This window comes from Achroia grisella, unplaced genomic scaffold (assembly GCF_030625045.1).
Source record: "Achroia grisella isolate CSIRO2021 unplaced genomic scaffold, CSIRO_AGI_Agris_v1 utg770, whole genome shotgun sequence".
Taxonomy (NCBI): Eukaryota; Metazoa; Arthropoda; class Insecta; order Lepidoptera; family Pyralidae; genus Achroia; species Achroia grisella.
In genome coordinates, this window is record NW_026713016.1 from 3,271,683 (window position 1) to 3,340,797 (window position 69,115).

Consider the following 69,115-nt stretch of genomic DNA (forward strand, 5'->3'; position numbering starts at 1 on the left):
ATTATAATTATTTTATATACTTTACCACTCCATAATTTCTCAAACACTGATTCTGTGGTTCACTGAAAGACTGGATGTTTTCCAGCCATAAGAGATAATTCAATTCTTAAAATCGCTGTCTCTCTCCATTAGTAGATAGCATAGTTATTAATATAGGATAACAAATAGACAAACATGCAATGTATTGCGCAACTAGGCGCGTTGTTAAGAAGCCTAAAAGTAATAATAATAAAAAATAACATCAACTTAAGTAATATGTTACCTACATTGAAACATAGCAACAATATGTAATGTTAACATTCTCGAATTCAGAATATTTTCAACATCTCCAACTATTTAAGTATCCTATTTTTGCAGCATACTTACAAGATCTAGTTTAAACGTTATTTCCAAGTTGTAGAGCTTAAAGTTTGAACTTTACCACGTCTACAGCTTAGAGCCCGAGTTGTAAGTTATTTACTTCGTCACTGAAATACTTTAAACAACTTAATACCGAGCGTCTACTTTGTAAAGGAAACTGAACTATTTGAAAATTCGTTTATTTATCTTCACTAAATAGTGCACATGTTTATAGTTAAATATGTACATATGTACATTAATATACAGGAATAATATAAAGAGGATAGATTTGTTTTTTATATTTTTGTAATGATAATCTATATGTTAGGTATGCTAGATATTTAAGACTCATAATTTAAGTATTGACATTGTAGTAAACATAAAATGAAATAAACGTAAAGAATAAAAATTTATAAAATAACTTATTCAGTAATAATAAGGATGTACATTATCTTATTTAGTGCACAAAATACATGTAATTTATTTCTTAGATATTATTCTTCCTTAATTTCTTAATTATTATGAATTTATTAAATACAAATACAATCGTTGATATATAGAGTTTTGTGTAATTTAGTCTAACAATATCGTTCTCAATTTTCGGGTAATAAATATCAAATTAATTAAATAGAGCGTATTGAAATGGAAAGTTTTATGATTCAGAGAAATGTGTTATTAGGTAATATTTACATTTAGTGAGTACTTATCTGATAATTTAGTGGAATACTTTAAGATTCGGGAAAATATTTTGTTAATATTTCCCTTTAGTTATATTTGTATAATATTTAATTTTTTAGAAACTTAGTTTGTTTACCTTTTTTGTAAATTCTATTGGATCGGTGTACCTACATGTGCAAATGGTGTTCCGTAGAAAAATGATTTTGTGTTTGAGATTGACTTATTATATATATATCAAAATATAATCACTTTGAAGACTGGCAAAGTCAAGTTATTTAGCATTCCAGTTAGTATGGTATAAAAATGGGTTATTACTTATCTAAATGTAGTAGTAAGTAGTGAAAGGAAGCCTATTTACTGAACAATAATTAGGCTTTAATGTATTATGTCCGTTATGTATGTTAGTCTATAAGGTATTTATAACTTTATAAGGATAGATTAAGGCTTCCTATGGATCGGATACGCGCGCGTGTCCCTGATGTTTCAGGCCCTCAAAGGCTACGGTACCGTTTACCATTAGACGGGCCGTATGCTTGTCTACCATTAGTAACCAGAAATAAATATAAATATATTAAAAATAATTGCATATATATGCAATTTAATTTTGTGATGGTTTATCGCTACAATGTATATTAAAAGATTTGATCATGCTTCTAATTACCCCATATAATATAATAGTTGTGATGATATTTTTTTATTATATCAAAGTAATTGGATTATAAAGTTAAAAATTTTCCTAAGGGAAATTACATGAATTTTGAATTCGGCAGTTTTATATAACTAAAAGGGATTCTATTAACGGAATAAGCTCCGGTCGAGTGAGAGAAAGGGCCCAACAAAGAACCTGATATTATATTAATGAGATAAAAAGGTATGCGGCAGACACACTCGGTATATTTATAGCTTAGGATTTGCTTTTAAAATCGGTTTGAATAACTGATATTTAATTTAATGCGAGTGTTTTGTTTAGTAGATCGATAATTACATATATGTAATTATAAATACGTTTTATAAAACGTAGTTATAGTATATAACAATAGGATTAGAGAATGTTGTGTTGTGTTCACATATATGAATTACGCCCAAGAGATCGCTAGTTGAAATTAGATCGACATAAAAAAACATTGTATGTGTATCTGTGTATAAAAGAAACACCGATATCAAACCAAAAACTAGTCCTAGAGACCGGAGTAACCAATTGAATGCGCACTCCGTGTAGTAAAATGTATTTACGTAAGATTCCGAGTTTGTTCAATATTAATAAAAACTTTTACTTATATTACTGATACTTATTCAAGTACCAAAAAAAACTTAGATTTATATTGTACCATAATACCGAAATTAGCTATATCTACCTTCAGCCAGATAATGCCTGAGGCGACAAAACAATGAAGCAATGAAAATACCAGTATAGCTTCACATTTGATCATGTCAAAATTAAAAATCTTCACTTACTTGTATTTTATTAAAGGAGGACTTATTTAAGTTATTTTATTACACAATTTATCTTACTTACATACAGTCTATTTGTACAATATATTTGCTATATTGTTCAATTAAACTATCGCCCATGGATGTAAAAATTATACCGTTATTTTGATATGTTAATTATAGATTTGACAGCCTCGGCAGCCTAGCGGTTTGGTGTACCTCTTTGTATCAGACGATCGCGGATGCGATTCCTTGCACGGTATAAACATTTATATTCATGAGTATAATTGTTTGTATCGGTCTGTGTATTTTCTATGTTATTATGTATCTATTTATAAAAAAAGATATCTAAGTGTCTATATTAGTTATTTAATAACCATAACACAAATTATACTTAGCTTGGGACTAGACTGGACTGTGTGAATTGTTCAGGTTTATTCTTATTAGATTAATAATTACATTAGATTTTTTTATTATGTGATCGGAATGGCATACTGGTCAGTTGCCTTTTTGGTATGTGGTAACGTTCACTCATACACATGATCAGTATCACGCTATCATCAGAATGTGACCCCCATAGTACTTCTTAGGTTGAGATTCCGGAGAACTGAGTTATCACACCTCCGTACTCTGTAATGTCAATTTCAAGGTGTAAGTGATTTAAAAACTACGCAGACAATTTTCGATAAACAATAATTCGGTAAAAATAGAACATCCAAATAGAAAAATACGGCTTAGAATATCGTGATACGTATATACTAAGCCGAATAATATAAACCACAATAAATTAAATTACAGACTCGTGAGTCCAACTCAGTGGTCGGGACAAATAAAACTACGTCCGCACTTACCCTTAACTTGACGTTACGATGTCCGCCACTGTCTCTAATGGAAAGAGACGGTAAGCAACTGCATATTGTCCACTTTTTCAGCAAAATCATCGTTTGTGATCATCAGGATTTGACTAAGATGAAGTCCATTTTAACTATTGTATTTTTAACGGAGCTGACGTTTAAGAACTTTGTCCGCTCGCGGATTATTGTTTCAGATAATCCATCTAAATCTATGTGCCTTTGTCCGTGGATTTAGGATATAAGATGGCACATAGATTTAAGTTATAAGGTTAGTTCAGCTGGATTGTCGTGAAAATATAACAAACAGACAGACTGTCACATGATATGATTATTGGTTGATTGGTTTTACGCGTGAAAAATCTATAAAAGAAAATAAAAAATCTCCTGTTTGATAATTCTTTTAACTCATTGAATTAACATTCAATAAATTAAAAGAGTTAATTAATTGATTATTATTGATATCTGACTAAAAACTGATCACGTATTATTATGAAAAGGCGTAATTTCTATTTTGTAAATTCGCGAGTAAAACTATTCAATACAATGGTTGGAACAGCTATTTTTTCGTCAGTGTGAATGAACTTAGTGTTCATCTCAAACTCTCGTAGTGTTGTATTCGTAGTTCAAACAAATGATATAATTTATTATGAATTGTATGCCTTTCTTGTTTACGCTAAGTTCATTTGATATGTCTAAATCATCGTTGTTAATAGTTACTTCTTCCACACAGTCCCACCTCAATTAATATTATATTAGTGTACCCTTGTAGTAAAAATATCAATTATTTTTTAATATTGTACTTTATTACATAGTACCTAATTGGACTCAAAACAATGACATTGTGTACTCTAACTAAGAGTGGAACGAAGGAGTAGGCATATATCACGTCCAATTAGCAAAGCGCATTACCTACCTAAATACACGAGTGACTATGTTATATACAAAAATTGTCATATTACAATGTGTCAAAGAAACAAAATCTATATTACATATCCGTTTATTTGGAAATAAAGGCCTAAAATTAAATTTAAGGTACATGGTGACAACATTATTATTAAAGAAAATTGCACGCACTTGTCTATATAAATTACTAAAATTAATTAAATAATACCCGATACATTTTATAGATGTTTAGTATAGATCATTACCAAAGTTAAGTAATTTCAAAACTATCAATTTCAGAAATTCTGTTGTCTTACATTAGCTTTGAATTGATAATCAATACGACACACGTTATCGAATACCCACTGAATAGTTTATGGGAACTTACCTCAGACTCAAGTAATTGGAAAAGTTATGGTCGTAAATGTCCATCAAACTGGTTACAATGTAAAGACACATTTAAAATTTAGATAGAAATATGCTATGTTACCTTAACAGTGGTCTTAAATTTTCATTCCCAATCGAGATGACATTTTTCCAATTATGAATAATAGAGGATAACGTTTAGGATGTAGGCATTGTTAGAAATCTGTTTTGTTGCCATGTTTCCTTACGACAACCTTTTATTTTTCCCCAGAGATATACGCTAAACACGTTTCATGTTGAGTTCGCTATGAATCTCATTTATCTGCAGACGACCTTTAGCGAAAAGAATTACTTTGAGAAAAATCACCTTCAGAATGCCTGCCTTCACCTGCCTTCACCTGCATGAATCTACTTTTAGTATAGAATACTGGCATGTATGTACGAAAACACTAATGTAGGTATACTAAACAACTACAGAATTTAGCTATATATATGCAGTTTTATGATAACCAACTGTACTTTAGCTTTGTGCCAAGGAAGCACCACAGGAACAAAATAAACAGTAACGCAATGAAAATACCACATAACATCGATAAAAATTTTATTGGATAAAAGACGACTAGTAGTCGCCTTTTTCTATTAAGCGTACGTTTCTCCCAACGTCTTCTCCATAATTTTCTGCTATATGATAAAGTTTTAATTGTTTTAATGGTAACACTGGATTACAAGACACAGATTGTCGAACGAGACGGGGCAGGGTCAGGCGCGCGGTGGGAGATTGCACTCGGCGTGGAAAGCGCGCGCCTCTTGATCACAAATATAATTCTCTATCTAACAATAATTTAATATTTTGATTCGCTAATATCAAAAAATTTACAATGAAAATAGAATTTACTCTAAAAATAATTTTACGCGAAGCACGCGTCGGTCGTGAGTCGACTCAGGACGACCGGCGCAGGCGCGTAGTCTATCACATTGAAAGATTCATAAAGTATTGGTACGTAACACGATCGTACCTACTTCTCACTCGTTCTTTAAGAAACGAGCCTGTATTTGACAACTATAGGTAATTAATAATTTACAAGAGTTTTAAACGCTGTAATTGCGTCTACACGAAAAGGTCTTTTAATGATGAGCAAAGAGTCGCATCGCAACCCTCCGCCGGTTCCTCCTCCTCGGGCCTGTTTGTATACCAGCGCTCTCCATCAGAACGTCCCGCAGTACGGCTTGTCCCTGGAATGTCTCGAGGTTTCGTTCGAACCTCGCCAATCTCCTTTACAGTAGTTATACCTGAAGAAGAGGAGCCGGGATCGCCAGCCACGGCACCGCTCTTTCTAAGAAACACTTCTATTGCACTTCCGAGTGCACTGGCATCCACAACCGACCCTGATGGTTTATCCCAAACTACGGCAGCGACATCGCCTTGTTTCGAATCAGGAGCAAAGGTGACTTTTCCTTTTTTTGCCTCGCTTTCCTTCTTTTTAGTAGCTAATGTTTGGTGTCGTCTAGTGAACCATGTGGTACCAGAATCTGTGGGGTTATCTCGGAGAGTGGAGGCGTCGAAACTGACAGAGCGCATATCAGCTAGGCGTCTGGTGCGTTCAGGTTTGCCGCAGCGATCTATTTCTGTGGCAGACGACGTGAGAGCGTTGAGCATGAGATGGAGATCTGTGTCTGTGCATACGACGCCAGCACCAGAGCGCGGTGGAATGGGCGGTGCTGGAGGCATCTCAGACGCGCGGCGACGTGCGGGTATCGGCGGCAGAGGTGAACCCACGAAGTCAGAATGTCTACGGCCACGGTTTGTGTATCTTACGGAGCCGCTGATGGGCGATCGCTCGTCAAGAGGTTGTACTTCGCACACACGCTCGTTAGATGTATTCCATAAACGCATACGCACTTTGCGAGCTTGAACAATATCATCCATAATATCAAGCTGCAGATTATGAGTACTGCCAAGTGTATCAGTGGCCGGTGGACCTGTGATAAAGATATATTGAAAGACTACCATGGAAGTATAGATATTCAACCCAATAATGATGTTTTATTTAATACACACATATGTTTAATATATCTTAATGCTGTGTCAAAAACAGCCAAATGTACATCGTTAGCTTGTAAATGAATTGATAATGAAAAAGGAAAGCCCGAGTCTATTCCAATATTTCAAATTGCGGTGAGCGTTGATTAATTTTAATTAAAATCAGAGAAGAGCTGTTATTCGTTATTTCTGCATTATAACCTATTATTTTCAATTAAATTTGTAAGAGTAGAATTTCATATTAGCGAGTTATATAAGTAGGTACAATATGATAATGGCATGTCTGTTTAACGTTTTAATGGATAGTTTGTTTAATTTTAATAATTCTTTTCTTCGCTTTCAAACAATACAAAATAATCCATTTTATTTAAATTTACCCAATACAATAATATAATAAATGGCAAAAATTTTTAAATGTTATTATTTAAATTAATTAATTATATATAGTAGTAAAAAGATCATATCAGAATCAAAATCTATAATATAACTTACATTTTTTGGAGCCAGAGTCTCTACGGCGAGATAAAGCCGGAAATGCAGCTATAGACTCACGGCGACCCCGTCCAAACAAAGCTTGGGGCACTCGCGATATTGTTACTACGGAATGTCTGAGGGCAAGCGAAAACATTAGTAAAATATTATTTACACTTTATTTATGTACAATTCACATATTCTCAATTTTTCATTTTACCTTCGGCCGCCTGGTTGTGGCGTGACTTGGCTTAGAGTAGCCAGAAACGCGGCTTCACGTGCTTCCCTGGCAGCGCTTTCACCCCGCTCAGACAGCCTCCGGACCTGGTAGGTAATCGGAAAATTAAAAGTTTGAACATGTCATACGTTATCCTTCTAAAGATATTAACAAATGTCAATAAATGAAAATTGACAATATTCTAAATCCATTTATAATAGGTATAAAATAAATACCTCAGGATAATACCTATACAAGTAAAACTTGTGCAAAGACAATAATAGATAACTAACAAAAATACTTAAACACAATTCTTACTTCAAGTTTTAACTATTTAAACACTATTATTTCAAGTTCTAAATAAATTAAATTACATTTATAGTTTATTTTCAACTGGATAATAAGCAAGTATTTTAAACAATTATGGTTAGTTTTTTTAAGAAATAGCGATGTAGAAAATAAGCAAAAATCTTCTTAAAATCATCTCAATTGATAATCCACTATAATATTAATTAGTTTTTTTATATGTAATAATAATTTAGAAATTGTATATTTGTTTGTATGAAATATATATATATTATATATAAAATTAAAATACGCCCCTTATACATTAAATATTATTTCTTATGTATTTAAGAAGGGTGTTATTTTTTTATACCTGGCTAGCTGTAGGTCCGGTGGTGCACGATGGGGTTGGCAGTGAGTGCTTGCGTGTATCACGCCATGGGGACAGATGATAAGGGTCCGGAGGTGACTCCTGATCGACGGAGAGGCCGCGAGCTGGTGCATACGAGCGGGGAGAGGACTCTGCGTCCTCCGAGCCACTTTCTTCCACCACGATCAGCGGCTCGCCGCCCCCGACCATTGCCATCGACCCGCGCCGCATCATTGCTATCAACATTCAACATCAATTTTACTAAGTCAAGTGAAACTACTATGTTATTAACATATTTTTATACTTTTTATAGTTAATTTTAATAAGGTGTGTAAAAAGACATAGACATAGTAGTTTTTATAATAGTAATTAATTTAATTAGTTTTTATAATAGTAATTAATTTAATATAATTAGAGCTAATATATTAATAACATGCGGTTTGTAATATATCAGTTAATGTACACTACATAGTTGTAGTATATTAACAAACAACACATTATTACAGTAATAAACGAACTCAATCTTTAGGATAAAGCTCATCACACTGTATTGTGTATTGTATGACTAGAAGGCATAATATAATCTTATATACAATATGGACAATAGTATTCCACGAGGGCTAACAATATCAAATGAGAATATTTTCTTGTTTCGTACTTTTTAGGGAGTGATTTTCCAGTAGTTGGGTTTTATTCTTTGAGGTATAGATAAATGTATAAGGAATATATTTTGTGGTCATTATTTTATAATGATGAGAAAATAAAAAAGAAATCGTAAAATTTATTATTTCAGCATTTCGTCTGTAAAAGAACAGAAAACTTGAATCTTTTTGTATATCTGTATGGTCGACTGTTTATAGTATATAGTTATTATCTTGTGTAATTTTATGAACACGAGAACATATGCAGAAAATGTATATTTTCCCTGCGAATAAACAACACCAATTAGGCTATAATTAGCACGGAATCAAGACGAGAGCAAACTGATGAAGTTATTGAGTAATATACACAGGAATATTTTTGTATACAGGTGCGTAATGCCATGTGTTGAATATTTCAACATTAATTAGCTGGCTAGTTTCTTACTCATTTCATGGAAAAAATACAGTAAGGTCAGAGAAGATAAGAATTGAAAACATTTTCAGTAATTATATAAAACTAAACTAAAATGATAACATTAGTTTGAACGTCAAAATAATAAATGCACTTTATATTTTATTAAATTGGCAGAAGGAATGAGACTAATTATATAATTACCTTCTTTATTCTTGCAGAAAACAATGTTAATTATAAGGACACATAAAATAGAATATATTATTATTTTAAGGAACACATATTTATTTTCAACTTTATTCTAATAATGAGTTGCTCGCTCAGTTTCTCACAAATAATGTTTAATTCAAGGTTGCGTCGGCTCAATATCAATTGATTAAAGATCTAGATAAAATCTAAGAACTTTCAGTATTGCTATATACGTTCACTTAACAAATAAAATCCTTATTTATCTACTTTTAAACAATCCAGGATTGATAGCATTAAATGTACTTAATGGAAGTTAGTAAGCGGGAGTATTTAAATTTAAACCGTTTACGAAAGTCCGAATCAGCCCCTTAATTTGTCTTTACTTATTAACCGTCAACGTTTATTAATTTGTAATCACTTTTATTAAGTTGGAGAAATTGGAAGTAAATAATTTAATTTCTATTTATCTTTTTGGGAAAATTTATCGCGCTTTGTACAATTCCATTTGTATTTAACTTAAAAATTATTTGGTGTACAATGGATAGTCTTTTTATGATGCAAATGGCAGAGTAATTGTAATAATATCGGTACCGTTTATGTTTTCAACAATTAAGCGTAATATTTATATTAAAAAATCTTTTTTTTTATAATTCATAAATAACTAACAGAAAAGGTTCAGAATTGGCAAAGATACTGTAACATATAATGAGTTAGATTTAAGAACTTTTTTGTTTTTCAGTTAATCGAAGTGAAATATTTAACCGAGTCATAATTAAACGATTTTGCTTATCTTAAGTTTTTAGATAAAAAACAAATGGTTTAACAATGAAAATGTATGATAATGTAAATACGTATTACTGTAGCTGTTCATTAACGTGCTATATGCCTGATCATAAAATTAAAGGTAAGGTGAGTGTGTATACTACAGAGTACTTTTTGTTAACAAAAATCGTAAAATTTGCAACAAAATGGAGAGAAAGCCTAATTTAGTGAAAGGTAAACAATTATAAATATTCCATGAAATAAATTTAATTATTATTCCGTTTTTATATTATTTATATATATATATATATACTGAGGGAATGAATAATTAAAATTTTTAATGCATTCATTTCAGTATATGTGAATTTCTATATATTTGATAATTTAATTTAAGGCATTTGGGAATTCGTTTCTTTACCTTTAGAATTTATAGAATTTATTTAGAACAGAATTTATAAAATCGTTTTGATTTGATATAGTACATATGTATGTAATACTATCTTATCTGTGATGGTATCTCTATGTAATACTGTAAGTATTTTCCTTTTCTAAACAAAAGCAGATCACTTCATCACATGAAAAGGTTAAAGCTTAAGAAATATATCAGAAATAACATATTAATATTAACATTAGAAGTAAAATACAAGAAAGTTAAAGTTAATTTTAACAAAATAAAAATAAAACCTCATTTTGTTTATACAAACTTACTAAAACGAATCGGTAAACAGTTAAGAAATTCAATTTTAACACGAAAATAACATTAAAAAACTGGGAGAGACTAAAGTAAGTTTCTACAAAACATCAAAAGGTTAAAGATGTTTCTATATCATCTGATATTTAGAAAACAAAGTACATACAATCTACGTTGTTAAAATTTTTCTTGTTTATTTGTTGGAATGTTATGTGTGTACCCAATTGTGTCCTGTGCAAATATATTGTCAATCAGTGTATCCTTATTCTGGGTTGTTTGACGGGCATTGTCAAGAAAGATTAACGCCCTGTTTAAACAGGTCTCTTTTAACACTTGAAATGTGTATTTGTGTTACCCTTAACAATTTTATTGACTATAATAAAGTACTATTTTATGAATTTATTTTGAATTTGGGTAAAAAATAAATTTAAAATAAGTAAAAATTTACGTTATTGTGAAAATAAAGTAGGACATAGATATGCGTAGATCTGAATGCAGTGCGTAATTGTTACCACACCATAGTTCTCCTTTATTGTACGATGAATATGGTTGCAAGTATGATGCGATATGTGTATATTGTTATTTTTTATTCGTAACATGAAAGGATTTATATATCAATTTATCTCGTATTGAGTCTTTAAAATTAGATTTATATCATATTTAGTGGCATATTTTCTAGTAATATTTTTATATTCGATCTAATTAAATTGGTTTTAATTAGTTTGAAATGTTGCGTATCTATTCTTTTACCTTCTTTATAAAAATATAAAATTTACTTGATGGCCTCGGTAGTAGTTTCTATTCAAATAATTGTATTTTCTATTTGCGCTGGATGTTTTTTATTTAACGTGTTTTAGTTCTTATTTTTCCGAGTTGGTAGTAGTTTCTATTCAAATAATTGTATTTTCAATGTGTTTTGTTTGTTTTGAATTTGAATTATTTGCACCGGTCTGGATGTTTTTTATGTGTACCTACTTACATTTTGTTGAAAAAATTTGAAGTATTTTTCAGAATATAACTTTGGCAAGGTATAATTTTTTTTAGAGCACATCAATTAATATTATCCTGGAGTATTCCTGGAGATAAGTAATGCGTCCGCTAAATACACAATGAAGTATATATATGAATTAGTCCGCTAGGTACCTATATCACTATCACCTTATTGTAATAGATATTATTTTTCGTATAAGATATATGTAAACAACGCATTGAAAATATGAAATAAAATATTTCAGAATCATTTACATAAAATTGTAATAACTATTTTTGTCCACCTCTTAAATCCTATTTATTGTCGAGATTGTAATGAAAAAGTAATTGTACCTATTTTCTTTTTTAATAATGAGTGCAAAGTAACTTAGAGGAAGAACTAAATAGGATGATACATTTGGGTGTAAATAGGATGATACACAAAAATATTATTTTGCGTGGTTTAGAAAAATTACCCATTTAAGAAAAGTAGCTTTTCTGAATTTCTCGGTTTTTGAAAATTTTCCAGAAATATTTCACGCGAAAATAAAACAATTACTTGAAGGCTTAGAGGGGGTAGATTCATTTATTGACGATATAATTTTTAGGGTTCGTTGTTTAGCAGGGCTCGCAAAATTAAACAAAAATGACAAAAACCCTTTAAATGAGGACTGTTGTTCATATGTTTCTCATAAAGCGGAATATATCAGAAACTTTAATGTATGCTTCTATAATAGTGATAATAGCGAAATTATAAATGACTGCTATCTCATTTAATTTCTAAGATAATACCTGTTTTAACAGTAAAATAAGGAAGCTCTATTGTTTAATGGAGTTTAATTAATCTAGTGTTTTCAACGGTTAATTTCTATACACAGAATAGGAAAAAACCAAAAACATTCAAATATTCCATGAACTTGAATTAAATAAATCTTATAGTAACAACATAATACTGTACTAATTACATAGAAGGGCAATTCAAATAATACGGAACGGTGTAGTCGCTGTTATTGCTCGTTTACACATAACTCAAATAACTTAAACTTAATTTAGCTAACTTCTGTAATTTGTACTGAACCCTCGAATCTCCGAGGCTTCCGTGCAAGTTACATAAAATAAATAGAAATAATAATTTTATAATTTATGTTTAAGTCTCCATATTACTGATGGCAGAATGTGTTTGTATGTTATGATTTAGTTATTGTGTTTATTTTTATTTTAATTACTAATGTTAACATAAATAGTATGTAGTAATTGATTGTTAATAACTACTAACTAAATGAATAAATTCATTTTATTATTAGTATTGTAATTCATAGTTTGTATTATATACTTTAGTAATAGTATAGTTGAATAAGATTATTAATTCAAGTTAGTTATTTCTATTTTTATAAGATTGAACGGTACTTAGATATGTTCTAATTATAATATTTATAATTTATGTGTTATGTTTTAAGATTATCACAGAGAAACTATTAAATATGCAGCCAGAAAATAAACTGTGCCTACAAGGTTTCATTTACCTTTTGGTATAGGTATAAACGTCTAAAGATTGTAAGAAATATGGCAGAGAAGTGCGCACAATGGTAAATAATAAAGTAGGAAAAAATGAATAATACTTTTAATTTTTCCTTCCAGTAAAATGGAGAATGAAAAATGGATAGAATGATAGACATTAGCCAGGAAATGAGAAAAGTTGTACAGCGAGTAAAACTGGTGTAAAATATGCTAGATGTCTCTCCATTCTGATTTAATATCTTCGTCCTTATAAAAAAACGTTATTCAGAAATTAATCGGCTGACTTGCTATCTAGTACCTAATTGAAATGAAAATATAAAAGAAAGATGACGTTTAGTATGTCACAATTTAATATTGGAATATTTTACTCTCACAAACATTTATTTACATTCTTATAATGATGATTTCTATCTAAATAGTGAACTTAGATACGAGAATGTTATGAGTAGTTTAATTACGGAAGACAATATTGCCATGTTAGCAAAGAAATATAAACTGACAACCATCGCTTATATGATAATAGACGTTGAAGTACATTCTACATTTAGATGAACCGCTCATGCGCTCTATTCTCGGAGCCAATGTGTTAGGTTGTTGAGGTTATTATGCATATATATCTTGTATTTTTACAGAAATACTTGTAGGTATCACTTCATCCTTACAATTCAGAACTCAGCTAAAGGTATAACTGTGTGTGAATGAATGAATAAAAAAGTTATAAGTATATTTAAGTAACTTTTGTTTTTATAACTATCTGACCCGCGCGACTTCGTCACATGACACTCATCATTATATATCGCTTAATTTACATAATTATTTTTAAATTATAGCCTATGTGTTCTTCTGATGTATAAGCTAAGCTATGATACTGTAAATTCTCATCGAAATCCGTTCAGTAGTGTTTGCGTGAAAGAGTAACAAACATCCATCCATAGTCACAAACTGTCGCATTTATAACATACTAATATTATAAATGCGCAAGTTTGTGATAGAAAGATAGAATAAGCAAAGGAATAGGATAATCATGACCGTGTTAAATAAGGTCTACTGATCAGAGATATGTTATTGGCTATCCGAGTTCTCAGTCGTTCTCACATCAACAGGTCTGGGTGGGCCAAGGCTGCCTTGGCACTGACCTGGTTCTGTGACCTCGAATTCACCCCGCACACGGCCCGGGATCTGCGATGCAGCGCAGGAAATCACTACCTGCATGCAACTAGGCGACACATTTGATAGATTTCATAATAGATATACAAAACGATATTTCCACGAATTTAAAACAATTTTACATGTATATACTAAAATAGTGAATATTTTTTTTTGGAAATTAACATAAATTGTTACTTATTATTTCAGTATTTGTACTCTTATTAATTGATGAAATACGTAGTATATACAAAACTATATTATTAAACATATTTTATTACATTTTGTATACTACAAAATTTTACATTTAAATACAGCAAATAGGTTTGATAATATTTTTTAAATAGGCATTGACAATTTATAATTTAAATAAATAGACATGCAAAATCATTGTAATTTTTTTTTTAAATTATTTTTCGAATTTTATTATAAAGAACCTAGTTTACATAGTGAGATATTTGTTTTTATTATGATACACATACGAGATATTAATGATCAGTGTCTGTTGTGAACAATGATAATGGCAGTTTAGACGGTGTTAAAAAAAATAGTTATTTGAACAGTAAAAGGGTTATGTTTCCTTCAAAACTATTTTATATTCAGACAAATGGCCCCTAATGGACATTACCACAGAAACGTCGATTTTCACTTTATTGTACAAACAAGTAACACCTTCTCAATTATGTATGTGGCCAATCGATAATTGATGCATGATAATGATAGCTACTACTTGGTAAACCGGTTAATTATATATTATTATACTGACTTGTATGCGTTTGAACATATTTTATGACAGTATATTCTTGTTAAGGGTATTGTACAATGTACATATATAATATATTGTAAAATAGTTATTTATTATTACGTATGAACTGGACAAAAATTATGTAACAGCCAGCCTTTGTGTAGATAACAAATACATTTTAGTTAGTTGAATTTGAGATGAAAATTGCTGGTAATGCTACAATATATCGATTTTACACTATCCAATATTGATACGAGTATTGATTTGGAATGATATCGTACATAGCTAGTGATGGCTAAAATTATATACAAAGGAGGAATAATACTTCCCTGACTGAAAAATCATCCAAGGGTTCATCCATTTTCCATAAACAAGCACATTTAGTGTGAAGTTGAAATTCTTAGAAACGGTCTGCGTGACGAGACGATTATGTAGCATGTGCTTAATCGTGGATAAAGCTACAATAATGGATTCACCCTGCCTATTCATTAACGGGCCTCGTGAAATTATTGATAGATAAAAATAATTATGAATGGCATTGTGTCTGTCATAATTCTTAAAGTAGATATAATCTTCAATTCTTCAAAACAATTTTTGACAGTGGTTACAATTAATGGTTCACAAAATAGATTTTAAAATCAATAGACATGTAATTTAATCTAATTTGTATTTTTATTGTTGTTAGATGTGTCCGAAAATTCATAAATTGTAACTGAGTTACCCTCACAAATATATATGGGTGGAATTTGAAACAGTGTTTTGAAAGTTCCATGCAAACCTCGAGGTCAGGTGATTGATTAAGTACGAAAGTTTCAAAAATATATTTTTATGTATTTGAATCCATGTTCATTGTGACAAGTTATTCAGTTTTACGAATATTACTGCTAATTTTCAAGTAATTTCACGTAGGAGGTTCTCTATTTCTGAGAAATTATTCGACATGATATGAGTATGTGCTTATTTTTTAACATAGCACCATTCACACTCAAGTATACCAAGTTTGGCAAACTTAAAATATATAGCCTCGAACGAAGAGAAAAAATCTCGAATTTCGGCTCTACCTCGTATATTATTTATTTTGATAGTTGGCATACTTGCTCCTACACCTTGGAATCTTAATTAGTTGTTGTTTTTGAAGAAGTTTACTCTTACTCATAAGGTTAAGCCTAATTTACATGAAACTAGCGGCATGAAAATGGTTTCACTTCACATACACAGTATAGACAAATTATTTTGTTAATATTTTAAGTATGTTACTTTGAATTATTTAATCTCTTGGTAAACACAAATAAGATATGAAAAATGTTTAAACGGCTGTACAATAAACATAGTTCAACAAGTTTTTAGATTTACAATAACCAAGTTACTTAATATATTACTAAATCTTTATCGAATAATTATCATAAATAATTTTAAATTAAATGTCATTAATATTTTTTTTATTATTCGACTAATTTTAAATAAACAGTAACATTTAATTATAGTTATTAGCATTTAATTTTATTCTAAGATCCAACTCCGTTTTTCTTCTTTGTTTCTACGACATAAAAATATCTGCCTCATCATTATTAACAAAATTTTCTTGTTATTTTAATACGCCACAAGGCTAGTAGCTAATTAATACTCCTGAAATATTACACAACTTCCAAGTATGAAGCTGAAATATTGATTTTTGAAAAGGAACTCTTCATTACATAGTATAAAACAAAATCGCTGTCGCTGTCTGTCCGTCCCTATGTGTGGTTAAATCTTTAAAACTACGCAACAGATTTTGAATCGTTTTTTTAATACATCAAGTGATTCAGGAGGAAGGTTTATATGAAGCCGGGGTGAGTAGCTAGTAGAGAATAAATCCAAGACCAATTCTTTTCCCGGATCGAGCGGTTCATATTTGGTAGGTACGTAATATTGGATCCCTTCATCCGTTATGTTATGGGTTATGAAACTGCGATGGAATAGGGGTTTTTCTTTTGTTATAGAACTTTACCCAATAAAATTGGGAATAAGCCCTATTGTCAAATTATGTCTTTGTATCTAAATGCATTAAGTAGTTCACATGACTGTTTACTTATATAAGCACTTGACTTACATATATGTACAACTAAGAACCTAAAATTAAAAACCTTAAAAATATAATATAATGACTAAAATATATTGTTAAAAGGGGTCCCTTTAGGCAACGTTCCGAAGATACCGGCAGCGTTCCCTCTTGGAATAGCTAGACTAATTCTTTGTCCAAGGTAGCTGCCAGCTATTCGGTCTTCTGTGATGTCGACTAACTTTGTCGTTATTTCTTTGAAAAGTCTAATAGCGCTAGGACCCCACGGACCAAGGGTCTCGACACCGAATGGGACAAAATCATATTCGGAGCCTAGACCCCTGTATTTACATGTTTTGGCTTTTTCAGCCGAAGCGGCTGATATATGTACATATATAGACATATTTGATAAAATATCTATTTTATGTAATTTTAGCCTACATATATAGGGATTATTATTTGGTTTCGAACTCATACGTATACATATTATATTTAATGCAGCCATGATTAATATAAATAATTTTGCCAAATTATATTTTAATGAAGGTTGTTATTATGTTGTTATTATTTATTGATGGTCATATTTGTTTTAACAGAGTTTCACTTACGACAATAATTGATGGTGATATATCGCCCTTATTGTAAGGAATCTCATGCTCTCTCTTTTTTATATAGTTATTATATAAAGAGAGTAAATTTTGCAAATTTTGTTATGAATAAAGGAAATGTCGGAAATTTTCTCAAATATTGCAATAGGTCGAGATTTTTTTTTTCTATTTGTAAGGTACATTGTATCACATGATATAGGCTATATATTATGTCAATATGTACGAAATGTACCAACTTATATGTATCCAGGCGTACTCGGGGCGGGACATAAGTTACCTCAAATTTATAATATAACCAAAATTTATCAATACTATGTACTATCTTATCTGTGGTAATACATAAATTTTAACTATTACATCATCTTTATTTATAATTATTATTATCTACTTGAATGTAAATAAAAAATAATGAGCGGAGACCATACTTTAGTACATAGAAGCTTTAGTGTAAAAAGCCTTTGAGCTGGATTAAACGTAAAATTAATAATGGGATTGTTCAGAATCCTAACAATGAATGTTTCAAAAGAACAATTGTATAAATTAAAGATACGAACAGAAATTAGACAAATAAAGGCAATAAAAAGCTACGGCGCTAGAGAAAAAGGCGCCGTGTAATAATGAGAAGAGGGATGGTGGCCGACGTTAAATATCACTTTGTGAAGTGAGGGTGGCACGGGGCGTGAAACGCCATCCCACCTCCAGTTGTCTTGAATAACGCCACTGAATATGTCACCCGAACGGTCATGCATCGCCACGGTAACTTTTTTCGTGACTATAATTTAATGAAAGGATAATGTTATTTATTTATTTCGAACCGCGAGTTTGTGTGCATTTCTTTTATATAAAAGATACTCTTTGTCTGTATTCTATGTTAATGTCACAGATTAAGATTCGTTCAGTTATTTCGCCGTTAAATAATAAAAAACAGTAGGAAAAAAAAATTACATTTGTAATGTTACTATTTTATTATTTACTAATTTTATTTGTCTATTTTGGTATTGATACATATAAAGCTTATGTACTTAATTATTTTATAACTATTTATTTTTATTTGTTTAAGCACGGTATTAACTTGACCTGAATATTGTAATTGATAGTGGCCTTCAATATGTTAGTTACTATCATTCCTTATTTTAAGTAATTGAAAGGTTCCTGATTTATTTTAAGAAGTAAAGAAAATATTTTTCTAAATCGTTCTTATAGACATATCAAATACCTATGAGATAATGAATTAGTTTTAAATAAAATATATATAAACATTTTCATTCATTCATTCATTTAGTTTTAAGTTATAAATATTTTTTTAGTTTCAATTTAATTAAAAGCAGGAAATAAAAAATATTATAAAGAATTCCTTAATTGTTCATTTAGTGAAATTTAATCGTCATTGATTATTGTACTTGTCAGTATTTATTACCTATTGTGTAGAATTCAACTATAATTATACAATTATTACAGCAGCTATTTTAGTCATTGGACTTTTAAATCATGCTACTTGTTTCTTCAGCGGGTTTGCAGTATTAGATTTGTGTTTATGGCCAGTAATACTTAAAAACAATGTCTATTAGATACTGAAATATTTTGATATATGTACGTAATCGTCGTAGAGATATTTGGGGGATGCCTTTGTTCAGCAGTGGACATCTTCCGGGCTGAGATGATGAAGTACGTAATTATAGGATATATAAAATAATATAAATATAAAAAGAGAAAACCATAAAATTCTTAATATTCTATTCAAATGCAAATATTTTTAATAAAAACTTCAGGTTTTTATTTGTTAACTATTGGAAATGGAAAATATATTTTTTTACATGTTAAATGGAATACTAATTAATAAGAACGAAAGTTTTATATTCTTATTTTGCAAATACGTATATTTAAAAAAAAAAAAAAATATTTTATTATCTAGAAACATTAAAGTAAATGAAATAAGTTGGTAGAGATCAATATGTGTTTCATTAGATAAAATTATGTCACAGTAAATTGTTATTATAGAATATTTACTACCATTCCATCAATTTTCGTTTAGATTAACATAAATATATACGTATATAATGAAGTTGATTGACATAAAGTTAAGGCACTTACGAAATAAGACTGTGGGAGGATCCATTGGGTATGACACGTTTACGGCGAGGGTAAAAAGCATTTCAAGTGTAAGTCGCTTGTTTTATGAGTTCAAAGCTCTATATTGCGATAAAGAATTCGGTGGTGGGTGCTATCTCCACCCATGTCTCTAAACGCACCACATCAATTTATATTAAAAAAAATCTAGAGACTAATACCTCTTTTTTTCATTTAAATATATCCAGGTTTACAAATAAATCTATTTATAATGCCGCATGGTGTTAAGTCCGCTATATGTATTTTGAAATTATATCCATTAAAGTTATTTAAAATAAATAAAATGAAATAATTAATATATTCTTATTATAAATGATCGGGTGATAGTATAATAAACAATAAATGTTAATTATAACTAAATGTTGACACGCAAAGAACTTTTAAACGCGATATGTATTTAAATTTCTATCTATTGTTAAAGGTTTGTATTTTACCTATTATAACATATAATTTTAATATATATCTATTGTTAAGGCTATCTCATATTACAAATTTAAAAATATCACTGATGATATCAAAGAAGCGACAATGAAAATCTCATTATATAATAAACTTTATAAATGTATATTTTTTTATACTACTGACATTTAATGTTGACACGTCATTTATAGAATAGGCTATAGGTTTACTGTCAGGATTCTCTCAATATCAAGTAATGATAACGCTGTTATTTAATGATAATTTTATGAAAATAGATAGGTATTTTTAATCAACTGATATGTTAATATCATAATCCATTTATTTTTTGACCTACTAGCTGAGGGGGGGTCTTATCTAACATTCTTCTTTCGAATGTTCGCAAATATCAGAAGCAAGGGCAAATAGAAATCTATCATCTATTTAATTTGTTTATATGTAATATTATAGAAGTGTTTTATATATACGATTTAACAAAATTGTAATATAAAACTGATTAAACAGTATTCGAGTTTTTGAGTGAGTCCGTTACATTATATTATTATGGCCTTATTTTTATTCATATTATATATATATATATATATATATATATATATATTGATTTACAGTATATAAATAAAAAAAATAAGACCATAATAATATAATGTACTATATATATATATAGAATATTTAAGTACTTCTTACAAATGTACGAATGGTAAATTATCTGCTTATTGTGGAACTTAATGGATTATTTAAATTTAATATTACGTATGTAAAAGCGGGGAAGGGTGGGAAGGCCTCCAGTAAGGTGGACTGACGATCTGGCAAGAGCGCTGGAAGACGATGGATACGCAGCGCAGGAACTATCTTCGTGGAGATCTTTGGGGGTAGCCCATGTCTAGCAGTGGACGTCTTCTGGGCTGCGATGATGATGTAAAAAAACCAACAGTCTCTATCAAGATAGAATACCAATAGGATCGTGACTTAATTAAAAATATATATTCTAAATTATACAAAATAGTTCATTATTTTGTATATACATAGATAGTATTATGGGAAGACACTAACATATATATAGGAACCCTAAGCGGGCCACTTCAGTGTTGGCATTGCGTCGCTATACGGTTTTGCTTGAGTGGATGTGAAAGCATCCGCGTCCGGAACCCAGTATTCCATTAGTTCCATTTATTCAGGGCTGGCGATTGTGGCACGTGACAATAATATAAAAAAAGTCACGTATGATCTCTGACAATTTGTCACGGAATATGACTGCGAGGATATTTATTTGATAATAGCGGTAAGCTCGACTTCATCTGCACAACATTTTATCCCCTATTTCACAATTCCAGATTATTTTTCGAGACAAAGGATAGCCTACGAGTATGTCCATGTTCGTAATTCATATAAAATTTCATTAAGTTCCGTTTAGTCGTAGTCGTGAAAAGGTAACAAACTGACTGACAGATACTCTTTTGTTTTTAGAATATAATAATAGACTAGAAGGCGAGGGCCTTCGCTCGCATAGCTCGTAAGTATATAAAAATATTCACAAGAAATATTTTTTCCATTCCATGAAATTTTATCTTTCTTCGGCCTATATGTAGACCACTATTTAACTACATACTTTATAAATTTAATATTGAATCAGTATAGTAATGAAAAAGGTTCATATTACATAACATGCAACCAGAATACACTACTGTCATCCCTAATTTCGATTCATCTTGTTCTGCGCACACAGCAATTTACTGCATTTCATAATAATATTATATTTCTAATTATTATGTATTAGCTTAGTAATATCTAAATAATTAGTGTAGTAATTTTGTATAACTATTGGAGAATCTCCAATCGCGATGAAAACAATATTTTAACATGTTTCGTTTTTGTTCTTTATATTAACAAATGCAACGTGATCGTAGCGAAGACCCATCTACCCAGTTTCGCTTTAATTAATTCAATCAAATAAACGATTTATCTATCTATCATCATTTAAATCATCGGAGAGTCAGTCAGGAATATAAATTGACATAATCGTACTCACGTATGAGGTTTATAAGTAATCTGGGTACTATCGGAAATGGCTAAATCGAGTTGGGTGTGTATTTTGAATCAATTCTAATTGGTTTACAAACAAAAAAATTTCGACCTGAACTAGTTAAATTACTATTAGATTAGTATATGTTTAATATTAACTTAAAAGACAATATATATACTTACATTATTTGCTGTACTTACGAGTATATCTACAATATTTACTATGTACGAAACCACAGAGACCCCACGACAGTGGATTGTGGAATCTCACAGTAATTGAGAATTTCCTCTCTCACATGGTGACACATATGCTCCTGAATTTCACGTGTAATTTACTAAAGATGAGGCAGGATTTATCTGTTCACATACTCCAGTCGCGAGGAGTGAAGGCACGAGTAAAATTGTAATGTACCTATTTACTTGTTAAAGAAAATGTAAGAAATTACTCTGTTAAAGTATCTTTCTTCCAATTTTCACGTGTGCTACAATTACAATAAAAATTAATCAAGTGTGAATCGAGGTAGGCTTGAACAATTACTTCTGCGTGGAAGCGTTGTAAACTGTATTTCGGTCATAGAGTGGTAATGATACACGACAGTCTTCTGGAATGACACATTATGAGAGTTATTAAAACTTAATCATAATTCTATTCATGTAAATATGTGACTGTTACCATTGACTAATCAGGCGGGCCGTCAATGTGTTGCCATTCCGGTTACTTAAAAAAATGTCGAAAGATAACGGTCAGGTAGAGTTTCAACATTGGTACAATCAGTAAAATTAAATCGGCAGTCTGACTATGATAAATCAGCCTATATTTCGCTACACACTAGGCGATCTAGGAAGCGTTCCAGGGAACTCTCCACCAGTTTCAATATTGGATATATTAGTAGTATGTAGGCTGTTTAAGTCAATGAAATTCAAATCATCTCATATATTATTTACCTACTCCCAACTACCCCGTAATATCTCAGCACAGTTATTAAAGCTGAGGATTCATAATAAGTTTCTGCTGTACAAAAGCAAACTTCCAGTCGCTCTTAAAATTTAATACTTCACGCATCTGAAGCTCGGCTATTCATATTTCCAATAACACACGAGTACGAGGAAAATGCTGGTTTGAAACACATTAATGCCTGTTCCCGGAGAGACTTGGCTTCGCAAATATTGAGAAATTGAGATGTTATAGAACTTGTTGCTAGTTCCGATATAATACCAAATATGAAACAGCAACAAATGTAACACAATTACTGTATGCTTAAAGAAGAATTTATTCTTTAAAATAACATTGATAAATAATGTATGTACTATGTAGTGCACATTTACATTTGCATACAATTATACAAATATACTCAAAAAGATTTTTTAACCCAGATCTGTCACCAAATCACACATTGAAAATTGTAAACTATTTTTTATTTCACTTAAAATGTTTGCTGGTAGCATAAAATACTATTGTCGTAGGTGAAAAGTTGTAAAAAATATCTATTCTTATAATAAATATTGTGGTATGAGAAAATAAAAAAAATAGTAGTGTCTCTTTGTAATGTCAAATTGACAGCTTTGCACTAAATCCATATGAAAGTATATTTGGTGCTGAAATAAAAAAATATATAGCGTCTGTGTGTTCTAATCTCTAAATTGGATGGACCGAATTTGATGGAACTTTCAGTCGCAGATAGCTAAAGTTATAAGAAGTAACTTAGGCTACTGTTACTTTATATATTTTATTTATTTTAATTCCACGGGAAGCAGCTAGTTACAGTAGTTAGTGTATTTTTTATGAAACAAAGCTCTTTTATATAATCATACCCACCTAGGTACGATTATATAAAATGTCTCTACATAGTTCCAAAAAATGTAAAAGTCGTAATTTAATATAAAAAAATCTTTGAATCAGCAATAACGATTAAACAAAAGAGTGCGTGTGTCAAATATGTACATGGTAGTGTGTGTACTGCTTTTTTTATTGTATTTAATGTATTTTTGTTGCATAAAATATATAAACTATAAGTGTGCAATATTTTATACACGTCGTGTGAAATTTCGAGAAAAGGGCTTTCGTGGGGTTTGGTACAATGTTTTTGCTGTTGATAACAATATTTAAAGTAGGTAACATGCTACATTCATTGATGATTGAATATGTACCTTCTAATAGTGCGACATTAGTTATTACTTAAGTTAAGTATCCCACTGGTGAGCAAAATTCTAAATATTCACATCATGTAACTCACGTCACATTTCGTAAGCGCCCAAATCGTTAAGACAGCGTCACCATGGTCTCCTGGTCGTTGTAATAAAAAACAAAAATAAAAAGTTATTCCAATATCATTATACTCTAATTTGACGTACAACGTAGCTCGGCAAAGGAAATAAAATATGAATTCAGGCCGATATTAGCTACATTGTTTATTGCCCTTTTTATATAACTTACCATAATAAATGGCAGACGTACGTCTAATAAGACGTAAACATTTTATTCTGATTGTATTTTCTGATTTTATATCGTCAGGTATAAAGTTAATAGGCAAGTGTCTATTTGAAGTGTGAATAAAAATCTTTATTATTTATCTATATTGGTTTTCTTCTGTATCTTATTTCTTTTTAATGTCTTCAATGTTTGTGTTTCCGTTATTTTAGATTATCAACAAACTCGGATTAATAAATAATACCATAGCAACAGATCAGACTGCAGCAAGTTAACCTTGATATTGGCAATCATCGAAACTCTGATGAAACCATAGATAATGTAAAGAAATATATCGATTCAATTTATATAATAATATTATTAATATTTCTTGTCAGTTCTTCTCATCTCGAAATCATTCCGAACTGATAGTAGATTTGACATATCATAAGAGTCTGTAATAGAATGATGAACATGAATAAACCTACATGAATAAAGATATTTTGAATTTGAATTTGAATTTAGGATAGCAAAAAAAAAAGTAGTAGATAGCAAATTACTTTATTTTTAAAATAAATGTATAATTTACAAATATGTATATATTTGTATATATGATACAATAATTTACAGTAACGATAATTATTTCAATTCAATTTATATTATATAATTTATTTATGGAATACTGTCAAACATTAAATTTTGTACGGATCGAGTAAATGGAAAACAAAGGAGCTCTGAATTTAACATTTCGTAGAACAATTTTCGTCGAAAGCAAATTAGCATAGCTATTCTTTGTATTCTTTATTAAATATATTTATTAGCATCTAAGTGTCAGTCGGATATTAAAAACGTAAAAATGATACAATAATCAACTTATACTTATTATATAAAGCAGAATTCATCCAAAATGACGTTCGACGACTCAAGTTTGGTTAAATATATCCCTATTCAATAAATCGATTTGAAATAAGTGGGACGTTGGAATGCTCTAATCTATATTTAAAAGTAGATATTATAAATATGTTATATGTATGCTTAAATGCCAAACGATTTAAATGCACTTTTTGCGAAATTCCAAGTCGATTATTTAGAGTTGTGGAAATGACGCATTATGATTCGAAGTTCTATAATACGTGACAGTTACGGTAACGATGATAAAATGAATCGTAATATTCTCTGTAAAGGGTTTATTATGAGTCAATTTGTGTCTATTGATTTGAGGTAGATTCTGCTGTTATCAGATTTATCAACAACCGCGAAAGCTTAAAATTGTTTATCGGTACGAAATTTAAATATTATTCTGGGTCGATAAATTATATTTACACCTACATTATTTTTTTATGTATTTTATACAGAAATATAATGTGAATTTACTAGGGATAAACATTATTTTTAATTTATCGTTTCATGTGGGCATAATTTTGTTAAATATTTACATGTGGCTGTTTACTTGTGCATACAGCGAGAGCACATTATGCAATGCGTTTTAAAACGTTTGTTAATATCGAATTTTAAGTTTAGTAGTTTTAATTTTTAAATAAAAGGAAGGATTTATTAGAAAATTGAATCAAGAGCTCTATTTCCTTATTGTAAATTATAGAATGTAGCGATAACTAATCAATTAATTTATTGAATAAACTTCTGATTTTATGCCATATTCTCTGTATCTTTGGAAGTAATTTAATTAATAGCCGTTTCAAATACCCCACAATAGATTCCGTTCACACGAAAATTGCGTATTTAGCAGACCCTACAAGATATCTATACGAAATAGCCGCAAAATATACAACAAAAATATAAAATTCAAATTAGTTCGTAAATATTATTCTCAGCAACAAAAATAAACCTCAATTAATTTCAAAATTCGTCCGTTCGTTTCATCTTTTTCTATACAAATCGATTTTCTATATTCTCGTTAACGAATATTCTACAGATATCACTGATTTTGTTTAATTAAAACTTGTAAATTAATTTTTCACGCCGGTGACTTTGTATTCTCTAAGCAATTTGCACTTAAGACGGCGCATTCAGTAGAAAATATAGCAATTACTGCTGACAATATATTTTTTAACTTAAACAATAGAGTTAATGTAATGGCAAGGACATGACAAAGTAAGAGTAGCAACAATAACATTTATGTAATTATTGTATTCAGTATTTATTTTTCTAGTAGAAGAAGAAACATATATGTGTACAGAGTAATTATTAATTATTATAATGGACTGGCAATATAAAACTGAAAATATAAAATTCGGTAGTAAAATTACAGGATATGTAGGCATTACGTCTGTCATTTATATATTATTTTAGTGGTAAGACATAGGTTTTATCACTAGCGTCAAATTAAACGTTGTTTTGTATAAAGGCAATGGTCACCAGCTTTTTCCAGCAATTCGTCAACTTGTTTTACATTCCAATAACATAAACCTTTCCTGAGTGTAGGTCATAAAAATATTTTTTGTAAATTTCTAGTTTATATCTAGATATCAAACAATTCAATATACAATATTATTTACCTTGTTAGTTGGTATTGTCTCTTCAGAATTAGATTACCGATGCTCTAATTGCAATTGTACAATATTAAGCACAATGTGATTATGATTTGTGGTAATGTGTGCCCAACGCAGTTAACCATATATGATATCCACAAATTACAAGAAGATACAAATATAGAAACTTATATTTTACAGTCGATCTGTTTGCTTTGACGTTGAACGACGATTTCGCAATACCTTACCACCAATGTGACTCACCAACCATCAACATTCAATTTTTAAACTTAAAAAATTTTAAGTTACGTACTGATATGTAATGTATCTATAGTTTGATACTAGATATGAGAGCTATCAGAATCATAACACGACCGAAATCAAACCGAAGTAATGTGAAATTGTATTTTTCAATGTTGTTTATTCAATCCCATATGAAAAAAATAATCTATATTTATATAAAATGAAAGAGCAAATAGTATCGAGTAAGTTACATACCTATTTATTCAATGCAATTTCGATTTCCTTCCAGTTCAAAGGTGCAGTTCAATTTTCTAAATATTATTGTATATCATATATTTATATTGGATTTGTCAATTTTGATAAATCAGTTTCATCATTATTTATTATAATAAAATATTTGTGTATAAAATATCTATGTTCTTATATACGTATATATTTTTATAACTGTTTATGTTTACATATTTCAGTATTTATGTACATTATACACTGGATTATTTCTTTGCTGTTTTAGATTGTCTTGTAATTATTGTACCGAAACTATAAAAGCTTCTGATAGGTTTTGATAAATGAGAATCATAGATACTGATTTAAAATGTATATTAACTTATATAGTAAAATGAGTACGTGCGGCGCTGCTGGTGATCAAATGCGAACTGATTTTTGGTGAAATATGAAATGTAATATGAAATTATTGCCAGATATTGTACGATTATCATTATTAATTAGTAGTTTTTACCATTTTATTTCTTTTACACTAATTAGTACCTACTCCTTATAACCTATGCCACCGTTTCGGTTTGATTCGAATAGATCTGTACTGTATTTTCTGAGTTGATTTCTGAATAATATATATTTATAAATATAATCCATAATGATAGATAGATAGATTAAAGTTTTATTTGCGTTAAACGTGTAATAATATATTTATTTATAAATCTGTTATATTAATAAATATCAACAATGTCTAGCACCGTGTACTTAACCACAAGTGGCATTCAATATATCTGCGACAGATTTCATCACGTCTTAAATATCTGCTAAAAGCATATAAATCCTTAATCAAAATTTATCGCACTCGGTGCCGAGTATTGATTCGGCGAAATTATGGTAGGCGCTCAGAGAACCTAGATATGTGGTTAGTGATTCGATGTCTAAATATGTTTACGCTACACACGCACGAGAAAGAACGAGACAGCACTTCCGGCACTCATTGTGTATAATTCAAGGGGGCTGATTCTATCTTCCATCAGTGAAATATAAGGGTTACACACATCGAACTTGTGCTTATTTACATTTGGTTTCAAAAATAGGAGATACATAATTAGATTTTATTATTTATTATATTTTTGGATACAAGTCCGTTACAGTATAAATATCATGATGGTACACGTACTCATAAATGGTAACCATCATCTATTGCGATTAATAACGACTTATGTTTTATATTGTTGAAATCTATGTTTCAAAAATCAATGTTTTTTTGTGGAAATAAATATTATTATTATTATTATTATTGTTTCGTCGCTCCATTGCTTTTATTATGATATTAATAGATTTCATAAAATTCCAGCATGAAAGAAAAAATAAACTAATTCCATACTGCGAAAAAGGGGAATAAAAGATAATTGTGAATGGGTACTAAAATTATCAGATAATATTTACCAGTTACTGCTACCTACTTTGCCCAGAAAATAAGTATGGCTATTGAGAGAGAAAGCACTGGTAGTATATTGGGAACACACGTTCAATGTGACACATAATTTAATAATAATGATTATCCGTAATATTGACATTTTATTGTATAATACATTATCAAAATCATCAGACATTGTCCGATTTTTTCTACTTTACTTTAAATCTAAAATAAGAAGTTCTGTCTATATTTCTTGTTACGTTTGAACCGTCATCGCGGTTCGAACCCTTGTCAGGTCTGAAAACGGTTAAAATACGTACACTATTCCCTCGATTCAGCGATGTAAACAAAATTTTGTTATCTACTTGCATGTAAAGGTAATTTATGTGGTAATAGTTGTAACATAGCTAGCTTTGATCTAATTTCCCCATAAATTATACGGAATAAATCGGAACGCTCCATTTTTACGGGAGCATGTTTACAGATCAAATACTGCGTGTTTACCTAAGAAATGGTTACGATCAACAAACATGATTGATTAGAGCTTATGTGGCATCGACCTGACGGGTATCTGACGAAATCTTGAACCACTACTAACACTTTACAAGTTCACTTTACTGTGAATAATGAAGCATGCATATGGTTTTTTTAACTATTCTAATGTTGTAGCAGCTGGCATTTACAGATTCACCGAACGTTAGGGGGCGAGTGCAGATGACATTCCTAACCTGCAAAGGACTTTTGGAGGGCCTGAAGGCGAACTCCTGCTTGACGGATTTGAGTTTAGCTAGAGGGCACAGCTAGGGGTTCGAACGTCGGCTCAGGGCGTCGTAATTTTGATGTCTGTTTGAATTGGATGAGTGATTGCTCGGAAGGGCATTATTAAAATAAACATCCAATCTCTCCGACAATTGAATATATTATAGTTTAATATGTTTAATTTAAGTCTTTATCTTAACATATAACATAATAAAGTCATGCTAAATGCTCATGTCAAAGTCATGCTTAAAGCACTTTTAAAGTTTCATATAAAAATGGTTACAGGAAATACGATGAAATTTCATATATAAAACTTATAAATATTATACCAAAATATATAGGTATCCATAATCCACTCACACGTTGTTCTATAACGAATATTGAGTCAAATTTTACAAAAACAAAATCGTTATGCTAATAATAGTAAAACACAACTTTACTTGCGTTTTTAAAATAACTCTGCGTTTAAAGAAAACGAATAATACTATTACGTCAGACTACACTAACAGTAAAGAAATCAAAATAATCTGTACGCACGTAATTGTAAGAAACTGTAGTCTGTAAGTATATAAAATTGTTTATAATCTTGTTACATATGAAAGCAGCTTCTCATTTCGTCTGTATTATTTCTATCTGTTGTTTTATGAACGCTATATCGTACCTCCCTCATTAGCGATCTGGTTACAATAACATCTTTACATATAAAAAGTTAAACAATTTTGGATGAGTGTCATTAACATTAAAGTAAAGATCTTTATACAACAAGAACCTAAAAGTTAGTAATTTTTAGAAATAAATCATGGATGTAAAATGTTTTTGAGTGTCAAATTGATAGCTCACCTGATGAGAATATATATACATAAACTGCCTATATGCTTTATATAAATAATACTATAGACACTTTTCAAAGAGTATATTGTGTCCGCCCATGATAACTTTCTTATAGTATACCTATCGTTGTCTTTTGTGATCGAGATTGCAATAGCTTACGAGATCTTATTGGATATTAAAATGTACGTAGAAAATATAGGATGGTTATGAGAATTTATTGACATATAACACCTGCATATCGCATATTGCTTTTCTACTAATGCATTTACCCTTCAGACTATAAAATAAGGTATATTTGACACAACGATAAGATAACTATTTAGAAAAAGATAACGCCGTTAATGGCGCAAAACGACGTTCCACACCACACATTCAAATACATTTCGACGGTCTTGAGGGAATTAAAATCCTTTTAGAACTTTGATATTTGCCAAGTAATACCATTTTGTACTAAACTAAAAAAAGAATACATTTGTAATAAAACGTATAGACTTTATTTGAAGTACACAATTACAAACCTTTGGTGGGTGAGTTCGACAAGCACTTGAACATGAAATTATTACACATATTTTACAAAAATTCCGAGTATGTGTTGAATTTGTAATCTGTAGTTGTCATTATTATTAAATATTGAAAAACATAGACACTTTTTTTCTGCAATTCAAACAGTACTACTACAGTAAACTACTGCAGGCTAAAAACTGAAATTGTGGTTTCAGTCAGATTGTTTAATCCGCGCCAGCGGAGCTGTGAGCGTTGGCTGGCGTAATAAATTGAAAGCAAATATTTCTCTGAAACCTTTTATCTGTGATATCTAACAGACAGAATGTTATATGAATTTACATAACGAGACAGTGAATATATTTTCAAACTTTTATTTGCGTTATTCCTTATATTTTATTTAGTATACTTACATTCCTTAAGTACTGAGAGTGGTAACTAAATATTTAGAAAATTGCGTTAGCCAGAGATTTAGTCTACGTAGTATTTTCATAAATATTTTTCTGATTCGTACCCTTGCTAGAGTTAATCATCTTTTTTAGGCCTCCTTTACGATCGCGTGACAATTCAAAAAAATTACAATTGCACGAAGATTATCTTATACCTATGTATTAAGTAAAGTGTAAAGGACAAAGTTTATCCATTTTAAATACCAAAATCAATAAGAGCACTTATTTTCATATGAATTAATTCATACTGTTAATTACATATTAGTGCTATAACATTAACTACTATAAATATTTATAGTTCACTATTTTAGCTATAGCAACTATTATATGAATAATAAGTGCTGGTGCGGATGTTTCGTAACTATTTAAGAGAACTGTAACGTTTTATACAATACGGGACGGGTTGCTACGTCCCGGCTTCGCATGCATGCATTTCAAATCTTTGAATTTCTCGGCTTGTTCTGTACTGTATATAACACGTATATATTATACATACATGTAAACCTTTCCCTTGAAACACTTTATCTACTACTGTATTTAAAAGATATAAGCGTACAGGCAGCGTCGACTTTGTTTTATACTATTTAAATTAAAGATATAACAAAATAGCTCTGAGTTTTTCTCGACTTTGGCGAACTTACGTAATATATTTTTAAATTATGTTCTATATTCTGGTGTATAGGCGGATTTTAAATTGTACAGTTGTATAGTTTTATTAAAATCCGTTCAGTAGTTTTGTCAAAGAGCAATAACTACTGGTAAGTTAACATTTTGACTTCTTTTCAATGTTGGTGATTTTATTTAATTTTAAAATTTAGAGAGGAAATTTGTAACTTATTTTAAACTTAGGGTGTGTAATAAGACACAAAATTCTTCTACAAAGATTAAAAATATCATCGTATACCAGTCGAATATAGGTATAGTTTACTTTATTTGAATTATTGGTATTGGTACAGTGATAAAGTGATATTTACATGCTTTTCGATTGAACAGCAGTTTGTTTGATTACATATACACATACTGATATGTATCGATAAATAGTTTAATACTTCGTTATACATCATATTATTGACAATTTAAACCATTTTTAAAATCTGCCTTGTAATATATTATATTATATATTATCATATAACCTATGGATATGGCTGTAACGTTATATATATTATATGTTTAAATGTAGCTGTTGTTCTGTTCATCTGATTGATCTATACATTAATAACGCACAAACTCTTAACTGTTGGTTATCGGTGTAAGAATGTAGAATATACCAACACAATCGTGTTTTTTTAAGAAAATAAAAAATATATATAAAATTCCGAGGGGAACGACAAATAACTGAGGATAAGAATTTGAAGAAAAATGCTAGTATTGTCCGGATTTCGTGCAAATAGTAAATGTTATTTCACCCAGCAACAGATGAATAAGGTAATGTTTCTTAGATGTTGTTATTAGGTACAGTAATGAGAAATAAAAAATACAACCCAAAACATTTAAAATTAATATAGTTGTTGCTAAAACATAACTTTTAATGTTTTTTGAACCACTGTGGTCAAATATTACAAAATTATTCGGCATACGTCCAATTATTAACAATTAATATTTTAACAGTATTTCATTTTAGATTTTTTTTATTACTATTGTTTGTTTTATATTAAATGTAAAATGTAATATAACAGATGAGGCACATTGTTCATGGAACAAAAAGTATAATCCATCACATTTAAAATTAGTAGGTTCTGTTGTTGCTAAGTCACAGTTATGTACCTATATATAAATAAGTAAATATATCCATCAGTGGAAACTACGCTGTTCGTAATTTGTCTCCTAATAAAAGATAAAGTATTATTATAAAATGCTAAGGTCTATGTACATATATTGCAGATAATTAAAATATAATAATCATAATTTTAAATTTTAGTTAATTTCAACAGTATTCGGGACATAATATTGATATTAATTCTACAAAATTATTTTGACGGCGAGTTTTAAAGGAAAGTAGTAAATATATAATTACATACAGGCTACTAAATCGCACAGAAATTGAAATACACACCTGAATATTTTAAATTTGAAGAAAATAATCACCGACGTAGATCCTCTAAACAGTCTATATTTTAAGTAAGTTTCAGTCTTATCCTATTTCAGTCACCAAACAGTTTGCTTTATAAGCTGAGTTTCATTTAAAGGGATTGTGAAATTACAGGATATAAGTATAATATCTTAGTCTTCGAGAGTGGCAACTCATGAGTGGTATCACGCGACGCTAGGAGCATAGACAACGGCTACCACTTACTATCATGTGGGGGTGGTTAGCTAGTTTGCCGATCAAGTTAGATAAAAAATATAGATCGGGAATTACAGAACAAGTACATTGTTATTTGAATACAAAAATATACTTCTTTCTTAACATGTCTATTAGTATAAGAATTTGGAGATGAAAAGTGGTTAGGGACTAAAACATAAATAAAAACCATCAAGTAACAATTTCACATTAAAAATTTTGATAAAGAAAGTACATATAAACCAAAGTTATATCGTGGTCACAGTTGCTTTATTTATTTCTACCGCAAAGTAAGAATGCGTACATTTTTATGTTTTGGTGGAAAGGGTAAAAGCGAGTGCTCTGACACAAGATAAACAAAAAAAATGAGACAGATAGAACAGTCTGCTTTATTTTACCATTAAAATTTAATATTTATTGTAAGCATCCAACCATGGAAAATTGGTTATGAAATATATATTTTATTTTTATTACTCTGTTATTTTATATAACGATGTAGTTTTAATTAATATTTCAATTAATTTTATATTGTAGAGAATTAGTAATTTATTAAATAAAGAAGAATTTTAGTTGGTCTATTTCAATATTCATTTATTGCAAAGATTTTGTTTTGAACTAACACAGGCCCATTTTCTGAATTAGTACCATAACAATATACAATATTTATGACTATGTGAGTCACAATACAGTTTTATTTTGAACTAGCTGTGCCTGTGGTTTCACCCGCTTGTTTATATTATTATAGCCTATGTGTTATACTAATCTAGATGCTATGTTAGTGTAAAGTTTTATCAAAATCAGTTTCGTAGATTTTACGTGCAAGAGTAACAAACATCCATCAATCATCTATCCATCAATACTCACAAACTTTTATGTTTATAATATTAATAAGATGTAGTAAGTAACATTATACAAACTTTATCTGCGTGAAGAAGTAAATAAAAACACAGCCCACAATACAGTTTTATTTTGAATAGATAGAGCGTGTTTCGTCATTTCACTACGATTAGAAACTAGGTGTTCCAGTTGATAGTTTTCTATTATTATCTGTGATGGTAGGTACATGTTCTCAGCGTAAACAAATAAAGGAGAAGCAATCCTTTAAGAATCAAATTGTAACAGAAATAGCCAATGTTTATGACAGTAACGGTTTCGTATCTTCAAAAATAATCAAATCAAAATTATTCTCTTTTATGTAGGTCTTGTACAAATACTTATGATAAGTCATGTCTATATGATATGTCAGTATCGGGGTGTTTTGCGAGACAAAACGAACAACGAGAATAAGATCATTGTTAATTAAATTATAATGCTTTGGTGGTACTACTATGGTAGGGGTAACATTGTACTCAAATATATATACCTGTAGAGTATAAATTAAACTTGTCTTTTCAATATTATGTTTTTTTGGATTATCACTATGTCATTGTTGGTAGTAGTAAATAAAGAGCAAACTCATTTGTAGAGAATAACTAAAAAATTCTTTAACTTCATTTTTTCAAAATTAGGAACTTTATCTATGTATTATAAGGCTGTTCTAAAGAGATAGGGAATAAAAATCGCAAAGCTAAGAACTTCTGGACAAACCCGGGGACTACTAGTTGAACAATAAAAAATTACATATTGTTGCAGAACTTTTTGCTTTATAATTTGTCATTTAGTTGTTTATTGTAATATACGAACGAACCGGATATAATAGAACACCGAACACACATATCTTCATACTGAAAATTATGTTATTATAATTATTCGTATTTTTCATGAGTAAGAACGCTAACGGTTTAATAAAAATTAGTATACGTCATCTATAGACACATAAACTACAACGGACACAGGTCGTCATGTAACACTTATGGCTTATACACTTATCATGAGTAGCCATTCCTGATGTGTAACATGTCATTAGTCCATAATCCTGTAAACCACCAGCAAATTCATAGACAGCTTGCAAAGACAAATCACGGCGACAAAAAGAGGGACGCAGATGATTTTAAACGAACCACGACATTTGCTGTGACTTATAAACCAGCACAGACAATATAATACATATAAAGTAATTACATTATAATTTATCACAGCACAGCACCTACATTGGAAATTAATAATAATAATCCTATTAATTAAATTTCGTAATTGCATATTTGCAGTTCTGAAAATTGATATTTGCTGGAGTTCATTTGTGTAATATCGAAAATGGCGACATAATTAGTGTATGATGTAGATAATTACATTTCAATAACATTACTATGATTGTTTATAGATTAAATATACAAAATTTCAACAATTTCAATAATGTCATATTCTTTATTTCATTGTCATAAGACAGTTTTTCATGTGTATTTTCATAAAAAAGTATCGTTTGATGACTACATTATTATTTTATTATTGAAAAATAGCTTCTCAATTATTTTCAAGAGTTCGTCATGTTAATACGATATACTATATATAATTAGTCTATGTATAACTTTATACATTTGACTATTTCGGCAGTACAGAATATGAATTTTAAATTTAAATTATAAAATTTATATTTATTACCGATATATCAAAAACAGAATTAGCGATAGTTGTTTTTACTTTATACTCTCTACAATTGCTTGTCATCAACGTATCATTCAATGTGGTTTAAATTGGCTTTTAAGGGTTCACATAATTGTATTTTATACCCTAAAGGCTTAAATTGAATTTGATTAAATGAATCGAGCGTTTCATTAACAGAATTTGGAACCGAATTTCCAAGTTGGTTCGTCAAATGTGATTACTCTGTATATAATAGATATGTAATACTGTTTACTTCATTTTCAGTTATCATAAAATAATAATTAAGTTGTTTAATATTAACTTGTATTAATGTATGCGATTCTTAACGTTATTCAGCCTTTAATTTATTAAGTATTTTGAGAATAATCGATGAACACATGTTTAAATTATTATATATTCACTGGTTTATGTAGGTAAATTAATTGGTTCTTCAGAGATGTTTTTGATTAATTTGAATGAAGCTTAATATAAAGTATAATTAAATAATCAAACAGTAATTCATATTCTTTACGTTCCAGTAAATGGGAGTTAGAATATTTAATAAATGTTTTAATATTCAATTGAGTACGAAATGAAAACTTCAGCCAACCGCCGGCGGCTTCTTTGTCTAGGAATATAATTTAGACCTAAATATTCTATAATCATTGCGATGAGAATATTAGCTAGGTACTTGTAATAGGCAGCTGTTATTTTTATTATTTTTCATTACATGTAACAAAAAGGTGTAATTTATATAATAAATACAAATATAAAATAATTCTTTTAATTGTAGAGATCATTTATACAGATATATATACACTATTAATGTATATATGTAAAAAGAATTTAAAACTTATTATTTGATAGCATGTGAATTTTGTTTTTATGATTTATTAATTTAATTAATTTAATAACTTTGATGATATCATGTTTATTCACTATGTTAGGTAGAATTTGAATCTAAGTTTTTCACTATGCGATAAAAATGATAAATATGTTGTATGCGCAGACACAGACCTGTTGAATTATGATATACCTACATTGTATGTTACCTCACATGTATCTGCCGACCTATTTGTCTTCGTATATATTTTAATAATTAATAATATTGAAACAAGATATACAGTTTAAATAATGTTATAGATTATTCAAGTTGTTAATGTTTTTAATATAAGTTATGTTTTTGGTAAACTGTCCATTATGTTCTAACATTATCGAAATTATCCTCCAGGTTATAGACATATTTTAAAAATGTAAATAGAAATATTGAGAATTAAATGAAAGTATTTTCATTTAATTCTCAATATTTCTAGCCGATAAGTGAAACATTTACAACATATAGTGAAAAATTGAAAATGTAGAGTCTAATGAATAATAAATATTAGAATTCGGTTTCAAATTAATCAATTAAGTATAAACAAGTATAATTATTACATTTTATTAATTTATGTTATCTTATTATTATAAAGTATATATATTGATATATACTTTATATGTAAATTAATCAAGAATATCATTTATCACTATTGTATACAAGATAATTGAAATTATACAATACATATACATGCAATAGATAACAACAACATGTATACCTACAGTGAATACATATTGCGATAGACAATTTTTGAAGTACTCTTGTATATCATAATCTCTCAAAGTGGAATTAGACCGATAGAATAGCAGCACAGATTAGAGTTAGACCGAAATGAGAGCTAGGTAAGGATCGGAGATGAATTATATAGTGTTATAATATTCTGAATTGCAATAAAGTAAAAAAAAAAACAAATTTAAAACAAAAGAAGACAACTTTAAATAAAAAGAAACGGAAGAATAACACTACACAAAGAAAACGTTAAAGGAGTAAGGTATAGAATTATCGCTCAGTCTAAATCCACCGATAAATAAAACGTAATATTAATTTTTTTGAAGTTAACTCAATCGTTCGTAAGTGATAATAGATGACTGTGCAACGCGCAATAAGTATCCACCTGGAGGTTGTGGGGGTGGAGGAGGGGAGGGGGGGGGTCTGTGTGTGCGCGGTGTACGGGGTGCGGGTTGTGAGGTTGCATGCTTGTGTTAGTGAGCGTGTCGCGTACCGGCGGGTGCGTGGTGTGAGTGCGCGGCGCGGCGTGCGCTCAGCTCGGCGGTCGAACAGCCACTGGGCGGGTCGCGGCGCCGCAGCCTCCGATCTCTGGGCCGCCCGCCGCCCGCCCAATCTCGATCTGCACGGCTCAAACTTTCAAATGCATTTAATGCTTTCCCGAAGAAGCAACATGTGGCCGACATGATGTGAAAGGTCATGAAGACGTTCTCAATCGTCTTTATGACCTTTTATATCATGTAATTAATCGCTATTCATACTGATATTGTAAATTCGAAAGTGTATCCATATGTCTATTTGTAACCTTTTCTAATAAGCTATTTTTATATCTAAAAAGCACACGAAGTTAGTGATTGTATCGAAAATATCTTGTTTTATATATGTAATATTATAGTTACAGGACATGCTTAAATATTACTTATCATTGATAAGCTATGTTTGTATATGTCTGACTTTTTCATATAATAATTTTATGAAGCGTTATAAATATGAGGGTAATTTGTTACATACTGATAGGTTCTTATCATTAATAATAAAAATTGATCCTGTTGGATTATGTATGAATAACGTCGCATTAAGTATTCAATATATAATACCATTCGGATTATAACGCAATAGGTTCTATAGCGTCATAAGCTAAATTGTATTAGAGGTGGAAGATGATTGGCTCGGGAAATAGGGACTGTAAAACTTATACTCAATTAAACACTTCACGTATCAAATAGGTATTCAAATTTGAATTTAATTACATATTAAGACGTTTGATTTTTCTTCAATTCAATTCATCTGTTTTATAGAGTCTATGTTAAATGTACATTTTGAGCCTGTTGTTTTAAACTGCTACATGGATTGTACTGTATAATTAAAGAATAAAAAGGTATTTAAAATTTATAAAGCTTTTCACTGTGACGGTTGATCGTTAGGGTAAAATATAAATTGATTATTCTACAATTTGAAAATTTCGAAATAATACATAATATACACGGTGTTGATTAAAGTAATGCAATGAGGTAAAAAATGCGATTAATACACAAAAAGTATATCTACCTGGACATAATATCACATACACTAGCAACTACTACTAGTAGCTGGTAATTCTCATTGAAACAGATTATCATCCATATACAGTTATGCCAGTATGTATTAATTAATAATTGCAATTGTAAACTGTATAAATTATATATCATTTCACTGAAGTGTCAAAACTATCGATTTTATTCTACTATTATTACGTACAGTTAATACGCAGTTGCCAATGAAATGTTGAAGGTGCTGACTTAAATTTTTTTTGCAACTTATTCTAATTCTAACCGTAGGTGGCCTTTACAGTTTACTTATCGACAATAAGGAAGAATGCGAAGAGTACTCTAGATCTAAGCAAGTACTTATGGGATGGCTGAAGATCAACTTCCGCCTGATGAAGACTGAGGGTACCGCCTATATAGGGGTTTGAAACTCGGTTAAGGCCGTCATATTTTCGGGCACCGTTTGAATAGGACTGCGGTCGATTGAAGGGAGGGGGGTGGGGGTTTATGGCCTTACATTGTTGTGATCTCACCCATCTCAGAATGCAATCAAGTGTGCTTGGCAGAATTATGTGGTAGTTTCCTTGGTGAGGCGGTCCATATCGCCCAGTTTCAGAAGCGAGCGAAACGTGCATTGAAAAGTAAATATACTTAAAGGTTTCTGCCCACTACATCGTATATACTATGACTATGCTATGACCGTATCAGGTATGGAAAGCAACACCAGACGATCATTAAAATATATTATACTATAAATTATAAATTAATAGGAAAATAAGAGCGTTGTGCCCTTGTGGTTTATCATTCCGTAATTTTTTCTACTCCTACGAAAATCTTTTGACTTGATTTTCGTAGGCCATAATCTTGTATCGGAGTAGAGAAATTGTATCCGTAAATGTAGCATCCAAATTTCTTTTTAAACCATAATGGTTTTTAATAATGTGCAAGGTTAGAGAGAAAAATTCAGCTAATATACGACATATTTTGACCACCTTTTGTACGAATTAAAAAGTTTTAAGGTCAGATTGTACAACCTGTATTATGACACGTTGTAGTGGGCAGAAGCCTTAATAGAGCGAAGCCGTTATCCGCACCCGTTGCCTTTTGTTTCAGCTTATTAAGTATGTGATAAAACATACTTACAGCTATATTAAATCTAACTACAATTATTATGCTCTATAAAACGACACATGGGAATAATTACAAAACCTCTTTATGACATTTAGGTAATGAATGTGACTCTACATATATTGTATCATATAAAGTATTTGTCATTTTACAGTTTACTTATTTATACAACACTAGCTACCCACCCCGGCTTCGCACGGGTGTACATGTATTATACGTTTAAGCCTTCCTCTTGAAGCACTTCATCTACTGCTAAAGACTGCATTAAAACCCGTTGAGTAGTTTAAAAGATCTAAGCGAATAGACTTTATTTTAATTTGCGAAGATGTTATAATTCAAATATATAACCTAGATCTATAAAATATTAAAAAAAAACACCCTTTTATTTAGATTTTACTAACACATAAGTCTGAACTTATCTGTTAGTAAAATCTAAATAAAGTCTGAACTTTATATGATATTTTTGGCGATTATTCATGAATTCAGAGGAAACTGTTTCAGGGGTCATTACTTAGTTAGTTAATAGTTCTTTAGCTACATTTCATATTTGATCTATGATGAAATAAATATTATTGTATTAACGCTAAAAATAAGATAAATGTCATTGTGGGCAACCTTCAAACGCTTCAAAAATGCATTACAGCGATACCGGACCGGAACGACCTTTAAAAAATTTCAACACGAATATAGCTGAATTTCGTCGTAGCGTAAGCCCAGTGGTCGGCGTCCAGTGCAATAAAAATGAAATATATTTACTTTTGCCTTTACATGCACAAAAAAATGTGTTGTCATAAAGCTACGTCGTAGTTTGTAAATTGACTACTTTGCATAGAAATGGGAATAAGGGTTTGGATGGGATGCCTCATCCCATTCAAAAGAGTGTTAGTACTTAGTACATTGTACATTTATTCGGACAGTCAAGCTGCTCTATAGATGGATAGAAACTGTATCCTGCTACTAAATGAAGTAGGAAGCAGAAATAATATTAACTGAGAATAATAATAATCCAATGAGAATCGACCATCTGGCACAAAAACAGAACCCTTCTGTGGTGTGCCTCGTTGCCTAAAACTGGGACATCTCAAATTAATAACCAAACGAGAAGCACTGAATCACTGGCAAGAAACTAGATACATTCAAAAGACCTTATACTACAAATATCCAATAGATTACTGCAATTGTAAAAACAACATATGCATGATGACTAGGGCCCTCACAGGACACTGCAAATTGAACAAGCATATGGCTAAGCTAGGCCTATGCACGACATATATATTCTTTTGAAAGGAAACGCCGCTTCACATCCTATGTGGTTGTAATATATATACGAAAATATTTATATTGATAAAAACGAGTAAGAATATCCTTATTCTTGTCCCTGACTAGGTAGCGAATAAGGGCGAGCACAATAGATCTATGTAGGTCTGTTTGTACACATCTGACAATAGCCCAAACAACCCAATAAAAAAAAAAAAAAATAGTACATTTATTTAATTATCCATTTTGAGTTATAACAAATATATATGGTCAACTCTATACATATAAGTAAAATAGTGTCTGTTTGTAATATTGAAATAACATTTTTTATCATATGAATATATATGGTAGGTACATATACCAAAATAACATTTTTTATCATTTTTGTCTGTCTGTCTGTCGGTCTGTTTGTTCCGGCTAATCTCTGAAATGGCTGGACCGACGGGACTTTTTTTGGCAGGTAGCTGATGTAATAAAGAGTTTACTTTTATTTTAGAAAAAATAAAGTTAAATTCCAACCGGACGAAGTCGCGGGAACAGCTAGTTGTAAATAAAAATGTTAGTACCATACGTGAATTGAACCCATGACCGGACCGGTAGTGTGTTAAATTGCTTTGTTACCGAGGTCGTTGTGCGCACTGAGGCTTAATTTTACGATTGCTTCTGGCTGCTTTATTAAAGGATGATTGTAACAACTATCAGAAAATTTCTAGAGCTCGTAAATAATATTAAAAAAAGAAAAATTTGCATTATACCCCATGGAGTAGTTAGAGGTAATTGTCGATGTTGTAGTGAACACAATACTTAACATGTATACATTGACGTTTCAAAAATCAACATTAATTGGTTTTGATATCGGTGTTTCCTTCATACGAAATAATATGAACATATAAAATATCTCGTTTGCATAATCAGTACAATGAAGCACGTGTTTAAAGGCTGCATTACTGGAACTCAATCTGTTCTACGAAACAACCCTCTTGTTACATAAAAGGACCTCACGTAATAAGGTAGCAATATGTATTTATTATTATATAACCCGATTGTGTGGAGGTGACGGCAATTAATGGAAGCGTCGGACACGAATACGTTTGTGAAACAGAAGGGCTGTTTCACAGACGTATTCTGTAAAATGTTTTCTGTTGTTGATTAAATGAGTTTTGGTAGCATCAGAGACTATGTAGAATTTTCATTATAGTAGAAGTAACTTATTATTATTTAGCTGCGTTTATGTATTTATTAGTTACAGTCAATGAAAAACATATCTACTTACCTACATGTATATTAAAAAATATCAATTGTTATAAAAACGTTTTAACAATTCGGCGGAAGGTTATTTCGTCTAATATTTAGACAATAATTTATATTCTGTATTTTGCAAATAAGGTGAATGATGTGGGTCACGAGACCATGCCTGAAGTGCGCCAAGGACATGTTTTATGTACCACTGTAGTGTTAATTAAACATTCGTAACTCGTATACTCGTTATAACATATGTAGTCTGAGATATCCCTCTTCATTTGTAGCCACTAACATTCTTCGTGAATTGATAACCTATAATTTTATAAGCTAATAATGGTGCACGGAGTTTCAGCAGCAAGTTTTATTTTATATCATTTAGCCTATGTGTTACTCTGAGGTCTAAGCTAAATTACTGTAATTATAATCCGTTAAGTAGTTTTTGCGTGAAAGAATTACAAACATCCATCCATCCATATTCACAAACTTTTTTATAATATTAGCAAGATTTTTCCGTGTTTTTAACCTATATGGTTGGGCATTGGGCTCCCCAAATACCCGTGAACGGATGCCGACTGATGGAAGATCCTAATTGAAATCACGGTGAAGAGTAAGAGAGTTATAAAATAAAGTATATATAATATTCATATTTATACTTCATTTATATACTATACGTATAAAAGTATAATAAGCTTTATGTTCTCTTTCATGTAAAGCAGTTACATCGTAACCGAGCAACGTTACTCTTTGAGATCCGAACACCTTATTAGGTATTCTGTGGTTCTGAAAAGTTCACAGAAGCGAAACTTTGCTTTTAAATAAACGCCTATAAGATGAATTGCTTATTTTTAACCAACTTCAAAAAAGGAGAGGATTGTGTAATTCTTGTGTGTATATAATATGATATATTGATATACATTATCACCAATTTGATCTTCATTTTGATTTATTTTATCTAATTGATGTATTTAGTTGTTACTTAATATATATTTATATTGTATTTGTAAAATTTGGAAGAAAACTCGTAGTACCGGCTTCACACGGAATCATTAAAAATATTTTTGAAATTGTCGGCATATTCTATACTTATAAGTAAGCAGTAAGCCTTTCTCTTGAATGTTCACTCCATTTATAGTTTATTATCAAAAACTGAATTAAAATCCGTAGCATAATTTAAAATATATAAGCGAATAGATAGCAGCGGCTACCTCGTTTAATAGTACCTATGTCAAGATGATAGGATAAGACCGATTGCGCTAACGTTTTACGCTGGCGGAGTATATAATATTTTTATTTTGAAAAGTATATATTAGTGTTGGATTACGAATCCTTATAAAGTAATATATAAAATAGAGAGTGGACTGTATTTATTGAAAAGAAAATAATTAATGGAAAAGAAAGCACAAATACGATTTTACCTGGAAGACTTCCATACTCCGAACACCCTAAAGTAAGCAATGTAACACCAAACTTACTCATCTTTGCTCAGGTAACGTGTGCAAAGGTGAGTCGCACGCACGCACTTTAGAGTGTATATTTTCATAAAAACAATATATTATGTTAAATAAATCATTATATGTATATATTATTTTAAATTAGGCCGTATTGTTTTATACAGTTAAAAATACAGAGCGTCCTTTTTATACCAATTCTTATTTTCAATTGTTTCTTATTCTTTATTTGAATTTCAAGTAGCCACGTGTTTTTATTGGTGGCCTGTATTACCAAGCGCCCTTTGCTCTAGTAAGCAAGCCGGTGTTACAACCTGCTTCGACTAAGGAGGTTCGGAATATGGAACAATTAGAATATTGTATTTAAATCAAATCATACTATCGTCGGTGATCTAACACACCGTCTTAATTCCAATGGTAGGGGGTTTTACTCCTCACAAAATATTTGTATTCATGAATATGATTGTTTGTATCGATTTGCGTGTTTTTATGTATATACACTTAATATATAACTATATATAATATATACTGTACATATACTTACTACATACTATAAATGTATCGTATAACTGTTAGAAATATTATTCTATCTGTTGTCTTATACCTACATCACAAGCTTAGCTTAGCTTGGTACTTGATAATGCTGCATGAATTATCTTGAGACTAACTGTTAGTTTGTTGAAATATGTTAGCAAAATAATAATATAAACTGTGGGTTAAAACTTCAATATTGGAGTATTGGCGTTCCCTTGACCTGGTTGCTGCATGTCGTCAACGGCGCGCTCTCGCCAAGCGAAATGTCTATAAGTACCTAAGTCTGTTTTGTGTGACGACTTCACGTAGCAAGGCTCTAAGAGATTTGCAGCTTACTGGGGATGATTTAAAAATCTCGCAATAATAACATTGGGTTATAAGATACTCAGATATTCATTCTATAGAGCATTTGTTGTTGGCAACATGGCCAGTTGTGATATACAGTCAATTATAATTAATCTCCATGAATGTTTTTAAATAGAATTGTGTACCCGTATACGCTAACGGTTTATGCTGGCGGGGTATAAGTGGAACATGACAAGATGAATATGGGGTTGAGTTAGTTAACCCATCATGATTAATTTATTAGGAATTTGTCATGATAGCCTCCAGGGAGAACCGCGTGGAGGTCAACCTGACTATACATTGCTAGCAATGGAGATGTCACGATTGTTATCTCAAATAGACAGATAGTTTTTTTGTATTTCATATGAATGTAATGAAAAGATCGGATACAATTCATATGCATTGATTAAAATCCTCCTAATATTTTAAACGAGAAAGTATGTGTGTATGAATTTTTTTATTCTTTCACGAATGAAAATTATTATGTCGAATACAATTGAGTACACATATAGGTTATTATCAAACGAAGATTATCTTTTTATGTCAACGCATTTCAATACTGTATAATAAAATACATACGTATGTAAATACTGTAGGTAATATAACGTATACTGTAGTTACATAAAAAACATTAAAATTTCATTAAGTTAATGATATATTTCTTAATCTATATTAATATTAAATCCTTTCATTTATACTTCCTGAATACATTAATCTTGATGAATATTGCGTGCATAGATTTACTGTCAAAATTTTGGAGTTAGAATCCAATTTACAATGGAGTTTTCAGTTGAAGAGTGAATTGTCAGTATTATTCGGTACTTTCATTTGAATTTTAAATCACATCCTACAGTATGCAAAGATATTTAGGTTTGAATAGGTAATAAAACAACAATTTATATTATTTGCAATACTAACATACAGAGATTTATAAGCTATTTGTATTTGCTAATTACAGGGCAATAATTGCTTGTTTTGGGAGCTGTTTAGCATGAGTTAAATTATTTAACAAAAGAAACGTCTTTTGTTAAATTTCTTATTCGACTACTACTATATATAATGGAATGGAGATACTATTAATAATGGACACGTATAAAAAATATCAGTATAAAATCACAAAAGATGTTGTTTTATCCTCCTATCAGATTTGGCGGGACAGGAAGAGAAACACAAGCGGGAAAGGTGAGTGATGCCGTGTGTTGGTCAAGAGACCCTTAAACTTACCACCAGGTCACAAGCTCGGAGATTCCCTCTCAGACACACGAGGGTTCCCACACGGTAAACAGTCATGTATTGATAAGAAGTTTGTCAGTCTGTAATTATGTAGAGAGAGATATTAGAGATAAAAACATATGAAGCAAAAAATAATCAAATTAGAGTTTACAAAATTATTTTAATGTATTATATTTGAATAATCCAGTGACATTAAAGGTTGTGAACAATAATAGAGAGATAAAATAAACTTATTTGATAATTCGACTGATTTGTTAGCGAATCCTAAAGTCGGACCAGGGCGCCAGGCACCCTCGTCTCACCGACAAACATCGCACCTGTTGCGCCCAGAGTCGAGACAGGTCGAAACGTAAACGACGTGATATCACGTTTCACGTCGTGTCCCGGTACTTTCCCGCCGACATGACATGTCGCTAACGAGACTGATTGAAATACTGTTCTATGTGAGTATTATTGTGAGAACTAGTTTTTTTTTGTGTAATTGGAATAGCCAACAACGGCCCACACGGTGGTGAATGGTAAATGTCTGCTGAGTATATGAACAGCACTACGATATCTACTACGGTACTTTTCATGCGTTGCCATCCCAGAGCACTAGTATTCTGCATAGCGGCCATAATAGATGATACCTCAGTATCACCTCCTTCAGCTTTCTAGCGGCTTCCACAAGATATGTTTTGGTTGAAGGTAGGCACAAACTGGGCAGTGTTAGGATATGGATATATCTTTGTTCTGGCTATATAACATAAGGCTACGATCAATAGTAACAGAGCATCAATTAAAATTGACGGCAGACGAAGTTGCGCGGGTCAGCAAGTAGAGTATATGAAGGTCGCAATAGTTTCAATCTCACAAATACCAAAGACTATGGCTCCACTAAAAATAATGTCCGACTAACTTATCGATCATAGAAAATATCGTAATAATAAATTAATCTGGGACAGAACGGTCGGCTCGGCATTTACGACGTATTTTTTCCTTTTTATAAAAATATATCTTTGCCTATTGTTGCTGCGGCAACCTTTTGGCCGATTATATTTTTATGTCTATGTTATTTTTTCTTAGTTTTTTTTAGTAATAATTTGCGACGTTGGATTCAATTATGTTCGGCTAAATGGGGACACATCGGATGTTGTGTTCACTATATTGGCAAACGTTTGTTACTTGGGATTGTACATATTATTATCATTCATGGTTTTTTCAATTATATTAAATACTAACCATTACATTTTATTTAAAGTAAAAATGCTAAAAGTGTTTTGTATGCTTTACAATTACGTATTGCTCAGGTATATTTATGAATAACTAGGAACTTTATACTCGAGTTACTATTTTAGTCTAACTCCACATTAAACTAGATGCTAAATATCTAGAGTACGAATCGGCCAACTTCCAAGTTGGTTTTGGTTATTGTCTTTTCGCTTAGATGAAACCGGAGCACTTTGGATGAAATGTAATAACTGAACTTGTAAGATGCAAAGCGCATGTGTTTGGTGTTTCAAGCGTTTTTCGGCTAAGGTAGCCGTTTAGGACATCTGTTTATTTCCCGCCATCGTATTAAAAAAATAGAGCTCTTGGTCGTGACTTGCAGGTTTTAATGATAAATTTTAGATTAATTAAGTACGTTAATAAAGTAAAGCAATATATTGTTGAGTTTACAAAATGTTGTATACTATATTTAATAAACCTACGTATATTAATATATATTTCCGTATACCAATATGCAGGGTTGGTATGCCATCATTTAATTCATACATCTCTAATATGTCCACTGACCCCGTCACGTCTTATAACGTTGACGTTGAAAACGTGTACGTGAACCGTTTACTAAAAGGTTCTTCTGCAGTGATGCCAGATTGACCGTGTTTTCTCCAAGTTTTGGGTGATATTATCGTGATGTATGGAAATTTTGGAGAAAACAAAATTTGAGGGGGCAAAGTTTTGTGAGTTTTTGGCATCGATGTAGGCCCAATAAAACAAGAACTGAAGCTTTTTGGCTTAGAAATAAATAATGTGAAACAGGCAGAGGACAGGAAAAAAGGTTGTCACGTTCATAAATACATTCATGTATTAAAAAAAAAATGTTGGAGATTGGAGCGACCTAAAAAAAGTGCGAGCGACGAAAAGAATCAAGAAAAGAAATCAGAATATTTTTTTATCTTCAATTCAATTTTCGTGGGATTTTGAACAAAATTTAGGTGAATACTAGATAGTCATCTGGCAACACTGTTCTTCTCATATATTATGCCTTTTGAGATATATTAAGAAAACCTTAGATTCTGATCAACAAATAAATATATTTACCATGGTACGTTAATTTATGTATGTTATGTTTATGTTATGTTGTTTACTTTGGCAAAGGCATCGTCGTAGCTTAGTGATTTATCATCCCGTTTGTGGCCTCAGGCGGATTTCAATTTTGGGTATGTTAGTCGGCGTAGTAAATCACTAGAGCACGATTTTATTGTATTTCATGTCGAGTCGAAATTCCGGACGCCCATTCTCCTCCATGCTATCCCTTCCCTTACCCATCCTTTTTAAATTTTCGGTAACTCACCTGTAATTCTACTGGTGTTATGGGTGCTCAATCACTTCCATCAGGCGCCGCAAGCGCGCTTGACCGCTATAATGTAAGAGGTACTTTTTAATTGAAGAATTTTCAACACAAATTGTCAATTCTAAATGTATTTAACAAAAAGTTCATTAGATGGGGGAGTCTAAAGTCACAAGCATGCGACGAGTTATGAATGTGAACCAGGAATTGTGTGTAAGGGCCGGAGAAATGACTTTCGGTCTTTCTACAAACTAGCCTAAAATTACTTGCTAATTTACGTGTTGAATTTTCGTTCTCATTGCGTGCTACAATAAATAAAAAAGTGGTTACATATTTAGTTTATTTGAATAAAGATTATTGCTATTTCTGTCTAGCGTGTGAGGGATTTGCCGTGAAGAAAGATGATAGATTGGTAGATATCAATACTATAGAAAGTGTATGTAAGGATATTTCAGCAGTGAAATGGTGGACGGCTGACGTCTCAGCTTCTGAACGGCGATGTCCGATCGGTTGGCTGCTTTTCATCCTATTTTTAGATTGCCCATTACTCGCTTAGTCGATCTTCCTTAGCGAACGCCCTTGATATAAATAATAATAATTCTTATAGGTACTTACTATTCATGGTGTAATGCTCAGGGTATGCCGAAATTCAATAACGGTATTGATTAAACCTGTACATCTAATGGTTTTAATAGCAATAAATATATGCGCTGGTAGTGGTAGGAAAGTATATTTTTAATTATCTATAATTTTCTTATAAGCGTATTTCATTTGAATTTTTAATTAAGGCAGGTTTCAATATTAATTTAAATTATTTATTCTACTTGGTAAATTAAGTTTTTAAAATTGTACCTATTAGTGTATTATTAAAGTTTAAACTAATAGGTACAATTTTATACAATATGTAGTATTTTAAATCACTTATTAAAAGGAAAAAATGTTCTTCTAATATGTTAATAACATATTAGTAGTAATTTTTTTCCTGAAGTATATTTTGCAATGAAGACTGCGTGGGCACCTCACTTTTTGGGTGGTCTCACTTTTTTAAGCCGTCGTGACGCTAGTTTTCGTGAGCTGTGAGGTTATTGAGTAAAAACAATATATGCATCATAGGACATTGCAAGCATATTAAATAAATTTAGCGAATTTAGGTTCACCGTGTGTTTATTTAATATATATCTGTGTGTCAGTACTCAATAAAAATCTGCAGATTTTTCCAAGCTGAAGAAGAAGCGCTACTACACATGGGGTTGTAGTTTATTCATGCATAAACGAAATATCTCCTTTGGAAGGTATACACTTTATACCGAGGAGATAAAAACCATCGGTACTAAGAATATCCTTCAATTCTTGTCTAGCACAATGGATCGATGTAGGGGAAAGGGATTGTTAGTAATGTGGACTGTTGATGCCATTCCTAGCAATGTACCATGTTAGTTAGACCTCCTCCTCTTGAATTTGTCACGATATACCTACTATTCTCCACTAATGCACCGCCAGCGTACAACATTAGCACAGGCGGGTACACCATTCCATGTCACATATTAAAAAAATATCTATGTAGGTCACAGTCCTACTAAGGTCTAAAATAGCTCAAACCCTTCACAAGAAAAGCTGTAAGTGATAGATAAGGCAGTGAAATTACAGTATATCTTTGTCCTCCGGAATAAGAACGCATAAGTGGTGTCACATGATGACGTAATATCCATGGAGCTTTAAGGTGCATAAGCCACGTTTACCACTACCTTCAGGTAAGTCGTCAGATTCTTTGTTATTACTATTACTTAAAATCTAACTATTGCTCTCTGAGAAACCTGACACTGAGACTACGCAATATGATCTAAAAATAAATCTGTAATGTCTTGGTCACTAGATCAGGAACAATCCTATTTCGCCCTCTCTTTTGTCTCTTACTACTGCAACTCGATTATTGTACATACATGTTATGTTCCAATTTTTAATTTCTATTTATGTAATTGGAAATAACATTTTAGTCCTCTGGAATCAGGACTTAACCAACTCAAGAGTAGTACGACGGGTATGAATGATACTGTTCAGGTAAGCATTGATACCTCACGAGTTATATAAAATTAGCGCGGAACTTTTCTATGAACTTCTTCAGTTTTTGAAACACACGTACAAATTTTTTCGCCTCGGTGGTCTAGCGGTTTAACATACTGCCTTCCGGTTGCGGGTTTGATTCCTCGCACGATACAAAAATAATACTAACACAAGTTCTGTTTAGCTTGGTACTAGAGCGCGCTGTGTAAATGGTCCTGAGGTATTATATTAAATTAGATATTGCCTTTATAAATTGTGTTCGATTGGTGTTCAATCTGTTATAAATAATTATATACAATTATGTTACTGAATAATAGATATGACTGCCAAACGGGCGGTTTTGATATATTATTAACTTGATTTCATAGGTAAGTAACAATTAAAGAATTTATTCAAACCAATACAAAATATATCACTAACATGTTAAACGTAAAGAACTACAAAAAAAAAACTGTGTTGCAGTTATTTGCGCTCATCTCCAGAGCAATGTATACAATTTAGATAAAAACAAATGAATATTATCAAAAACACTATTTCGATAAAGACAGGCAATATGAAATTAAATTAAAAATAAATATAAAATAATAATGTATTCACGCATTTGTTATTTGGTTATGTGAACGTGTAGGTGTTACTCGATGACCCAATTTTGCTGTAATTCGAATAGTAATACTAGAGGGATTGTACACGGTGGCCACAAATCGATTCGGCTGGAATTACGAGCGAGTGAATTGGTTTTGCCGAGATCTCTCTTTTGTGTTCTAATATACACTATATTTCCTAATGTCAGCTGTTTCTTTACTTCTATAATATGAGAAATGGGATATATATGAAATTTTAGTGTCATATATATGCAATTTTTTTATATATATGAATATAAGAGTGGATACATTAAAAATCTACGTACAAATAATAGAGAACGTTTATCGTATGCGTAAATGCGAATAAAATATATCTAAATTAATTGGTACTATAGAATATTATAGTACGAGTATATGTACTAGAGATTAGGGAATAGACTTACTTCTTTTTAAAATACTTTTATTTATATCTTAAATTTCTTACAAATATTTGCAGGTTTAGAAGATGTCTATTTGAATAAGTCTTATGCATCAAATATAAATATCTTTAAATTTAGTATCCCTCTGATGTCCAAACAAGATACTCGTATTTAACCCTGTCAACAAATAGATAAGCGTATTTACTTCTCTTAATTGATGAATAAAGTGATAACTTATATTATAATGATTACAAAACTTATAAACATTATAAATTTCATTTTGTGTGTTCGTTATTGGCTCTATATTATATATATATAATATAGAGCCAAAAACGAACCATATATTACAAACGGACAGATAGACAAACTCAATTTTACACCTGTCTTTAACATGTACTGTATAGCTGTTGCCGGTTCATATCCGGCGCGAAGGACCACATAGTAAGTTGTGTGTAGACTGTACGATGAGAATGATATTTTCATATAACTATAATTAAAACACAGATCCTTGTTAATGCTGAATTCTTAATTGTATGAAACAGGAAAAGTTGTATGAAATTCCATGACCATGTGATAATATTTTAATTTGCTCTAACATTATATATTATCGTAAGCCCTGTTAATACCATCGTATTTTATCTAGTAAGTAGTATCTATATTACCACGTCATACCGAAATGCATAAATAAAATGTAAATTTGTATATTGCAAGCGTACTGGTAACATTACTACGGAATGGCGGTAGTTAACAGCTGTCGAACATGTTAAATTTACTGTTTCGTACCAGACGGTATATCGAAAATATCAGGTACATTTTATTTGTAAGATTTATTTTCAGGGAGCAAGTTTTGAAATGGTGCAGGAATTTATTTTATATTAAAAAAGAGTAATTTCTGAAAATAGACTCACAATTTTTCGAAGGTATGAACTTGAGACTATTGGACAGTCTGCATGGTTACCAACTATTTCATACAGTACATCCTATGTGTCCCTCATACAGTGCACCCTAACCCCTCAGGTATTGTAACGAATGAGAGGTACAACAGATATCATAAGTCAATTTTAGTGTGCGTGATCTCTATAATTATAGACTGTCATTTGCCAGACGTTATTTTTAATCAGATTATCAGGACCTATTTGACTTGCCAGTTACATATAAAAAAATAAGATACAATAGATTAAATTAAAAATAATAATCACTGTTTGTATATAAATATTTATAATTAATTATATTATATTGATATTTTACCATCAGCCCAAGAAGAACCTGTAAGAACACTTATTCCTTCTTAATTTATGAATGTACCTTTCAATAACAGTCACTTTTGGTCCGTCCGATGAAAGGAATTTACGTTTATGTCTATCAAACAATTTATTTTGTCATTGAACCCTTGTCAATTATGACGGAGAAGTCACGAGCACTAATCTATATTGTCTGTTCATTAAAATTGTTCCCTTGGTAGATATTCGTTACCCATTTAATATACTTATATAACCTTTTTAAAAAAAAAAATGATATGCATACAAATTACTTTCAACTCATCTATTGTAAAAATAATAATCAAATCTACCAGATCTAAACTTTGATACCAGCGGTTTTACCACTGTTTTACCAATTTCAATCGCTAAGCAGCAATTGTAAGATGTGCTTCGGTTGAAGAGTGAGATAAGACAGTGAAATCACATCTCTTATGGTGTTGGTATGTCACATGATGACGTGATATTTAAGTAGGCGTAGGACCATCAGATAGACTGACAGTATATTTTCACTACAAGTTACATAATTCAAAGAAATTTTTAAATTTCGAAGAAATCCTTGCCTTGAAATTTATTTTAGGAAGTTTAACGGTGTAACTTTAGCATTTTACTGATCATATTGAATTGTCCTATGTCAATAAATAATCTTCACTAACAGTTTTTTTTATTTATTATAATGGAATGCTGCCTGTGCACGGTTTACGCTGGCGGGGCACTAGTGAATGATAATAAGATGAGCATGAGGTCAGGTCAGTTAATTCATCGTGACAAATTCACCAGGAACTTATCACGATGATTTCCAGGAGGCACCACATGGGGCGTTGTAAATTGCTAGCAATGAGTTCATTACAGTAACAGTAAGTTTCACATTACAGTAACAGTTCTACTCCCTACTCATTCTGCTCATGTTCCAAATATAATAATCTGAATTAATACAGTTTAAAATGAAACTTTGTAACTATGTTTTGATTTGGTAAAAATTTTACATATTTATTTTTGGATAAAGTACCATTTCTAGTACCTATGTCTTACCGAAATAATGTCGTTAAGACAGTATTATCATCGCACCATTAGGCGCCGCCTCCTCTGGCTTACGAGCATCGAGGTCCTCAAATTAGTCGTTTGCCCTTCGTCTCGTTCAGATTTCAACGACGATCGAGTTTCAGAAATAATATCCGATAAAAAGGGTCGGCTTTGCTCTCTTGTATTCTTAATTGAATAGTCGCACTTTTCTTGCTGTCGAATATGGCTTATATTTTACGCATTACAGTGTACGAGCATTTCCCTACTATAGAAAGTAGTCTATTTATATTATGGGAATTCTTGTGTATAGCATTATGTATACAGGTATAACTATACTTATCAAATAGCTACGACAAAAAGTAGCCTAATTTGTAATTACTTAAAAACAGAAGTACCTATTTTATAATATATGAATGGGAATAATTACTTACGAGTAAGCATAATGATATAGGTAGCTACAATGGTATTTGATCGCTGAGTTTCTTCAGATTTTTTCTTTCAGTTTGTCAGTTCTTGGCTCGAACTACTTTTAGAACTGACGATAGATATTAAGATTGGATTTGATACTTAAGTTTACGAAAATCGCCACATACGTGAATAGTAACACGAATTCACAAGATACATTATTACGACCGTACTCTCTCATGCGTTACTATTCCTACACACTAATTTAATATGGGTCTGTACCTTGTAATTTCACTGCCGTATCTGAGCCTTCGAACCGGAACACAGCATCTCCATGTAATAACAACCCTAGACACAACGCAAGTTGTAAACTAAGCTGATACTCCTACTAATAATAGAGGACTAGGGACTATATACTCGATACATGTATTTCAATATACTATATAATTGTCGCTAATTATATAATAAAAAACAATGAACACGGAATTGTTGTGAATACAAATGTTTCATGAGCGTATCGAAACCTCAACTTACGGAAGCAATCTCATGTACGATGTTAGTATTTTCCTAATATGTTAATTATTAGAAGAAGTTTAATGAGCATTTAGAATAGGAAAGATACAAAATGGAAAGCCAGCTCAGTAATTGCCGTCAAAAATAATCAAATCAAGAGAGAGACAGATGTCGCAGAATGTACTGTAATATCCACCAAAATAATTTATTCGTGTACTGTACTTTTCAGGCTATTATGCACGTTTTATTTTCATCGCTAGGATAGTGATACTTTCTATTTCGGCTTGCTACTTCCGTTGAAGAGACTTGACAATAAATATCTTGTCAGGTCTTCTCAATTAAATTCTCAAACTAATGTACGCTGTGTAATAACATAGCATACATTAATTATGAATTATTAGTTAAGCGAGGACCATTTTTATCTTTTATTATTAGAAATAATAACGACGACTGTTGAATGGTAACAATAATAATAAAAACCTTCCATTACGTATTACTGTTTGACCTATTGTTTGAAGGTATGGAATTCATTCGGCCGAATCGGCCGACATAATAAGCTTATGGTTATTTTATTACTAACTGAACCCGCAACTTCGTACCCACGATATTCAGAATAACATAGTCAACTTTTTGTTTGTGAAAAAATGTGTGTACAAAAACTTTCAAAATTATCGTTTCGTTGGTTTTGTTATTAAGATGATAAATTCCAGCAATATTCTCACATACCGCAGACAGACAGATTATATTTATATGTGTAGAAAGATAATCTGCGATCTTGTTTATTTGACGATATAACAGAAGCTCTTCCATGTGACGAGATAATAATTATATTAATAACTCTGAACAATTCACACAGCGCTATCAAATGTCTTGCAAAAATTTCTGTTAATAAATGTAACAATAGATGTCACTTTACCACGTAATACCACTCATGCGTTGTCTAAGATGTCGCTTTAGTGAAATCGCTATGATCGGCGAACTTACCTGACTGCAAAACTTCATATTATCAATTTCAACTGAAGTTCTGCCAACAAATATCCCGCGGTGGAGTATCAAGGATCCATTAACACTAAAGTTGAAAATTTATTGTATTTATTTATTTCTTTCTAATCTTTGTATTGTAAAGATATATATTAGAAAAAAAACGTTTAATAATAAAATATCTACTAGACATTATTCTACTTGGATTATTTAGGACAAACATACGGTCATGACTATTATAGTAGAAAGGGCAGTCAGAGACATGGCTAATTGTGAATGTTATGTGTGAACGCGTCACACGATATTTTGTTCAATATATATCGAATCTAATGTGGCAGGACGCTACAAAGATTAATCCGGATTACTTTTTGTATGGATGTTTATTTCACCGGAGATTACTAACAAGTATAATAATTACATGGTAATGGTATACATCTAGGACATGAAGGATTTGAAATATATTTATGTAAATAAATAAAGGAACTAAATTGCGAATAATTTAACTTTGAAGTCATCCACCTAAGCTAACGATCATCAAATAAACCGCACCATAAGATGAGATTACGCCCTGCTTTCGTTTGACAACTCACTAGTCTGTAACCAGTTGAATGTATTATGCCAAGTAAAGCAATATAAAGCTCGTTTATTCTTGTATTGTATTGAATCAATGTTATAGCATTTATTGGAAATATTGTAGTTCAATTTTCTCTTCAACTGTTTATAATAAGGTAAAATACAATTGCTTAGTGATTTTCCGCTCAAATTATATACTTATTTTATTTATTCGCTACCTAAAAATTACTCCCAGAGACGCCGGTATGCTGCTACGTTGGAATCAAATATACCAAGCGAAATGTGAACATGTCAACTATTGCGTTGGCAGGTGCACCTTTTCATTATCTTAAATTTATTATTATTTTATAAATTAATAAATGTTAATATTACCCAGTCCTGTATAATACCCACGACGGTAGAAGTGCCTATTGGAACTTTATTGTGAAATTTATTCGTACGTCGTTAATAAACATTATAATTAGAATTTTATATTTAGAAAGAACATGATTTTTGTCTTTTATTGTTTATTATACATTTTGCTTTTGACATATTGTGAGTCTTTTACCTTTTATTAATTGTATACATACCTTATTCGTATTTTAATATATTTATTTATACTACGGATTAAACCAATACAGTACCTACATATAATAATTGTCTACTTCTAGATTAACATTGAACTGTTTTAAGCGTAATTTCAGGAATCGATTATAGTGATATTAGGGTTTTTCATGGCTACGATACAAAGGGCGTGGCCGTTCTGTATTCTGTAATCAATTCAGGTTACTGACATTTAATCGTCATGTCGGCAACTTCAAGGTAACTCAATTGTTTCAAGGTTTCCCATTTAAAATGATTAATAAATCTATCACGTTTAGATTCACTTTTGGTTTTGCAAATGTGATGTGAAAATTTGCATAAATTTTCCAATATTTGCAATTATTTTGTTAATTATTACTTAATTGTTTTATTGGATTATGGTAAGAAAGGATCGCATATTTATCTTAATACTATTTATATATATATATATTTTATTTAAAAATTTTCTACATTATTTTTTGATGATGATGAATATTCTCAGTACTATTGTATATATATATATATATATTTTATTACTATAAAAATTAAATCTACTAAATTTCAGTAGGCTAAGCAGTCAGTATCTAAATGAAATTTGATAGCTAAGTATAAATAAAAGCTTAATGAAAATGAAAAAGACATAATATATCGTTATATATCAATTAAAATAAAGGGAATAGAAATAGTTTTAAAGGAAAAATAAATATGTTCCTGTTTACTTAGATTATATAATGTAGATCTGTTTGATATCTTTCATACAATATTTGCATTTCCATCTAGCAATCTACACTGAGAATAAAGTAGATACGAAGTCTACGAATGTATCCAACGCGGGCATGAATACAGCAGTTTCGATAAAATTTACATTGAAATATAAACAGCTTTAGGGGATGTTGTTATAGCGAACTATGTACAAGTCTCAAAACAGATGGCATACACGAGTATACTCGTATGTATATCGGTTTACGTTTTATGAATCATTGAATAGACATGTGTGTGAAGAGGATTAATATAATTTATTATTTTACTACATTCTAAAAGTTACGCAAAGTATGTATTTATATACACATAAAGAACGAACTGACGATCGTTGATTTTTTAACGCTGAATAAAATTCACAGAGACATAATATATCGTTATATATCGTATACTATGTATAGTTATGCGATGTTTGATGCTGTTTGATGACATGTATCGTTTCGTTCTGGGTATACACGACAACACAACGTGGCAGGGGGAAGACTTCCACTGTTTCTTAAAAGAAACAAAAAATATACGTACAATTGTCTTGAGTTCAAATAGAGGGTGTTTGACAATTCGACTATACGTAGTGCGACAGTATCTATTTGTTATTTTATTATGTATGTGACTAGAATAACAAAGAAACCGAAACTGAATATAGTGAGACCAGTCGTGCGTTCTTTCTAAGTACTAGGTGTAGCCAGTAATTTTACTAACATATCTTGCTCTTATGATTTACCTACCATCATATTTTTGCTGATTCCGAACATTGGGTAACTCGTTTCTATCGACTCCATAAAGAATCGAAATCTTACAAGCCATGATATTGACGTCACAGGTCCGAATTTTAAATTGTATTTCAACGAAAGACTGACCAAAGATCGAAACTTTATTTCGCGACACCAGAAAAAGATCAAAGGAATGCGGCTTTTTGTACTGTTGGTGTAGTAATGGAAATATATCGACTCAAAACATTCGCCGACGATCTTTTTCACATTTTTTTGGACCCTTATAATAAGTCGCATGTGTAGACATATGTACATTCAATACGGTTTCTTTTGTATTTTTCGTAACTTAATCATTGATATAATATATATCTACGTATATACGTAGGGATTAAAACTGAAATGTCGAGTTCAACGATATCAACAAATTTTCATTATTTATACTTAAACAATACAGGCATTGTTAATAATGGGAACTAGTAAATCCATTATTAGCGATGTACCATATCAGGTCGGCCCTAAAATATCATAATAATTGAATTGCTAGCACTAATTAAAAATCTTTCTGCAATATGTACATGCTGATATAATCTGCATATTCCACGCAGACAAAGTGGTGGATAAATCGAGTATACTCATAAAAACAGCCGCAAAGTTTAATATCGTTAAACAGAGAATTATGCTGGAGAGCAAAATGTATTCTGTTCATGATGAACGCAAATCCATTTATTCAATGGACTGTAAAGTCGTTTCTACCTGTTTCTATTATTTCAGGTAACAGATTTATCATATAACAACGTGTTTATTGAATAAAAGAGAAGGTAACTTTAGGTTAACAAGTTCATGTGTTCCAAAATATTCTATATAGTGATATCAACGAAGTTCTACTCACTCGGCATAAAGGTTTACTACTTGGACTTCGATTCGAATCTGGCCGACATAAGAAAATTTATATTTCTGACTGTCTCTCCGCAGGTGGAACATCTATATTAAACTAAATTAATCCGAGAGTTGACAGTGAACTCGACAGAAGATTAGTTAAATAATCTGTTTCTAAACATATCAGGAAAGTTAGTAACGCCTCTTATTACAGACAACCTCCAAACTTGACCAAGGATTACATAATGACAAGTGTCTAATAAACTGCTTCTAAAAAAATTGAAAAGTTTCTCATTGTTATTTTTAATGGATGATAATGGAATGGTGCACCCACACTATTTATATTATATCTAAATGATATACATAATATTAAGTTAGAAAATAGTGAAATGATATGTTATGCGACTAAGTCTTACTGTATTCAAATCTGGTTTGCCCGAAAGAGGAATGGCTCAAATAACCAAATGGATAAGATATCAATATTATATCAAGATCAGGTCAGTTAGCCCATAGTAGTAGATTCACCAGTAATTTAACATGACGGTTTCCAGGTCTTGTCACTCTGTGTTGTCGTACTGCATCATCTGCTGGGGACCTGAAGTCAAGCATGATAATAGATCAGTTCTTAAAACAATGTAAAAAAGATATATTATATAAGGAACAAGAGGGGAAACAATTTTTTATTAACACTCATAAAGATACTTCTGAATTCCCCAAACCTGTTGACGTCATTGCTTGCCTATTGTACCATGTCATATCGATTTATATAATCCAGTCATGTGATATAAAAAAATGTTCCCTCAGATTTTTTAATAACCATCGTGTTATTTTCTTAATGAATTTGTGTATTAATATATTTTATATTTATTACTATTTATAGATATTTATTTATTATATATATACTTTGTAATATAACGCCATAAGTGTTGCATGATATTGTTAAGTTATTTCCCGAGCACCTAACATATCAATTATGTGTAATGATCTCCTCTGAACCACACGATACAGACTTGCATGTCTAGTGTGTGGTTCGCAGTAATGTGTATTGAATGTAAAAGTGTTTTATTGGCCAATAAAAGTTATTATTATTATTATTATTATTATTATTCCGCCATGATACAGGTACATCGTAACCGTGGGACGGTACACCATTATCCATATTACTGACTACTCCTTCTGAATTACTAGTCGTGATTCTTGTTATGTTATACGGAAAACATATGAGAACAAATGCTGAGGATATCTGCTGAGGAAAATAAAAAGGAAAAGAAAAACAAAAAATATGTCAAATGTTGCTATATTGATCACTCCTTTACTGTAACTGCTGTACGGTTACTGGCTTAGGGTTGGCATCAACATAAAAGTTTCAAACTACTGAGATTTCATATATCTATACAAATAAATAAAATTTAGATGTATGTTTGTAATTTCAAATTAACAGCTTTTCACTAAATGTATAGGAAAGTATATACGATACTTACATTAAAACAAAATTTTAAATATATTTGTCTGTATGTCTGTTCTTGTTAATCTTTGAAACGGTTGGTCCGATTTTGATGGAACTTTCACATGCAGACAGCTAATTATAAAGAATATTCTTCGGCTGCTTTTATTTTATAAATGTTATTTATTTTAATTTATTTTAATAAAAATAAAAAATAAATCCCAGGCAGACGAAGTCACGGGTGACAGCCAGTATTTAAATTAGGTTTAATATATAAATAATAATATGTCTACTTCCACTAATTATGCTGTTACTAACCTTAACGAATTGAATTAATGTTTGAGGCATTACATAGAGGGGTGACATATAGTAGTGACATCTACTAAACACTAAACGAAGGTTGAGATAAAAAGTGAAATTATAGGTAACTATTACTGCTCAATAACGCGTGTATACCACGGGCATCAGACGATAATGAGATGTTCATACTTAAGGCGACGACACATCTGATGCTGAATGTTACCAATTAGCATCAGATGTGTCATCAGATAGCGTGATTTGTTTGTTTACAGTTAGATAAAATGAAATGGGTATTTTCTAGCTATGACCATTTCATTTTATCGTACATTCCTTATGTACCTACATGTGATACTTTCCAACTTTGTCATGAAACTAGCTCGTCGCATCGTTACTCAACTTACGAACGTATGCAAAATTTCAGCTCGATCGAACGTCAGTGAAGTGTTAGAATAAATGAACCAGAAAGAAGGACGGACAGAAAAACATGTATGAAGCTTGTTAATAAAAAACAGTAGTGTATTTTTTCTATGAGCATATTCTTCGTACCATGCGTTGTAGAGTTTATTGATTAATAATCGTAATGTCGTGGGCTTTTCAGATAACTATCCAAAATATATCTCCTCATAACTATATTGTTTCTAGGTCTAAGTTTAGTCTAATGTATATTTATTTTCTTAATTTAAAACATTACTTATTTAAGCCCTACAAAACTGAAAACCCGTGTCATATTTTCAATGTCACGCCTATATCTGACATATTATCAAGATGAACTTTTCTTTGTATTTTTAAAATAGCTTTCTTTTTCCTTTGTGAGAGTCAAATCTTTTACGGAATATTGTATAAAGGGTGTAATAAACGAATATCGTCTGGAGAAAAATGACTATGCATATCTTATATCTCGTTGTATACAATGTTTAAATTAAGATAAATGGTACATAAAAATATACTAATAGTGTTTTCCATTCAGTTGACAAATCCGAATTAGTTATACAACATACATTTAAGCTTATATTCCGATAACAAATGTTTTATACTTGTAAAGTATTATTTATTTATTTATCTAGGTTGAATAAACTGCGTCGTTTTTAACTTTATCGAAAAAATCAAATATTAAATAAAAACAGCAATAGCATTATTAGTATTAAAATTTCATATAACTGACAAGAGAATAACCATATCCAGGCTTTATAGGAAGTTGTTTGTTATCGTCACCGTTGACGTCCGTAGCATGCCTTAAAAGCTTTACTGGTTAGAAAGGTTGACATTATAGACATATATACAAGGCTTTAGTTACTCAGAAATCGTAACGTATAGGACAATCCATCACAATATACTTTGTTATATCTGTGATTGGTACTATTTATCTGTATAGGCGATTGTAAAAATAAAACCAGACATGAAACCTCTTTTATAGCATAAGAGTTGTAAAATTTGTAATTAAAAAAATCGATTGTTGTCTACCTGTCAACATATCATTTATTATTCATATTAATTTTATATAAACAAAAAATAGGTAAAAACAAAACAAAACAAAATTCTATGGACCGGAATTTTTTGATTTGGTATTGGTAGCTTAGTACTTTCTATCATCTTGTTTGCTACTTCATTCGTATAAAAAATATAAAGTTTCTCGTCGTTGTTTTTTGTCATTTAAGTAATGACGGACTTTCTTTTATGTTTCTTTTATTTGTACACAATGTAGTCTATTCTAAAACACTGAATCTATTGTCATGATGGTTATTCAGGCGGTAGATAATAACAGTCGAATTAGTAGTTCGATACTGAATGGAAACTGGCTCAGCTAGCTATTTAGTATGTTGTTAGACTTAAGTTTATCTCCTTATAAAATCTCATGATCCTTCCTAAATCAATGTTGGGATTTAGTTTATCAATTCTAGTTGTATAACTATTTAATAGCAACCCTGAGTGAGCTAACGTCATTGGGCACCCTTGTCACGAGCCGGCTACTATTGCCGATCATTGTATTCCCTTTATCTCGTTGTTTATGTATTAAAAGTTAGCTAAACATAGGTTGTTGTTGCAGCTTACATATTCACGTTTATCCTCAGCTAATCGTAATCATTGTAGCCATGGAACTCTTTATGTATAAGTGACAATTACCAGTTACAATTTACCCTCAGGACTGTTACAAGGACAATTACAAGTGACCACATTCTTGTTAACAATGTATTTATAGTAATTAATTGGAAAAAAAAAGTGTATTTAAAAATATTTATGTCTTGTCATGAATGAAAATGGATATAAGATCATAGATCTTTAAATTACATAATAAAATATACTGCTTAGTATATTTAATAATTAGCTGTTACGCGCGCCTTTATGTGTCTTTTTGAGAAACTCAAAAAAGATAGTTTACCTCCGTTCTCCTGAGACAATCTATATTCACGTCAAATCAATAAACCGATATACACATATAGGCATTTATAATACTAGCAGAGATCTTAGTTATCGTCTGGTTTTTTAAAATTTAAATATAGCCTATGTCTATCCTCATGATACAATCTACTATATTCACATGAATTTTCTTTATGATCCGTTCAATAGTTTATACTGAAAAGGTAACCAATAGATGGATACATTTTCACGTTCACACAATGTTATTATAAATGTATATGTATTGCAGAAACAAAGATTCGTCTTTGTGTCTGAAGAAACTTTTTCCCAACAGCTTTTCTGTCCCCTTTACGTTCCACATTAAAAGTTGGGTATCGCTCGTTTAGCTTTTTATTTTTAAACTTCGAAACAGTCAGACCATTTGCGCAGCACAGTAACTTTCTGAAAGCATGTTGATTTCTGTCGACAGCTTGCTTCTTGTAGTTAAAGTCGAAACAATAACTTTTTATACTGTCTTCACATTTTTCTTATTAAAGTTGAAATCCTGGTTTCCTATAATATACAGTAGGTAATTTAATTCATATTAATATAATAAATGTGAAAATCTATTTGATTTTCCCGACTAACTGAATGAACCGATCTTAATAAAATTTTGAGTCAAGATAGATTGCATCACAAGGACGTATCATCACCATCATCATCATCTCAGCCCGGAAGACGTCCACTGCTGTACAAAGGCCTCCCCCAAAGATATCCACGACGATCGGTCCTGCGCTGTTCGCATCCATCACCTTCCAGCGATCTTGACCAAATCATCGGTCCACCTTGCCTTGGAAGGCCTCCACCTTCCCACGTTGAGTCTTCCAGTCCGTGGTCGCCACACGAGAACTTTATTGCCCCAACGGCCATCTGTAACAAGGACGTATATATGTAATCTTTTACCTCAAATGGAAACAACTTGTATGTATTTTTTTAATTATTTAATAAACAGTAACCGTATTGGAGTCGATAATTCTAAATGGTAGCGTCTAGTAATAATAACAATTTTAAATATTGTAGATTAATATGTTGAATTTTGTTTTAAAATTATTTTCTACTTATTATCAATATATATATATATTCGAATAATTAAGAAATAAACTAATATTCATAATTACTAATAACAAATGCTATTTTAGATTTTTTGAGTAAATACAGATATGAACAAATAAAAACACAAAGTAATAGAAATAAATCGAACCAATGAAATAATTTACAAAAAAAATATTTCTTTCATTAATTCTATCATATACTTATATATTAGTATTATAATCTTGGTTACTTTTTTATAAGACACATATGTAAAAGTTTTTGTTTTTAGTAACAATAAATTCTTTCGCCAACCGTACTCTATCTAACTTTAATACATGCCTGCTGCCAACATAAAATGTCTTTCCCTGTCTATCCTAACTATTTGTTCGCTATTTTAACTACGGTAAGTTCAAATTTATTTGTATATGACAGGTTCGTTACCTATTGGCAGTGGTATTGAAAGGCATGTTGTTTATTTTCTACTGTGAATTATGTCGCGTCCCATTTCCCTTCTCGGCACGGCGTCGATTTTCCGATAAATGTATGTATGTTCATATATATATTATGTAGGTATACAGCGTACGATACAGTATTGAAACTGAAATAACCGAGTAAATCCTTCTTTTTAGGTATGCGTGTGGCATCCGAATTTGTCTTTTCCTTATTCTGACCTTTTATTCTCTCAGAGATCACGGCAATATATATCTTTATATTATTTTCTTGTCTTGTATCAAAACTTTTGTTTAAATAAATATTTTCTTACAATAAGATTATAATAATAGAACACAGATACCCGTAATATAAACTACAATCATATTATGTATTTTATTTTAACAAATAAAGATTAAATAAGAGTATATGAATAGATAAAACTTTTTTTTATATAATTGAAATGGTAAAGCAGACTGCTCAACTAATGGTAACTGTAGCGAACTCGATAAGATTTTATACTATTTTAAAAATTTTATAATAATATTTTTTGACATATTCTTTATTGTTACTTTCTATAATATATCGCTATCATATTAGTCGCATTTTATTTTATCTTCGTATATTCCTTAATAAAACCCTCAGCATCTCTCACTCATCAGACACAGTAGATACCTCCGCTTCAGTAACCGTCATCTATATACATCAACATCACTACGGACATTACGTTATCATAACACATGATAGATATGTCATCACTGTCTGTAATTAATGGATTTATATTGCTTAATTGCGCTACCATTAGAATGTGTGCCATCACAAAAAAATTTAGTGCAGAAACCTGACCATCACTTCTGGAAGCATTACGACAAATTATAATTTCATTAAGTAATGATATTGACTTCCGATTCTCAATTACTTTTTATAAATATGGAATAAACATAGTACAACATATGTTTAAAAATTTTGTATAATTGTGTAAGATCCACAGCAATATAAAAACGCGCAATCTCAATGTTGAAGATTATTCAGAGAACACAGATTTTCAGTTTTAGTTATCGGATTTGAATCGTAATTAAATCATATGTATCAAGATCAGAAATAGATAAATAAATAGGTCACGTACTCCTGCACCCCCGCGAATTATAACTCGCCTGAATAGTCTCATAAAAGACGAATAAACTTTCCATTAATCTAATGAGAACTTCGCAACATCATGACACTTGTAGTAATACTTGACTTTACACGCCCATAATTTATCTTGACATCGACCTTGGGGGTTAAAAAACTTTACATGTATATAGTTCCTAATACTTACGTTGTACAGTCAACTGAATGGAACTGACGAAAGTGGACTGACTACGATTTAATTTTATAAAAGATCAGTCAAAAACTGTTGCATACCTAAGTATACAGTAAATGCAATTGCAATTCGTATAGAGTGAACTTGAACGTCTGCACTGGCCTAGTAATATTAAGAGAAATGTGTGTGTGTGCGCAATAAAATTACAATATAGATATTATTCAGTAGATATTCCTTCTATCTATATTTGGTGATGAGTCTATAGTAATGAGCTAGAAATGGGTCTTTTTTGTGAAAAAAAGGTGAAAATTGAGTTTTCAGTTACGTTTCGTACTAAAACAAACTTGTTTATAGAAAATATGCCTATAAAGTGTGAAACGTTGTCATTAGTATGTAATACTATGTTATCTGTAATATTAGTTACTTTATCGTATGGACAAAAATTTATCGAGTTTATTAGTATTGCAGAAATTTTTCGTAGAATCACATTTAGAGGGGTCGAGGACACGCAGCCTTTAGTAAGAGAAATATATAATACACATACAGACACAGTATATATGTATGTATAATGTGATGATCGTGGTGTCGTTTATATAGCTAGAGCTTTTTGTCATTTTATATACGTAATAAAATGTAAGTAGTAATTATTCTTATATTCCTATATTCATGTAGGCACAGTGATGGTTATACCACCCACGGACCTATATGTACTAATGTAATATTATTGTACAAAGAAATAATAATGAAATATAGTTTCTTTACTCAATCCTAATATTTAAAGTATCGTTTAGTACTATAAATGTACCACCTAAATACTGATAGAATCTGACTTCTAAGCACATCGGACGTGCCGTTCTGAAAACTTGCAGATATCAATCGTTCAAAACTGTTTACTGAAACCCTCTCCCGAGTCCCTGGCTCGAAATTCAGCCATATTTATTCGAGAGCTGCGATTAAAATGTGAACTGTTTGCTACGAGCAGCAGAATAATCAGAAATCCGGTTTAGACTTTGATTTTAGCGTTAATAAATGCTACGATTCGTGCCAATTCACGATGATTAGTTTTAATCCTGGAAGCTTTGATATTCAGTATTATTATTAATAATAATAATAATGTGGAAAATTCACACAGCGACAACTAGTCCCAAACTAAGCAAGGTTTGTGTTATGGGTACAAGACAATTGATTAAAATACTTAAATATTTTTTTTAATATATATTATTTTTATGAATGCAACTGTTAGCATCATGCGAGGAATCGAACCCGTGACCATTGGAAGTATGGTGGTATGCGATCCAATAGACCACTGACGACATCATATTATCCTACATATTGGATCAGAGCTGGAATAATGTATGAATTTTTAAATGCACTCTTAAATTCATTCATAATATTATAGCCGCATTCTTGTCAGTGAAGTATTTTTAATATCCGTTGTAAATTAAATTACATTTTAAGGCTCATGGAAAGCGTAGTGAGTTGAATTTACATTTTCATTCTGTATTTATGATTTAAAAATGCAGATATATATTAATATATTTCGTAATATATATATAGCTTTTTAATTTTTTACTAATTAACGCTATACATTAATTTTCATCGGCATTCACCTTGTGAAAATATGTAAATAAATGAGATAGCAATCTTGATTTTTTATAGGACAGTGTAAGTGGTGGCAATCAGGAAACTTTACTAGCCCTAGTATACTATTTTTGTTTTTAGACTCACATGAGATGAATATGACCTGATGAGATTGATTTTCTGACTACGTAGTTACTTATTATTAATTTACTAAAAAATCTAGAAAGTTGAGATTTGGAACATACGTTTGTAGGTAATGCAAGTCTCCAGCTATATGGGAAGAGTTTTTGAAAATTCTCATGAGCAGTGGTAATAAATGGTATAACGCAAGAAAACCCGCAGTAACTACCAGTCTTGTATATTTTTGGACTAATTTTATGCTATTGTTAAAATAATAAATACAAAACGTCGGAACACTATAAGTTTGTTACCTTACGACGTGACGCTTGCTCTCAACGGTGTTTTTAAATGCTGGTTAAATTAAATCTTTCGTAATTTAATGTCCTTAATTAGACCCTCGGGGGCGCTTTTCCAGATTATTAGACAAGTATAAATTCCCGTAAGGGTCTTATAGCAAAATAAGTATTTGACCTTCACATGAACCTTGTACGCTCGATACGTACCTAATTATAAATTTTGTAACTTGAGAGCCTGCTGGTTTGTACTTAGTGAATGACTACCCCGATTTACATACATTTATGACTTAAAATTTGGTCGA

General features: G+C 30.8%; 1 protein-coding gene across 1 annotated transcript; it reads right to left on the reverse strand.

Moving 5' to 3' along the window:
• Positions 1-5,099: 5,099 nt before the first annotated feature.
• LOC131850510 (uncharacterized) lies at positions 5,100-38,469 on the reverse strand. Its single transcript, XM_059200758.1, has 5 exons — positions 38,426-38,469; positions 7,938-8,170; positions 7,283-7,386; positions 7,084-7,199; positions 5,100-6,530 (listed from the first exon to the last, which is right to left on the reverse strand). Exons 2-5 carry the CDS (start codon positions 8,166-8,168, stop codon positions 5,659-5,661), a joined length of 1,323 nt encoding a protein of 440 aa, XP_059056741.1. The 5' UTR covers positions 8,169-8,170; positions 38,426-38,469; the 3' UTR covers positions 5,100-5,658.
• Between the last annotated feature and the right edge of the window lie 30,646 nt (positions 38,470-69,115).

Excerpts from the sequence above, each read along its gene's own strand:
- LOC131850510 (XM_059200758.1), bottom strand. The coding sequence starts at position 8,168 with ATGATGCGGCGCGGGTCGATGGCAATGGTCGGGGGCGGCGAGCCGCTG. Across the intron at positions 7,200-7,282 it reads CCACAACCAGGCGGCCGAAG|ACATTCCGTAGTAACAATAT; the intron begins GTAAAATGAAAA and ends GCTTGCCCTCAG. Across the intron at positions 6,531-7,083 it reads AGACTCTGGCTCCAAAAAAT|GTCCACCGGCCACTGATACA; the intron begins GTAAGTTATATT and ends TCTTTATCACAG.